Raw genomic sequence first — 72,089 nt, 5'->3', positions numbered from 1 at the left:
GAAGAGAAGATTCAAAGAGAATAAGAGAAGATTCAGAAGCCACCTCAAGTTTTAGCAAAAGGATATTCATAATAAAACCTAAGCTTATCGAGTTCACTACGAATGAGGACAGTGATGTTATATTCTTAGAATCTGAGTTCTGGGAATTCCTGAATTTTATTTCTAATGGGATTAATCATTTTTTATCTTTCCTTGTTGGGCTCATTTCCTCTTGACAAATTATTGATCAAAATAGCTGTTTTGAATTGAATAGAGGAGGAGGATGAAGCAAAAAAGCAATACGGAGGGGGGGGGGGGGGGGGTTGGCAATATTTTTTTGAGACAGGCTGGGAGGGGGGAGAGTGTCGAGATCGAGATCGAGAGAGTCTGCTAGGAAAAAGGAAATCTTTCATTGGATTATGTAATTTTTTTCAAACTATAGTTGGGTTGAGTAGATATATTAGCTATGCTTGCTTAGTTATGCAGTTTTTTTAAAAAGGAATAAGTAAAATTGAGAATCTAGTTTTGAAATAGTGGACAAGTAAAAGTGAATAATGAGTATTTTTTTATTCTTAACATTAATTATTTATCCTCCAAATCATTTTTCGTGACTTAAGACTAAACATCAATTAATCCATGTCAATCGTTTCTTAAAAGACCTGAAAAATTGAAATTGAATAAGTAAAAGTGAACGGGGGAAGTACAAGGTAAGAAAGTGTAAAATTACGGGGAAACAACATTTAATTATAAGGAATCGGAAAGATTCTTGGAAATGAAGTGGTTCAATCTTGAGTCGACATTTTCAATTTTAGTCATGAAAAGAATGACATAAATTGATGTTTTAAACTTCAATAAGAAGTACCGTTCAATCTCTATTGATTATATATTATTATTATTATTATATATATGGTACACTTGTTGTGTTATATGAAAGTTGCTGGCTATTGTGAGCATGATGTGTTGCAGATTGGCAAGTTCTCCATCACAGTAGTAGTAGTGTACAAGAAAGTACTATGGGAGGTCCCAAAAGTGCAATGATGATAAATGATATGTAATAACAAAGATGTCCAAAATGAATCTTTATATTCAGGCTGGCTATAATGAATAGGCTTGCAACAAAGGGAAGGTTGGCTATTTTGCTTGAGACTTTTCCCATACCTATAAATAGTCGTTTAAAATGTTTTGAAAGATAATTTTTAACCAACAAACATAAATCTTATAACCTAAGCGAAGAGGAGAACACAAAGAGAGGATTTTAAATCTAGAAAGACCGGGAACCAGCTAGGAGTCGCCGTGGAGGCAGAGATTTGTGGTTTATCATTTCTTCTCTATATTAATTGTTTTTATGTTTTTCTTTTAGATGATTTGTTGTAATTTCTTGTCACGATCCAATTCACCAGGCCATGCGGGCACCTACTCTAACACCTAGATAGTAGAACCCTTACAAAAAATACATGTGAAAGTTTGACAAAAAGCCATTAATAGCCAAAAATAGCAGTGAAAACACCGTAAATGAAAATTTTAAAACTCCAATTTGATTACAAGAAAACACTTTAACACTCCAAGAATACTAGTCTAAGTAGGTACAAGAGCTTCTAAAGATACAGAGTATAAATAAAAATAAGACATAGCTCCCACCATAAGGAAGGAAGAGTAGAAGCTGTTGGAGACTCATATTCGTCTTCACCTATGAAACATCACTGACCCTGCAACCAGACTATGCCAAGTGGTATAGCAAGAGTAGTATCAGTACAAACAATACGTACTGGTAGGCATCATCGGTCAACCCGATACCCACTGCATAATATAAAGGAATCGACAAGAAGAAAATATGCTCTTAAGAGATTCACCGCCAAACCTTATGCAAAACTCTTATCATTCTCATTAAATTCACTCAAGCCTAACTCTCATCCCTTCTAATTGGTTCGCTGCCAACTCTAATACAAATCAAGGCCTAACCCTTCTATCACATAGAGGAGATTCCAAACTACGGGTCATACAACTCTGTCTACAAGTCTTTACCTTTAGCTTTCACACCAACACCTGACCCTAGAATAATTAATATCTCACTTGGAAAAGAAAAACATTTAAGTGAACTAAGACTTTCCTCTTAACCGGACTGGCCCGCTATGGCGGGACTTATCCTGCTCTGGTGGCCTCGCCACAGCGGGATTCCTCCCACCAGAGCGACCTAGCCGGAGACAGTAACTCCGACTTCTCCCTCAAATCCCTTTTTTCATATATACCAACAGGACACCATCAATATCCGACTCTAAGTCACTAATTTTATTAAACCACACATCAATTTCTCTCCACTTGTTTACCACGATCTCATACCTACGATACATATGCATCTAGCAACCATAACATAACTTAAACATTTCTATTTATAGAAACACATTAACAATTTACCATTTTAAGAGTAATATACAGTTCACCGTGCAATTCTCAATTACAACTGTTAACATGACAACACTTGGACCTTCGGTCCTTTTCTATCAATTATTACACAGAATGGGCATGCTCAAATATATATCAAGTCAGTTTTTCTATCATCACACATATAGTCAAGATCAATTTACAGATGATAGCCACACAATGGTTCTCTCATGGAACTCATACTCAAATTATTAGTGTGTCGGCGTGACATCCGATCTAATATATGTCGGAATGACACCCGATCTAATATATGTGTCGGAACATGACACTCGATCCAATATATGTGTCGAAATGTGACACCCAATCCAATATATGTGTCAAAATGCGACACCCGATTCAATATCACAATCACAATCCACAATGAATAGTTTACATACTTGCACAATCAAGTAGCAGATTCATTGCATGTAATTGTTCACAATAGTCATTTCATTAGTTACATTCTATCTTTTCCTTCATTAATAATATTTCATCAAGCCTTCTTTATTTAAGGCATCACTTTTGGAGAGCAAGTTCAAGATTATGAATTTCATAGTCCTGGGATTGTAGACCCATTACAACAACATATCAACCATTCAACCACAACAATTAAATAAATAGAAGACGTCATAACCTTATTCAATCACTATTGAGAGTCTCTCTATGATATAGACCAACCATAACTTATAACCACACATAATTAATAGGTTCATTCAATGGATAATTAATAGGTTCATTCAAGAGATTTATCAATACTAGATCAATTACCTTCTCCCCTTACTTCATGGTTTACATTACTCAGATAATTCACATAGAACCATCAATCATATCAATAAGCAGTATTACAATTATCAATCAAAAACTATACTATTATCACTAGTCATAGGATAATCATACCCACATGGTGCATTCCTATCCTAAACAACAATAACAATACAATCAGCCATCCAAACTCCGTGCCCGAAGGACTAGACATGAAATCTCCTATCAATTACAATATAGAATGCGTGGGAACAAATTTACAACTAATCAATTAGAGAAACCTAGCCTACCTAGGTGCCAAGCATTCATGAAGAGATAACACCGCTGAAATCATTGGTTCCAGATGTTCTATGGGCAAGACCAGATTGAATTCTCCGGGTTGAAGCCTTCCAAAAGCTAAGATTCCCTCCCCTCCACTTCTTCATTCAAGAACAATCTTTTTGGAGGGTTTTGCAGAAACCCTCACCTCTAACTCACACTTGGGAGAAGTGGAAAAAATAAAAAATTCGTGACTTAAGTTCTTTCCCACGATCTTCCACTCTGACGGCGCTGCGGGGCGGGACCATCCCTCTCTGACGAGATAGTGGGATCCAGTCAAACCAGATTCTTGTGATTTCTTTTTAATCAAAATTAACGAGGTTCGGATCGTTACATTTCTCCATGTCTATGTGAAACTATATTTCTCGTTTTGAGGTTAGGTCCTAGTATGAATGTTGTCGTCATGTACTTGAGTTGATTTGCATATATCTATCGTATGGGTTGTTTGTCTAACTTTATGCTCACAATTCTATTGATTCGAGATCAATAGGATAAATATATATTCTATAATGGAACTCTAGAGAGGAAAGTTAAATATTGAATATGAGTTAAATAGAGTAGCTAGGATGCGTTACAGTCCTTCGGAAATAAATTTGTGGCTAGGTTAGAGATATACCTAGCTAGTTTGCCCTATTCGGTTCACATACTGGAGATCTAAATGCACTCATGTTGCTAACATATCATTACTTAACAATATAGATATGGGTCAATTATGAATAGAAGATTAATGACTCGAGAGACAATGATCATATTATCAATCCAGTAAATCAACAACTCGATAGTAATTTCTATGATAACTAAACTGCATACACAATATTTACTAGCAAATCCATAGCCTAGATAGTTTTCATCTCATTGATTACATAAAAAACAACAACATTCATTAGTTTTTTTTTTCATATCTAGTTTAGTTCACTAGCAATTAAACCTTGAGATTTTATAGCTTGAATAAATAATTAGGACTAGTTCAATTTAGTAAAAGGTTAATCATAAATCCTATGAACTCGACATTCAATTGCTTGTAATCACTATATAACATGCACGACTATGTATACTTGTATGTGCAAAATTGGGAGCAACAAGTGGCCACAGCAAGGGGGCATCAGTGTATAGGATGACTTTGCTGCAACAATCAAAAAAGGAGATCGCCACAGATTATTACTAAACAGATTGTTCAGGAGGCAGTTTTCCGACTTAGTTTGTTCCCTATATATGAGATAGTACCAAATTTTATTTTTTGTATTAAAGACTTAATTTGTTCTCTTTCCTAATCTCGCTCGCGCCTCTTCTCCTAACATATAGCAATCAATCGTAATTAAATAAACTATAACTATAAATCTCTAATTACTACCGTCATTTTGAAAGATACCCTTAAAAATGTAGTACTGCTATGTAAGAACAATTCTTTACCAACTAAATAAATATAAGGACCCATTTTTGTCATTTTCTCTCCTTTTTCCTCTTCTTTCCGGTTTACAGTTTTCGCCTTTGCAATCTCCATTTCTTTTGCAATAAAAGTGTTAACAGAAAATAAAAATTAAAAAAATCTTGAATCCCCATCTGCTCAAAGCTTTTAGATGAACAACGCCATGCGTGATTCGAAACTACAGCAATGAAACGCTCGAAAGTGCCCAAAATCTACACCATTCCATGGAGGAGGTAAATGGTGGATTGATCAAGTTGATCTGTTGTGTTAAGAATTCCGATTGGGGCCGCATTGGTCGGGAATCTACTGTTGCACGTCTCTATTATCGAAATACTGGGATCAATATTGATCACAACCAGCCCTATGCTGAATTTTGGATGGGCACACACGAGTCTGGCCCCTCCTATGTTGGGGACACACAAAATCTGACATTGAAGGATTGGATTGAAAGAAACCCTAGTGTCCTTGGAGAAACCGTTTTGAACAAGTGGGGTACCAATTTTCCCTTTCTCTTCAAGGTTTGTTTCATCTGTTTTTAAAATTAAAAATTAAAATTTAAAAAATTGTACTTTGAAAAAAAACATTTAAAATGTTTTACATAGTTTGGATCTCGAAAAAGTGAAAAGTGACACATACAAATTGGGACAGAGGGAGTACATATTATCTATTTGTTTGATTTTCTGGAATTTCCATTAGGTTGATTTGTGCAACTGGTACCTTTTTAAATTTTTTTTTTAAAATTTTTTTATGGTTGGTGCTGCCAGTGGAACCCAAACCTTAGATGAAATGGTTCACATAATTCAAAACAAATCAGGGAATACTAAAACGGCTCTCTTAGTGAATCTTTTAAAGTTTTGATTTTGATCATGCTATGTAGTAGCAGTACACTAATGTGTTATGAGCCAATTGTCCCTCGTTGGATAAAAAAGAGAAATGTTAATGAGTTTATAAACTAAATGGGTTCTCTCACCTATCAGCTTAGTCTTTTGGGTTCGGTTCTCTTTTTGGTCTATAATGCATAAGAACTACTAGAGTGACTCCAATTATGGCCTTTGGTATTGACATTGTCTGCATCTGAGAAAATCCAGATAAGACAATTCAGATTAATTTCATACATTTTAAGTGAGTGTAAGTCTTATATACATGTTTTTATAGTATGGATAAATAGGTTTCTAACATTTCTTTTGTTTTTAGGTATTATCTGTTGCCAAAGCTTTGTCCATACAGGCCCATCCAGACAAGGATTTGGCCACTTCTCTGCATAAAGAGCAGCCTTCTGCATACAAGGATGACAATCACAAACCCGAGATGGCTTTGGCGCTGACACAGTTTGAAGCTTTATGTGGGTTTGTCAGTCTTGAGGTACTCAAGGACTTAGCGTTTATGTTAGCTTAGTTAATATTTGGAGTTTTGATAGACTTTCATACTCTCAAATGATGCACATTTCAGGTGCATATAAATTTACTATATTCCTTAAAAGTGATTCTGTAGAAGCACTTTTATGCAATAATCTGGAGTCCTACAATTAGTTCAAGTGGCAAAGGTTAAGGGACTTGTAACTTAGGTCACAAGTACAAGCTATGCGCCATGCGAACTAAGCTTGGCATTTAAGTGGAGAAAGGTAGAAGGACGGGCCCATTATCCCTGAGTTTCGAAGGCTAGGTTTGTCCTAAGGGTTGGCTCCTGATGGATTCCTTGGTCATTAAAAAAGCATATGTGGTGCAGTCGAGAGGCTACAGTGCCCATTTTTGATAGATAATAAGATCACTTGACTGCTTCTATGTACACGAACATCTCATTCAAAATCTGATATTTTGTTAAGCTTCTCTTCATTGGCAATATCATGAGTGTGAACCTGTCCTATTAAAATAATTATTATGAATAGTTTAAAAGTAAATGTTTGTTTTGTATTCTACTATTTAAACATTTTCTTTTTTTTTAAAAAAAAATAGTATGGAATTGAGCTTGTGGTTCCTCCCCTGACAACCAGATGTCCAAATTTTAAACTTAAGAGAGTAAAATTATCTGAAATGCGAAAAAGAGTTCCAGATGGCATTTTGCATCCCCTCCTTCCTTGTCCAGGTGAAATGAAAGGCTGCTAACTGGGTATTCTGGTTGACACACCTGTTAAGAAGCTAGCATAGTTTGCTTTCTTTTTTTGAGTTCAAAAGTTGTGCAATTTATGTAAGGCTGTTTCTGCTTCTGGTTCAAAACATACTAGTTGTGCAAAACTAGTATGGTAATTTGGTTGACAAGCTTCTTGTTATGAGAGATCTAGAAATGGGGTAGGGCTGATAGAGTTGAATCCAAAGATTTTAAGTAAGTGGCTATGGAGCTGCAATGACAATGAGTAAGAATTTAGTGTAAATATATTTATATAAAAAAATTCAACTATAAATGTATAGTTCAAACCAATAGCCAGGAGTTGATGTAGATCCATCATTGGCAGGACAGGCAGTAATATACCTTATTCATGTGGTTGATTTTCTAGATTTTCTCTGACAAGATTAGGAACGAAGACATAGGGGGTAAGGTGGGAATGACCTCCGTAGTGGACAAGATAGGGGAAGCGAGACTGAGATGGTCCAGGCACGTGAAGAGGAGGAGCACAGATGCGCCAGTGAGAAGGTACGATAGGTTGGCAGTGATAGATTTTAGGAGAGGTTGAGGTAGACCGAGATTTGGGAGAGGTGATTAGACTGGACATGACACATCTTCCGCTCACCAAGAACATGACTCTAAATAGGAGAGCAGTGAGATGGAAGAATAGGGTAGAAGGTTTGTAGGTAGTTGAGTAATTTCTCTCTTTTCTGTTGGAGAGGATGGTTCTAGTTTAGATCACCTTCTCTACTCCCTCTTCTCCTTACCATTATTATGATTCCTTCTTTCGTCCAACTTTGACACTATTGTTGTTTCTTTTACTTTGATTATCTTTACTATTTCTTTTTTTTTTTGAGAAGGTAACAACTTGTATTCTATTCCAACAACAACAACCCAGTGAAATCCCACAACATGGGGTCTGGGGAGGGTAGAATGTACGCAGACCTTACTCCTACCAAGGTAGGACGGCTGTTTCCTGGAGACCCTCGGCTCAGTAAAAGCATAAATGCATAAAAAAAATGTTAGATAAGAATAGGAAATTAAAAGCTTTATGAGAAAAACAACAAACAAATAACGAATAGATAACAAATAAATACAAATAAATAAATACAAATAACAAATAACGATTAAATAAATAATGATAGCGTCACAGGTTCAATAGAGTAATTAAAGCATAGAAAGTAATAAATAATAACATAAATAACAGAAATCAGAATTCACAGCGCAAGAGATCGTAATGCACTACTACGCCTATGAATAGAGAAGAATAACGAGACTATGAACTAGCATTCTACCCTAATGTGGGTCCTCCACACCCTCCTATCTAAGGTCATGTCCTCCGTAAGCTGTAACTGTGCCATGTCCTGTCTAATCACCTCTCCCCAATACTTTTTCGGCCTACCCCTACCTCTTCTGTAACCATCCATGGCCAGCCTCTCACACCTCCGCACTGGGGCATCTGTGTCTCTCCTCTTCACATGTCCATACCATCTCAGTCGCATTTCCAAAAAAAACAAAACCCGCCACAACATATTACAGGTTCCTAATTACAATTGTGGAGAGTAGCAGGAAGATCTTCAATCCTATAGCAAAATTTACAAAGAACCTAAAACATCTGTAACTGATTCTAGATCTTCCGTGTAATCCTGTGTACACCAAAAATGAAACAAAACTAAGCAGTTCATCTTAATCTTCTGGATGGAATTACTCGTCTTGGAAGCATCTGAGATTTCTTTCTTTCAACTCAGACAACCAAATGCAAGCCAGAATGATGTTCCATCTCTCTTTATGCCCAGTAATGCTTGCATAACTGCTCCATATCCTCAAATTCTGGGTAACTCTGCTAGGCATAACCCAGTTCATGCCCTTCAAATTGATGAAAACATTCCACAAAATGTTGGTTATCCTACAGTGAAGGAAGAGATGGGTGACAGTCTCTGCTTACCACATAGAAAGCACCTAGGACTCAGTTGAATATTTCTCTTCATAAGGTTTTCCTGGGTCAAAACTTCCTGCTTAGCCAGAAGCCAAGTAAAACAAGACACTTTGTAGGGGATTGTAGTTTTCCGTATCAACTTCGATGGCCACCCATTCCTCTGACTGTTACAAGGATTAACTTCTTGTAGGCTTTTTTGACACTGAAACTGTCTTCATTGTGATCCTGCCATCCCAAACTACCTTGTGCGTCAGTAGTTCCTTTGAACTGCCCCAAGACCAGGTAAAAGTCCACCAACCTCTGGATCTCCCAGTCATTCAGAGATCTTCTAAAACTCAGATTCCACCCTTGGTTTGACCATATCTCTGCCACAGTGGCCCTTTGCTGCTGGTTTAGGGTGAAAATATCCGGGAACAAAGCTTTTAAAGATCCTTGTTCTAGCCATCTATCTTCCCAAAAGAGGTCTTCCTGCCATTACCCCAATTTGATACTGCAGTTTCCTCTGAGCTTTGACCAATGGTTTCTGATGGCTCTCCAAAGGCTTGATCCATAAGTGCTAGTGGCCATTTTAGTTATTTAATGATCCTCCATTTCATATTTGGCCTGTATTACATCTTTCCACAGTACTTGCTCACTGGAGGCAAATCTCCACAGCCGCTTCATCATAAGTCACTGGTTCTGGATTTTTAAATTCCTTACCCCCATCCCCCCTGCCTGTTTATTCTTAATCAGAGTATCCCACTTAACCGAGTGAAATTTCTTGGTTTCACTATTTCCTTCCCACAGGAAGGTTTTTCTCAAAGCATGTAGTCTATCAATTACATCATCAAGAATAGGGAAAAGAGACATCATATAGGTAGGCATAGAGTCAAAAACACTGTTGATGAGTGTTAATCTTCCTCCTAAAGAAAGGTACTGGCTCTTCCCATTCACCAACCTTTTTTCACATTTTTCAATCACCCCATTCCAGATGCCTATGGATTTGCTTTTGGCTCCCAAAGGCATCCCCAAGTATGTAGTTGGTAGGTCTCCTATCCTTCCACCCAAAATCCTAGCCAGAGAGGGTAAATCAGGGACTTCATTTACTGGATACAAGAAACTCTTGTTCCAATTGATGTGAATCCCTGAGATAGCTTCAAAGAGAACAAGGATTACCCTTAAAATCTTGAGTTGGTTCCTGTTTGCATCACGGAAGACAAGAGTGTCATCTGCATATTGTAAGTGAGTAATTTCCAAAACAGCCCCCACTCTCCTGGATACCCTAAAACCTCTCAACCACAACTTTTCTTGAGCAATTTTCAACATATTATTTAGCCCCTCCATAGCAATAACAAAAAGGATAGGAGATAATGGGTCTCCTTGTCTTAAACCTCTCTGTGAAGAGAAGAAACCTGTAGGGGAGCCATTTATTAGAACTGAGAATTTCACAGTGCTGATGCAAAACTTCATCCATCTTAACCATCTACCTCCAAAACCCCTTTTAGAAAGAGTCTCCAGCAGGAACTCCCAATTGAGGTGGTCATAAGCTTTTTGAATGTCCAACTTACATAGGATGCCTGGGACACTGCTTCTAGTTCTAGTGTCAACACACTCATTTGTCATAAGAGTGGCGTCCATTATTTGTCTCCCTTTTATGAAGGCCAATTGTTGGGGGTCCACCAGTTTATGCATAACCATTTTGATTTTCTCAGTGAGTAATTTGGAGATGATCTTGTACACACTACCAATTAGGCTAATAGGTCTGAAGTCAGTGAGCTCCTTAGCACCCATTTTTTTGGAATTAAAGCCACATAGGTTTTGCTATCAACAGCCTCTCTGTCCCACCAAAGGTAGGGGTAAGATTTGTGTACACCCCACCCTCCCCAGTTAGAGGTATGCTGTTGTATATAAATCTATGACAAGATGAGAAAGACTACTAAAAGCCATAGGACCTTAAGTGTACAAACATGAGTACATGACTAGTTAGATTATTTTTTTTTGATTGTGATAACAAGTACATTGATTTTTTTCTAGGAGCTCAAACTGATTGTTCGTACTACACCCGAGATTGTGGAAGTGATTGGTAATGCAAAAGCAGAGCAAGTCTTGAACTTGAATGCGGATGATGGGAAGGAGGAAGTTAGATTACTACTACAATCAGTATTTACTGACATAATGACTGTTCGCAAGGACATGATTGCTGAAGTGTTAGCCAAGCTGATTAGTCGCCTAAACTTTGAAGACCAGGTAATCCAAATTGATCTGTGACCAAGTGAAAGTATAATTATTTTGTAATACTTGGGCATTAGTTGGATGCGTCCTTTTTATTATCTAGTGTGGTTGTAACTTGCTCATTTGGACAGTAATTCTCTTAGGTTTAGGAAATGTTTGGTCTTTATTGTCATACTTCATGTGTTTGTGTCTTAGACCAATCTCTTAACATAAAGATGTGCTTGAATGCCACTACTAACTTACATTTAGATTCCTAGATTGGGGGAATGTGGATTGCACTGGCAGACAATGTAGAATAAGTTCATTTCTGAAGAATTCGAGGGATTAGAGTATCAAAAGGTTTTACTAATTTGGGTATGGGATTTTTGGATCTTAATACTACACCTGATCTATCTCATCCATGTTCATTCACTAAAAAAAAAGAGAAAAAAATTATTCTTACATGTTACTGTGTATGGGTTAGCTGAAACGGAATTGTTATAAACTCCATCAAGTTGCTTTTGTTGTGCAATTTTATGCTAAGGAGCTATTTTTCTTGGACATGATTTGCATCTAAGTTGCTATACTTATCCTTGCAATGTGAATGATTCAGTTTTCCTTTATTTCCCATTATGGTTGAACCTTGGATGCGTCAAAAGTTTACATTCATGAAAATGACTCTTGACTGTATCTGCTGCATCAAATTCTGTCATTTTGGAAAAGATGGGAGACATGTTGATTTGAGTTTCTATTACTTGTGTTGATGCATAATGCTTATGTGGATTATGTGGTGGAGCTGAACTGCTTATGGTCTCTTCTGGCATATTAGCTGTAACTCTTGCTACTGAAATACAGCTTTCCCATTGTCTCTTATTTTTATGGATATGTGCGTTCATCTTTCATGTTTGTAGGCGAGGCATCTAACTGACAAAGAACAACTGATTCTACAACTTGAGAAGCAGTATCCAGCTGATGTTGGTGTCTTGGCTGCATACTTGTTAAATTATGTGAAACTCAACCCTGGTGAAGCTTTATATTTAGGCTCAAATGAACCTCATGCATATTTATATGGTGAATCTGTTGAATGCATGGCAAATTCAGATAATGTGATACGTGCTGGTCTAACTCCAAAGCAACGAGATGTTGAGATACTTTGTTCAATGCTCACATACAAACAGGTATTGTGAGACGCCCTTACGCTTTTACTTCATTGCCCGCGTTTGGTTAATCTTTGTGATATAGTTGGAGACTGAAGTTCACAACTGAACTTTGAATAAAGCAACAACTTTGTTATGCTTCAAAGAATAGGAGTCTAATCAATTAAAGGTTAGGCAAGAGTTCTATTATTTTGCGCTCAACATGGTGACTGAAATTGTTTGGGATATCTTCTTTTATTACGAATCCTATCAAAGAATTCAAGAGCCAGAGTTAACGAGGAAATGTTGTACGTAGGTGTTTAAGTCACGTGTCTTTTCACTATGAGAAGATACTTTAGTGTTATCTCCAATTTATTCTCTAAAAAGAAATGCATGCATTGGGCGTCTCTTTACCTATAGGAATCTGAATCAGTTTTTCTGTTGCAGGGTTTCCCTGAAATTCTGAAGGGTACTGTGGTTAATCCCTACACAATGAGATACCTCCCTCCTTTTGATGAATTCGAGGTGGACCGTTGCATTCTTCCCCAAAACTCAACTACTGTATTTCCTTCCATTCCTTGCCCTTCCATTTTTTTGGTCGTGGGGGGAGAGGGAACGATGACCACATCATCGGACGAGGTAGTTGCTGAAGGTGATGTCTTTTTTGCATCTGCAAATACCAGCATTACTGTTGCAACCTTGTCTGGTTTGCATCTATATAGAGCAGGAGTTAGCAGCAGGTTGTTTGAGTTGCATAAATAGTGTATTTAATTCTAACTCTAGCTAGGATTGATTCAAATACCAGGAATCTACACAGATGAATTTGTTGCGTTAAAGTGATATTAGTGGTAAATGAATTCTTCTCAGGTAAACATATTTTCTCCCAATTCTTTTGACATCTACATGAAAATGACTTTTTTTTAAAGAGATAATGTTAAAACCACGCATAAACTATCACCTTTTTCGCGGGTTTCATACTTCAACTATCCATTATGCTATTTACTTATCACTTTTTTTTGCAGATTTCATACCTTAACTATAGCACCCTTTGTATTAAAATACACTTTGATGTTGAGTTAGCCTACACATGCCTATTGTCGATTGAGAGTAAATATTTGACCAACTCAGTATTGAGGTGTATTTTAATACAACAAGAGTGATGGTGTTTAAGTAGATCAAAGGGAACAATAGATAATTCAGGTATAAATTTTGCTAAAAAAGGTGATAGTTTTGATGTATTTTGATTCTTCAAATTTTATTTTTACGTGACAACTTTCAAAAAAACAAAAATATTATTAATATATCCCAAGTATATTATACTGGGACTATTTTATATAATGTTAATATTCCATCAATATCTTATATATAATATTATATATTTAGTATACAAAGTATACAAATTGTATGTATAATATAATACTAAACAAAATAATTATACATATTAGTAAATATGTGCAGTATATTTAAAGGATAATTATTGTTATACCCCAAAAAAGGAAACTATTTACTTTTGAATACCTCATTACTTTCATACCCTTTATTTTTAATTATCTCGCTCATTTGATATCATGAGAGTAAATAATGTACTATGATGGTATCAAACAGTTTCGCTGAAGCACTGTCACAATGAACTATTAATGAAAAATCATGATAGTCGGCCCGTTGGTTCTTTGTCACTCCCTGAAGTGAATCAGGCAAATTATAACCAATGAAAAAGAGGTTATGGCCCCAGTCATGGTATAATCATGATGCTCGGCTGGCACCGAGAAATGATCATCAAAATAAAAAAAAGAGTGAAAAGTCGAAAGTTTTACCAAAGAAAAATTCAGAAAGTATATGTCATAGATGTGGAGGTATGCGGCACTGGTCACGGATATGTCGGTCATCAAAACGTTTGATTCAGCTATATCAGTCATCCTTGAAGAGGACAGAAAATAATTCAGAGACAAACTTTATCTCTGAAGATAATATTGAGCCTATGCATTTGGATGTAGTTGATTTCTTTAATTTTTCAGAAGACAATATGAATATTGATAAGCCTAATAATATTTAAATAATTTTCTTTTTATTTGTCTATACTAATTGATATGTTTATATTTTTCTAATCCATGTAAATAAATAAAATTTGTAGAATGGATCCTATTTTAATTATAATATTTATTTTATTTCTTTTTGAAGAAAAATATGGATATGTCTCAAATTTTGTTTGGATCAATGATCAATAACGAGGATATTTGCGTAATTGATAGTGGAACAACTCATGCCATTTTTAAAGACGAGAAATATTTTTCCAAATTTTTTAGAAGAAAAGCAAATGTTACTACAATTTCTGACAATTCAAAAATAATAGAAGGCTCCAGAAGAACTACTATATTTCTGCCTAAGGGAACAAAAATTGTTATAGAAGATGCATTATTCTCTTCTAAATCCCCAAGAAACTTGTTAAGTTTTAAAGATATCCGCAGAAATGGATATCATGTTGAGACACTAAATGAAATGAATACTAAATATCTTGGTATAACCAAAAGTGTCTCAGGCCAGAAATATATTTTAAAAAAATTATCAATTTTGTCGTATGACCTATATTATGCAAAAATTAATGCAATTGAACAACATTTGATCGTAAACCAACATTTTACTGATCTAAATACATTTGTGTTATGGCATGATCGAATAAGTCATCCTGGATCAATAATGATTAGACGAATCCTTGAAAATTCAATTGGACATCCGTTAAAGAACCAGAAAATTTTTACAAATGATGAATTTTCATGTGTTGCTTGTTATCAAGACAAATTAATTGCCAGACTATCACCCTAAAGGTTGACATCAAATCTCCTGCCCTTTTAGAGCGTATACATGGAGATATATGTGGACATATTCATCCATATAGTGGATTGTTTAGATATTTTATGGTCCTAATAGATGCATCGTCTAGATGGTCTCATGTGTGCCTCTTATAATCTCGCAACCTGGCGTTTGCGAAGTCGTTAGCACAAATAATAAGATTAAGGGCGTAATTTCCAGATTATCCAATTAAGGCTATTCGCCTTGATAATGCTGGAGAATTTACATCACAAGCTTTTGATGATTATTACTTATCAATTGGGATAAAAATTGAACATTCTGTTGCTCATGTCCATACTCAAAATGGCCTTGCAGAATCATTTATTAAGCGTCTACAATTGATAACAAGACCTCTACTAATGAAAACAAAATTATCAATTACTGTTTGAGGTCATGCTATCTTACATGAAGCAACACTTGTACGTCTCAGACCGACACATTATAATAAATAATCTTCGTCACAATTAGTATTTGGTCATGAGCCAAATATAGCCCATCTACGAATTTTCGGTTGTGCAGTAGATGTGCATGTATACAAAAATGGGCCCTCAATGAAGGTTAGGCATCTATATTGGGTTTGACTCACCCTCCATAATTTGATACCTTGAATCGTTGACCAGAGACTTATTCACTGCTCGATTTGCAGATTGTCGCTTTGATGAAATAACTTTTTCGCCATTAGAGGGAGAGAAAAGGAACCCGCAAGAGAAATTGCGTGGAAAATTTCATCACTATCTCATTTTGATCCACATAACCGCAAATGTGAGCAGGAGGTCTAGAAGATCATCCACTTACAAAAAATAGCAAATCAAATACCAGATGCATTTACTGATTTGAAATGAATAACTAAGTCACATATCCCTTTAGTGAATGTGCCTATCCGAATTGATATTCCAAAAGGACCATCTACTAGTATCATAGCTTCTAAATCCAAAACATGCCTGAAGCGTGGTAGACCATTGGGTTCAAAAGATAAAAATCTTAGAAAGAGAAACGAGAGGAATAATAAAGATGATACTACACAAGAACCTCCTGAAGAAGCTCAAGATTTGAGTAATCCTGATATTCCTGAAGAAATCAGTGAACCCAAGATTCAAGTGAATAAAGAACTTTCAATAAGTTCTATCGGTGATGAGATAAATTTAGATCGATCGAAAATTACAGTGGATAATATTTTTTCATATAATGTTACACTTAACCTCCTGCAAGATAGTGAAAGTTTTGAGCCTGAATCTATCGAAGAATGTCGACGTAGATATGATTGGCTAGAATGGCAAAAGACAATTCAATTAGAATTAGACTCACTTGCTAAACGTGATATTTTTTGACCTATAGTCCAAACCCCTGAAGGTGTAAAACCAGTTGGATATAAATGGATTTTTGTGCAAAAATGAAATGAGAGAAATAAAATTGTAAGATACAAGACACGCCTTGTTACACAAGAATTCTCTTAAAGACTCGGGGATAACTATGAAGAAATATATTCACCTGTTATGGATGGAATAACTTTTCGATATCTCATCAGTTTAGCTGTACATAAAAATCTTAAAATATATCTAATGGATGTAGTTACAACTTATCTTTATGGTTCACTTGATAATGAAATTTACATGAAAATTTCAGAAGGATTAAAATTGCTTGAAGCATGTACTAAGTCTTGGAAGATATACTCAATGAATCATTATATAGTCTGAAATAATCAAGACGTATGTGGTATAATCGATTTAGTAAGTACTTGATAAATGAAGGTTATATAAATAATGTCATTTGTCCATGTGTTTTTATTAAAAAAATGGAATCGGATTTTGTTATACTCTCCGTTTATGTCGATGACATAAATCTCATTGGAACCTCTGAAGAGGTCTAAAAGGCGATTGAATATCTAAAGAAAGAATTTGAGATGAAAGACCTTGAAAAGGCAAAACTTTGTCTAGGTCTGCAAATTGAACATTTAGCAAATGGGGTCTTTGTCTACCAATCTGCCTACACTAAGAAAAATTTAAAACGATTTTACATGAATAAAGCACAACCATTGATTACTCCAATGGTTGTTCGATCACTTGAAGTGGAAAAGGATCAATTTCGACCTCCAAAAGAAGATGAAGAACTTCTTAGTCTTGAAGTACCATATCTCAGTGCTATTGGTGCGCTTATATACCTTGCTAATGCAACCAGGCCTGATATAACATTTTCTGTTAATTTACTAGCAAGGTATAGTTCATCCCCAACGCGAAGTCATTGGAACGGTATCAAACATATTTTGCGATACCTAAAAGGTACCATTGATATGGGTTTGTTTTATACTAACAAAGATTGTGCAGACCTTATTGGTTATGCAGATGCAAGTAATTATCAAACCCACATAAAACTCGATCTCAGACAGGTTATCTATTTACACAAGGAGGAACTGTTATATCATGGCGATCTACAAAGTAGTCTATTGTTGCCACTTCTTCAAATCATGATGAAATAATAACAATTCATGAAGCAAGTAGAGAATGTATGTGGTTGAAATCGATGATACAGTTCATTAAAGAAAGACGCGGCCTGGAAAATGATGTCAAAGTACCCACAATTATATTCGAAGACAATGTCGCGTACATAGCTCAATTGAAAGGTGAGTTCATAAAAAGAGACAAAACGAAATATATTTCACCAAAATTATTCTTCACACATGATCTCTAGAAGAATGGTGATATTGATGTACAACAAGTTCGTTCATTTGATAATCTTGCAGATTTATTCAGAAAGGCATTATTAACATCAACTTTTGAGAAGCTAAGATATAAGGTTGGAATCGTCTCTAAAATATCAAATGAAGTTTTCATCGGGGGGGGGGGGTAAAATAAGCGTTGCACTCTTTTTTCCTTAACCAAGGTTTTGTCCCACTGAATTTTTTCTGGTAAGATTTTTAATGAGGCAACACTCAAGGCATATTACCAGATGTGTGTACTCTTTTTCCTTCATTATAATTTTTTCCACTGGATTTTTCCTAGTAAAGTTTTAACGAGGCACAACATATGGGTGTTCAGGATAACTATATACATTGTTTCTTGTAAAGTTTTTAATGAGACACATTACACATGGACACACAAAGGGCAGTGTTAAAATATTAAGTGGGTAGATGTCCATAAAATTAGGGACCCATCACTAATTTATGTTGTGAAATATATCCTTATAAAAGGGGTAAAGTACTTCAATGAAAAATACACTGGATAAACATATTACATTACTCCTCTGCCTATTTCTTCTACTGTCACTTTTCCTCTTTCTTTCTTTCTTTAGTTTTAATATTTTGTTTTATAACAGAAATATCTATTTATATCTATATATTAATAAAAGGAGAGGACAAAGCCGCCATATTTATTCAAGTGACAGCCTATGAATATGCCATGTGGCATTTTAAGACTAATAATTAGTTAGATTAGTCATTAGTTATTATTTAATATTTAAAAATTAATCGTCAAAAAGTTAATTAAATAAAATAAACTTTAAAACTGTAAAAAAAAAAAAAAAACGTGCAAATTATACCTTTGTCTTATTTCACAATTATATATCCAATATTAATGTAACCGCCTTTTACTTTTGAATTCATAGGATAAAGGCACCCATTTACCCATAAATCATTATTAGAATTTAAAATTATTATTTTAAATTAAAATGAAATGCCAAGTAAAAAATTTCACCAAATAGCCACGAACTATGAAACCCTATTAGATGTGAAAGTTGGGAATTTTTAATTTATTTTAATGTCAATTAAATTTGTATTTTTTTAAAAAATAAAAAACTGAGCAATTCCAAATAGTTGCAATCATATTTCCAACAAATTTGGCTAGGCGATAACGTCATCCATAATACTAAATATGATGGGTTATCATAATTCCCAAAAATTCGTCTGTACACATGAAATTTATATCTATACATTATTAATACAAATAGAGTGAAAAAGACAAAAGCAGTAAAGGGAAAAAAATGTATATAACACAACAACGATGGACAAAAATATAACACAACAATGATGGACAAAAAAATGAAAAACATATAAATAAAGAACTTCAGTATAAGAGCATAAATATTTAATGTTGAGGAGATAAATATTTTTGAATTATCAAAAAGAATCAAATATAACACAATAACGATGGACAAAAAAATAACTTCAGTATAAAAGTATAAATATTTAATAAAAAAAAAAACTTAAATAGATCATGTAATTGGAATCTTACTAAATAACGACAAAAATAAAAATAATTAAACAATGAAAAAAGTTCACGAAACGCATTTAAAATACAAAATTTAATTTAATATTTCAAGTGGATATTTCAATTTTAAAGGTAAAACTCAAACTTTTATATGAAAGAGAATTATTTTATCACAATTTATTAATGACATTATTAACTATAAACGAAATACAAATGAATTTTTTTTGATAAAAATATCATTGTAGAAAAGGAGTTGAATAAATAGGAGAATGATAATGTATAAAGACATCATGCAATACATAGTCATGTAATTTAATTCTTAACGGATAATATCGAGATCCGTGAATACTGTAAAATGAAAGAATTTCAAGCAATTTAATAAAAAATTAAAAATTAATTAAATTTTCATATAGGAAATTTTATAAATTAATTTACACTAAATCTTGAATTCTATATTGAAAAAAAAAATGGAAGAAAATAGTATTTTATCACACATAATAGAAAAAATAATTTTTAAAAATATCTGTGGATGTTTAATAAAAAATATATCTCTTGTTTAATAATTTAATAGATCCAAAATTTTATCCAATCTCATTACGGTTTAAAATTTGAATTTGAAACTACTTTATCATTAGCACTATCCTTAATCATAGCACATCAATTCCTACTGAACTATGCTTCTTAGAGGAAGTACAAAACATAAAGCCTTTCTTTGTGGTCTTCTCTTCTCAGTGGTAAATTTACAATTTTTCCATCTATTCATTCTTTTAACTTTTACTATTGTGTCATTACTTTCTTGGTAGGCTAGCAGATTTTTGTAGGCACCATTGTTTTGGAGATTCATTATTAATTGCTTTCATGTTGTTTTTTTAATTTTTACTTCCCTCTTTAGTTTTCTTTGAACCGTGAATTGAATTCACAGATTGAATATATTAAAATTCAAGCTTTGCATTATTTGTTGGAAGTTTTTCTTCTTTTTATGCTTATAAGCGTTGGACAAATTGCTTCTACGAGTTATGTGTTAACATAATATTGTATCTTAAACCAATTAAAAACTTGAAACATTTGTTTCTTCGAATTTTTATGAAAAATCTTTCACTTCTCCTGCAATGTTATGATTTTGAAAAAAACAACATCATATGGGAAAGACAATAACAGGGCATCTGCCAGACTAAACCAAAGATTGCAGCTAGACAGCCACCACTGCATTCCTATACTTTACGGCCTTTATTGACTACAGCCGATCGACGGAAGGCGTTTTTGTTTCAATTACCTTCCTCGCGGACATCAAAACTCCGACATTCATCCCATAAGGTAATAACACTTCATTGAGATGCAAAATGATTTATACATGTCGAATGCAATCACACATGCTGTAATAACAACGGATTAGGGTGAACATGATAAATGTATTTGTATATTACCTTAACAAAAATCATTTGCTTACATCATGATTGGCTAAATTGCCCAACAAATTGGTCTAACTTCAATGTTGAGACTAAGCTTGGTGTTATTCACAACGGTCATTTGAAAAAAAGGGAATCACTTATGAATAGATGCAGGATGATGTAGGTGATAGTCTATATGCTGTAGAATTTGTTTTAAATCCCCAAACCCCAATCACTCTCTTTAAAGCAGAAGGAAGCTGAAATATGGCTATATTGGTAAAAGAAACTCCACAAAGAACAACCGTGTTGTATTTTGATATATAAAGCTTTGTTGTTATATTTTCATGATACGATCTTGCTATCTATGTTGTATTTTGTGGAAAGTTACGGTTTATTTAATTGAAAGTTACATACTTTCTTTGTTTATTAATGTTCGCCAGTTGCATTATTTGATTAAATGTCTGATATTAAAATGAAAATAATAATTAAAACACCATGGAAGCGAGGAATGAGGATAGTGAGGGGTTAGACATATGTGAAAATATTTATATATTTTAAGGATTGTTTTTTTTTTTTTTGAAAAAAAAGAAAAGAAAAGGAAAGCAAATAATATTAAAAAACAATTACTGAAACACTGGACAATTGAAGAATTGAGAACAGTAGAATAAATCTTTTGTAAGAAAAAGTATAAATATTTCACGAATAAAAAGGATGCATAGCTCCATTATAAAGAAAAAAAAAATCAAGTGACAAATTCATTAAAAAGCATATTCGTAATGTAAAATGATTATTAAATATTTTGATATTTGATAAAGAAAAAATAGCATAGACGTTATTAATTGAATTTATAATTTGTTTCCTTTAATTTTATAAAGATGTCACTAATTAGGTGTATTATATTGAAAAATATATGATATTTGATATTTTATTAAAATACATACTTATTTACTCAACAAGCGAGATCATAATTCGACATGATTAATATTCTTTAATCTGATCTGCGCAACATGCGGCTACTTATACTAGTTAGGGTAAAAAGAACAGTTCGAAAACTTCACAACTTCTATTCCAGGTAGTTTTCAACTCCTACAAAATAATAGTAACTAGTTAATGTCTAATCTCACTCCATATTTTAAGATAGGCATAATACATAAATGCTCTTTAACTTGACTTTAACAGACATCTATACCCGGTGTGCACAAGTATAAACTTGTATAAAATTAAATAAGTAGACATACATGTCCTACATGGCATAATACACGTAAGACGTCACATAGGACACAACATTATAATATATGACAAATATGTCTAGTTGTTCAATTTTATAAAGTTTAAATAACTACTTGTACACACTCAAAGTTAGAGGGCATACAAATCAATTGAGGCCAAGTTAAAAAGACATTTATGTATTATGCGTTTAAGATATAACCTCAAACTTGAAATAGAACAACATTGACATGATGTACAGAAGGAAAAAAAGTTAATTCTGATATTTACTGGCTAACACCACGATTCCAGGTCTACTTTTAGCAAACAATTTCATGGAGATTACTGGAAACTTCCAACCTCAATTGAAACGCACGAAAAATATCATGACCTCAGATAGGTGATTAATAACAATATCACATGCAACATGTCACCAACCATGGTGCTAAAACCTAAATCAACAAATTATGCACATAAACCTAGTGCTGATGAAGATATCTATATGTATGTGACAACTGCAAAACAAAAATAAAACATCACACGAACAACAAGCTACTGGGTTTTAAATACATTGCCGGAGATTGTAAACATGCACACTCGTGATAGCACTAATTCCCGGTGAAGCAACTAAGTATTGTGTCAGTCCACCAAAACAGTAAAGTCGAGCCAATTCGCACAACTATTAGAACACTTGTACATCGTTGCTTCACTTCCAAGGAAGAACAGTTCATCATCTGCTTTCAGTAAGGAGCCTTAAAGCAGTTTGAACTCATCTTAGTTCCTCTGTGTTGAATTTATTCCATGCTTCCTGTTGTCAAATTTCAGAATCTAATTTAAAACAGCATCACTGATGGTTCCTGGGCATATTACACCATATGACAGATGACAGTACTTACTCCACAATAGAAAACACAATACCAAACTGAGACATAGACTAACAATTGGCACATTCCAAATGTAGTACTAGATGTTGTGAAACATGAGTGTATATGCTACAAACATAGACTGCTCATTCACTTCTTTCCTTCTTTTTTTGGCTGGATTCAGTTGGTACAAAACAATAAGTTGTCGCAGCTACTTTCAAAGACATATGGAAGTAATGTTAACCAAAGGAAAAGATGTATTTACTTTTCAAGAGAGATGAAAGCATTGTAGAAGTGATCAGTGATACTTCTCTTTTTATTTGTCCCCCTAATCATATAAAGGAGAAATTTTTGGGTGTACAACAAAATTCGAACCCTTCCAATCAAAGATTTCAGCTGAATTAATTATATGGATTCCATAGTCCCTCCATAAGGATGATGCGGACAATGACATATACAGGCATTAGATTCACTTACTGTAAAATTCATAAAAACAAACAAGCCAAAATTATTCATTTTTTGATAACACTACATGGCAAGGGAAAGGGTACATGTTAAGTTTGAACTGCCAAACAAACTAAGCATTTGTCTTGACTTATTTAGATGGACTCCCTAGGAGGTGTCATTTAAATTTTAAAGAGGAATAGATTTTATGAGTGGAACTGCTCCTCAACCTTTCTGAAAAGTCAATCTGCTTCTCTTTCTTCGATGAACTCCTTGATATCTATTTCTGTCCAAATTGAGCAGCTAACACTTATCTCTACTCTCCTCCCCTCCTCCCTGCCTCCACATTTCTCAGGAGAAAATAAAACCTTACCCTTAAAACCCTTCTTCCCTTGTTTGATGTTTTCTGTTGAAGTCAATTGCTATTACTCTATTTCATATGGAAGTTTCTGTAAATATGGGTTGATTTGTTGTTCAAATCCAGCTTTGACTTCTCTTCATCATTCAAATTCATTTTGTTTGTCAAACAGCAATTTTAAATTTTACATTTGAGTTCGCCAGAAACAAAATATTCTCTTCAATGCAAAGTGCAAACAAAAAAAATATCTTGAGCTACAATATCTAAATCTGACCACTAATTATAAAATTGAAATCTCCTATTGATATCCTTATTTCTCAACTATTTCAGTCCCCCCTTTATAAACAATGCCAAAAGGGCACACATTATATGCAGTAAACCAAAGTATAATAATTACACATCCAAAATATCATAGTAACACATTGGGAAAGAATTATATTTTGCATTAGCAGCAACATTTTATTGGGTTGTAATTAGAAGCATCATTTATGATATGGATCCCTAGATGAACCCATATAAATTATCAAATTTATACAACTTGAACTTATGACGCATTGTTCGTGCACCTAGTATATTAAGTGATTTTCTTTCCCAATATCAAATTTTAATCGTATCAAACCTTAACCTAACAATTGAATATGAACTTTTAACAGGACCACACCTAAATCAACAAATTCTTTTTTTCCATAAAAAAAGTGAAGTCTCTGAACATTGGGTTGGTTGTGATCAAGTATTTTTCTTTCGGATAAAAGAAAAATGGTTCACTCCAAGGCCAACATATTTTTAGAGCCCTTATTATGCTCCTACATAATTTACTCCATTAAGGGGCTATATGTTGGATCAATAATAAAGATAATCCCTCCATAAGATTTTACATAAATAATATAATGTTTGGTTGGACGCATAAAAAAATAATTAATGCAGTGTTTAGTTGGACTAATAGGGAAAAGCAATCCCGCATAACTAATGTAGTGCTTGATTTGTAGTATTAAACATGATACCAACATACGTTATGAGGGAATTCATGCATTATTTTATGCGTGATAGAATACAGAATAACAATATGTATCATCAATACATTGTTGTACAAAGATCATCTTAAGACAAAACGCTATTAAAGTAGCGAATCTTTGCATAACATTTTATGTATTATTATTCCCGCTTAACCACCGCTACTTTATTATTTACACCACACACAAATAGCTAATACGCGAACCAGATGACAAACATATAAATGTCAAAAATGAGGATTAGAAATATGAACTTCATCAATTGGTAAACATATATACATACCTTGAGAAGATCAAAAACCTTCTCAGCAATATACTTCTGCCGAACTGTGGCCCCTTTTTGTTGAACTTTGTCTGGGTGGACACATAAAGTGGCCTTGTGATAAATTTTTTTGACAGATGTAGAAGTGATCAAATCAGTCAATGAAACTGGCTGCCAACCGCATTCAGGCCACAATACCTTCATAGCATTCAATAGTCGCAAAGGATTACTTCAAGACACTTGATACAATATCTTTAACATTGCAAAAACTATGGTCATAACTATGTAAACCTTGCAAACGCCCATAACTACTGCGATATTATAAGCTATCAATAGAAGAGACGTATATGAAATATAATCGTCTTCTCATGTTTCCAGTGCAGCTTTGGGCATGAAGTTCCATACAATACTGGATTTAAACTGAAAAGCATCGATTTCTTAAAGCAACAGTTCAGAAATTACAGATTCAACCAGACCGATGGCATCAGGGATAAAAGATAGGTCAACTAATGGATGCTCAAATGACACACAAGCTAGAGCAAACATAAAACTGGCAATAAGGTCAAAAGACGACGCACAAAATTCTATAGCAGTGCTAGTGCCAGGGAACTACTTCCATCCACACTTGTGATGAGCAAATCAAGAGCAATTTTACCCAGCTTAATTCCACTTTACGCAACATGAATCCAAGTGTGGCTTATGGATTGAAGCAAAGTAAATTGAGGAGGTATCTAAACTGGCTTGATAGAAAAGAGTAAACTCAGATCTCATTATGTCTTGAAAGTTTTCTAACAGGTCTAAAATGTCTTCGAGATTAGCTAGTTACATACATGTTGTAGTGACGACAGCAACGCCCGGAGGTTGCCTTCCTTTCCAGTAGCCCAACGTTTTATATCATAGTTCAGTGTGTCAGCAAGCCTCTGCAGTAAGCAGTTTGTTCAAAATCAAAGGGAACAATATATACAGAATGTTCGAGCAGGCTTAATGCGTGGTTTTATTATTAGATTAAAAAATAAAGAAAACTAGAGACAGGGAGATGAGAGAAAGCCAAAAGAAAACTGAGGGAGGGCAATATCCACGCCCAATCATCTTCCTTACTTTTGCTTTCTTCCCAAGAAGAATTCATGCAACCTGTGAAAATCAGTTATTGGCAGCTCTAAGCAATCAGCAGAAACTTACATGCTTCTCTTCCTGCTCATTCTGAGACTGAAGATCACGCCGAGTCTTCTCAGCCAAAGCCTTAGCCTGATCACATAAAGAAAAAGAATCAGATACGGTAAAAAATAATCAATGCAACTTCACCTCAAAAAAACACCTCGGAATAGCATTTCCAATCTTTTCTATATTCACCCCCTCTGGAAGCATTCTGAGATGCAAAATAACAACTAGACTAGAAGTCAAATTTGTCGTCACCTAAACTTTAGGATTTGGGATATGCATAGAAGTATGGTTACAGACTTACTGGTGCTTAGATGCAGCTAAGATTTATGTTCAACTCCAAAAACATAGAGCTGTTAAAATGTAGCAACAAAAATTGAGAAGACTGAAGCAATTAATTACACTCCACTTGATTTTCTCTAATGGAGCTCGTCTCTTTACTTGTCTATTTCAATTTTTAAATGGTTTTCTATTTTCCTCCAACTCAAAATGCAGATACTGGACTTCTTTCCACAAAGCAAAATGGACTTCCTTGAACCTTTGGTGGATTCTAAAGCCTAAGCCCAATAAGATATATAAGCGTACACGATTGTCAGGGGATGTGGATCAAATTGGCTGAAGAAACCTTTTTTAACCAAAAAAACAGCCGACACTAAGTCCAGAAGGAGGGCACATCTACTCCAAATCAACAACTTTCCAATCTGTAGCCCCCACATATAAAAACTCTCTTCGCGTATTATCATTCATCTCCCTAGATCTTCTTTCTCAGGAAGGTTTCACGATTCTTTGGATTCAAAATAAAATACTCCTCATACAGAATTCCTTTGTTCTTTTTCTCTTAATCTTTAACCCTTTTCTTTTCTGTTAGCTTCTTTTCACTGAGTTTTGGCTTAGGTACCTTCAAGGATGAGCAAGCCATGAGAGAAGTGATTGATGAGATGGATGGACAAACAGACAACAACAATGGAACAGGTTTGTACTTTTTCTTCTCTCTTGTCATCTTCTTCTCCATTGGTCATCCTTCCATTTTCAACTCACGGCCAGTCGAGGATCTTTTATTGTGTTTCATTTATTGCACTATATTATTATTGTTGTAGCTACCTTCTAGTATACTTTACATTGTTTTCTTGTGATGTGCTATAGTTTCTTCTTTATATCTGGAATAGCTGCATTTGAGCCGAGGGTCTTTCGGAAAGAGCCTCTCTACCTCCACGAGGTAGTGATAAGATTTGCGTACATTCTACCCTCCCCAAACCTCACTTGTGGGATCTCACTGGGTCTGTTGTTGTTGTTGGTCAGTCAAGGATCCTCCAGATAATGACGCAATTTTATACGAAACCCGTTCAAGCACTAGTGTAATGTGGATGGACAACGCTTCAAGAGAGGAAACAAATGATCCCAGTAACATAGCAAACAACTCAAACATATCAAAGGGAACCTTACTCCTTCCTTGAACACTACATCTTTTTTTAACTTTTCGTTTCTTTCACTTCTCAACCTCAAAAATGAATTCCAACTTTTAGTTAAAGCCCATTTCTATACTCTATATTAGACTACAATGAGAAGGGTCAAGGCCGAATGTACAGTTTACGGTACGGGTTCGGCACAACCAAGTAACTTTGGCCCAAACCTTGAATTTATTTTGAAAAATCTATTTGCTATAAATAAAGACAGTATATTAAATTTTAAATAGCAAGGAGAGAGAGATGATAGTAGTAATTTGTCTCTCAACTTCAATGTATCATCTTTCTACAGAGAATAAAGGCAATTTATAAGCATTACATTTAGTAGGAGTGCAAATGCTACAGTGGTAGCATTTATTGTAAGTTCTAAAGTGAATAGAAGAGTGATTTGGAACCGTGGTAATGACCCACACATGGGCATCCATGTTATTTACAACACTCTATCATCTCTCTCTCCTTGCTATTTAAAATTTAATATACTGTCTTTATTTTACAACACGTTATTAGCACGACGTCTCTTATAAGGTATGTTTCGATGATATAACTGTTTCTATTTTCAGATTCTAACTCAAGTATACATTTGAATATTTTCAATTTTGATGTTCTCTAAATAATTTAAGGTGGCAATATATTTTATTAATTAATGGAAATAAATTTTCTTATTTAAGAATACTACATATGCTATTCTTAATATTCAGTGGTTAAGTTTTTATTATTTTAATCTAGTTTAACTATTTTTATGATATTTTTTATTGGAGCTGTGGCACTTGATATTTCTGGTAAAAATTACCTATCATGGGTACTCGATACTGAAATTCACCTAGACGCTAAAGGTCTGGGTACCACTATTACTAAGGATAATGCAACATCGAGCCAGGACAAAGCAAAGACTATGATTTTACTTCGTCATCATTTGAATGAAGGATTAAAGACTAAATATTTGACAGTGAAAAATCCGCTTGAATTATGAATTGGTTTGAAGGAAAGGTATGGCCACCTTAAGGCAACGGTATTGCCAAGGGCTCGTTATGAATGGATACACTTACGATTACAGACTTTAAAACTGTATGTGAATATAACTTTGTTGTATATAAAATAACTTCCCAATTAAAATTATGTGGAGAAAATATAAAAGATGAGGATATGTTGAAAAGACTCTTACTACTTTTCATGCCTCAAATCTAGTGTTACAGCAGCAATATCGTGAAAGAGGATTCAAAGAGTATTCTAATTTAATCTCATGCCTTCTTGTAGCTGAGCAACATAATACTTGAAAAATCATGAAACCCGTCCCAACCGAAGCAAATGTGGTAGAAGCACATGGCTAGTCTGAAAGAAGACAAAATAAAAATCAGGGCCATAATAATAATCGTCGTCGTAGTGGTCACTATGAAAGGAAGAAAAATATCGGTTCTCAAAGCAATCCTTTAAGAAGCAACTGTTATCGTTGTGGCATGGAAAGCCATTGGAAGAATGAATGTCAGATGCCTGAGCATTTTGTCAGGTTTCATCAAAATTCCTTCAAAAGAAAGGCAAATAAAGGTGGTGCCTCTTCTTCTAATGTGGGTGGAGTCACATTTGACCTTTGAAAATAATGTTGAGGCAAGACCTTTGCAATTATACAATGATAATTTTGAAGTGAATTTGGCTTTGAAGAATGATGATTTTGATAACCTCAATGACATTACTCATTTGGAGGTTGAACATTTTTTTAAGGATCATAACTGATGGTTGATTTTATTTTATGATGTATAATGTATTGTTGTTTTATGTGTTTTTCATTATCATTTTTTAACGTTACTTTTATTTTAAAAATAATTTAAAAAATGGTGACTTAAGTTTTCTTGCAATGTTACTAGTTTTCTTCTCTTATGATGTACTTTTATTTTATGAAGATTAATAAAATTCCTCAATTTTCAATTGGATCCAAGATGAGTAATAGAGATATGTGCCTTCTGGATAGTGCTATAACTCACACTATACTAAGATAAAAGAAATATTTCTCTCATTTCGTTATGAAAAGGGTTCATGTTAACACAATATCTGATAGTACAAAAATAATTGAGGGCTCTGAAAAAGCAGCCTTATTATTATCTTGGGGAACAATATTGGCCATTAATAATGCATTGTATTGTAGTAAGTCTCAAAGAAACTTATTAAGTTTCAAGGTTATTCATCAAAACGGCTATCATATTGAGATTGCTAATAAAGAAAAGGTTTGATACCTTTTTATTACTACAATAAAAGCGGGAAAAAGATTTGTGTTATCTGCACTTTCTTCTAGGTTGTACCACAAGTATTGATGTGGTTAAATCACATATCATGGTAAAATAAAAGGTTTATTGATCATAATAATTTTATCATTTTGCATGACCAATTGGGTCATCCCAGTTATAATATGATGCGCAAAATTATTGAAAATTCACATAAGCACACTTTGAAGAATCAGAAAATTCTTCAATCTAAAGAATTCTCTAGTGCTGCTTGTTTCAAAATGAAACTGATTGTTAAACCATCAGCAACTAAGGTTGGGATTGAATCCCCTACATTTCTAAAACGTATACAGAGTGATATATGTTGACCAATTAACCTTTCATGTGGACCATTTAAATATTATATGGTCGTGATGGACATGTGTGTTTATTATAAACTCACAACATGGCCTTTGCCAGATTGTTGGCTCAAATTACAAGGTTGAGAGCACAATTTTCAGATTAATAAAGACAATTCGTCTTGATAATGGTGGTGAATTTACATTTCAGTCCTTTAATGATTACTGTATGTCCATTGCAATAGCAGTTGAACATCCGGCTGCTCGTGTTCATACTCAAAATGATCTAGCGGAATCATTGATTAAACGCCTTCAGTTGATAGCTAGACCATTTATAATGAGGATAAAACTTCCTCTTGCACTATGGGGGCATGTTATTTTGCATGCAACAACACTTGTGCGCACAAGGCCAACCAGTTATCATGAATTCTCCCCATTACAGTTGGCTTTTGGGAGGAGCCAAATATTTCTCATCTTAAAATTTTTGGATGTGTAGTATATGGCCCAATTGCTCCACCACAGTGCACAACGATGGGTCCTTCTTAGGTTGGGGATATATGTTGGGTATGAATCTCCTTCTATTGTAAAATATTTGAAACCTATGGCTGAGATTTATTTACGACAAATTTTGTTGATTGTCATTTTGATGAATTCGAATACCCAACATTAAGGGAGAAACATAAACAGTTGGAAGAGGAGATAAATTCGAATGCATTATCACTATCTCACATAGATCCTCGAACAAATCAATGTGAACAAAATGTTCAAAAGATTATTTATTTGTAAAATATTGCAAATCAATTGCCAGATGCATTTACTAACCTCTCAAGGGTTACTAAATCTCATGTTCCGACTGCAAATGCTCTAGTTTGAGTTGATGTCCCGATAGAACAAACTGTTAATGCAAACGAGTCTAGGCCAAGTCTGAAACTTGGTAGACCAATTGGTTCTAAGGATAAAAATCCTCGAAAAAAAAGGAGAAAATGATCATAATATGAAAGTGATTGCTCAAGAAGAGCCCCGAGACATAACAAATAATAAGACCACAAAAAAGGTCCAAATACCTAAAAATAATGAGAATGAAGAGATCTCAATAAGTTATGTCTCGATGGGAAAAGGTGGAATCGAAATGATATTATGATCGATAATATTTTTACTTATAATGTTTCTATTGAAATAATACAACAAGATGAGGATCTTGAACTAAAATCTAGATAGAGAAATGATTGGCCAAAATGTAAGGACACAATTCAAGCAGAGTTGACTTCACTTGAAAAACATAAAAGTTTTTGGATTGATAATTCAAACACCTGAAGGTGTCAATCCAGTGGTGTACAAAAGGGTTTTTTTGCGAAAACGAAATGAAAAAGGTGAATCATAAGATATAAAGCACGACTTGTGGCCCAAGGATTTTCACAAAGGCCTGACACTGACTATATGAAAACATATTCTCCTATGGTGGATACAATTACCTTCAGGTATCTAATGAATTTGACAGTTCATGAAAAGCTCGAAATGCATCTAATGGACTGGTCACAACCTATTTATATGGCTCATTAGACCACGATATTTTTATGAAAATCCCTGAAGGATTCAAAAGTGCCTGAGGCATACAATGAATCCTGAGAAACTTGTTCAATAAAGCATCAGAAATTCTTATGCGGATTGAAACAATCAGGGTGAATATTTGCTAAAAGAAGGATTCAAAAATGATACAATTTGCCCCATGTCTTTATGAAAAGGCCTACATCTAAATTTGTCATAATAGTTGTATAAGTTGATGAATTGAATATCATTGAAACTCCTAAAGAGCTTTTAAAGATAGTAAAATGTATGAAAAGGAATTTGAAATGAAAGACCTCGGAAAAGACAATTTTGTCTTGGTCTACAAATTAAATATTTTGCAAATGAGATATTTGTGCATCAGTCAACATATGTTGAAAATATTTTAAAGAAATTTTACATGGATAAAGCACATCCATTGAGTACCCCAATGGTTGTGATATCTCTTAATATTAATAAATATCCATTTCGACCTCATGAAAATAATGAAGAGTTTGTTGGTGTTGAAATACCATATCTTAGTGCAATTGGTGCATTAATGTATCTTGCCAACAATTCTAGACCAAATATAGTTTTCTTTGTAAGCTTGTTAGCAAGATTTAGTTCTTCTCCAACATGAAGGCACTTGAATTGAATTAAGCATATATTCAGATACCTCTGAGGGACCATTGATATGGGACTTTTTTACTCGAATGAATTCAAGTCACAACTGATTGGTTATGCAGATGCAAGATATTTGTCTAATTCTCATAAAGGTCGATCACAGACATACTATTTATTTACATGTGGCGGTACAACTATATCATGGCGTTCAACAAAATAAACTATAATTGCAACTTCTTCAAATCATGCAGAAATAATAGTCATTCATGAAGCAAGTCGAGAATACATTTGGTTAAGATTAATAACTCAACACATTCAAGAACATGTAGCCTTTCTTTGAAAAGAGGTGTTCCAATAATATTGTATGAAGATATGTTGCATGCATAGCTCAACTAAGGGGAGACATTAAAGGAGACAGAACAATTCATATTTCACCAAGATTCTTTTTTACTCATAATTTTCAAAAAAGGTGAAATAGATGATCAATAAGTTCGTTCAAGTGATAATTTAGCAGATATGTTTACCAAGGCACTACTAACTTCAACATTTGAGAAACTGAGATACAAAATTGGAATGCGTCGTCTTCGAGATATTAAGTGATGTTATCATCAAGGGCAATAAATATACGCTGCACTCTTTTTTTCTTAACCAAGGTTTTTATCCCAATGGATTTTTCGTGGTAAGATATTTAATGAGGCAACAAACAATGCGTATTATGAATAACTATGTACATTTTTCTTTTTCTAAATTTTTTTTGTACATAGACATCCAAGAGGGAGTGTCGTAAATAAAGTAGATGCCCATGTGAGGGTCATTACCACTGTTCCAAATCACTCTTCTATTGACTTCAAAACTTACAATAAATGCTACCACGGTAGCATTTGCACTCCTCCTAAATGTAATGCTTATAAATTGCCTTTTTTCTCTGCAGAAAGATGATACATGGAAGTTGAAAGAAAAGTTACTACTACCATCTCTCTCTCCTTGCTATTTAAAATTTAATATACTGTCTTTATTATAAAACACTATTTAATATGTACAAATTATAAATTTAGAACCCAACAACTCCAAAGGGCTATTAGAACCTAAGCCAATAAACTTCAAATCATAACTCTGCTTCTAGAAAAGGTAATATAAAGGTTGCACAAAAAATAGAGGAAGCCAATCTCGAGAATGTAACCTATTAAAACAAAAGACCTTGCTTGCATTGTTTTGGAATGTTTACTTGTAAACTACAATTGAAATTAGAACATCTCTCGATTTGCCAACCGACTCTAAGAAAAAGCTTAAGTATTTTCTTTTCTGCACTACAAGTCCCAAAGAAGGATACAGCCAATGGCATCAAGTTGTCAATGTGTTGTAGTACTTGACAAAACTTGTTTCCTACCTCCCTCCATTGGTCATCCTTCTATTTTCAACACACCGCCAATTGAGAACTCTCCAGAACTGTAAAGATCTAATACAAATCTGGTTCCAGCAATGGTGTAATGTCAGATGGACACCGTTTCAATGAGAGGGAACTATGGATCCATGTAGTACAACGAAGAATTCAAGCATATCAAAGTAAGACTAGAACAAAGGGAAACAATCTCGAGAATTTACCTCATCAAACAAGAGACTTGCTTGCATCGTTTTAGAATGATTACTTGTAAACTACACATTGAACTTAGAACATCTCTCAATTTGCCAACCAACTCAAAAAATGATTAATTTTTGTCTTTATTGCACTCCAAGTCCCAAAGGAGGATCCTACCATTAGGCATCAAGTAATCAACGTGTTGTAGTACTTGACAAAAGCTTCTTCCTCTCTCCATCTAAAGTCTGATCAAATGCATTAAAGAGCAAACTAAGGGGAATGATAGTTAAGGAGATACCATCACAGGCCAAACTCACTGCCCAGGAGTTCTTCACCCAGCCTATTCTAGTGCATCTAGTACATCATTAAAGCTTCTCCGTTTAATTAGAATCGCAAGCAAAGACCAACTCATATACAGATTTTCTTTTCTCAATGTAGCTGAATTCCTCAAATAGCCACACATAAAAAACAACTTAAAACCCATTCACTTTCAGCAGAATCAAGGATGATTTAATGCATCTAAAAATAGGAAGGTTATTGCAAGTTATGCAAATATGCTAGCACAATGCTCATCCAATAATAAGAAGGTTATTACAAGTAATGCGGATAAGGTAGCACCGTACTCGGTTAAAGGGATAGTTATAAGAAAGATTACCATGCGCTCTTGGGTCTTCAAATGCTGTTTCAACCTAGCATTTCTTCTTTCTTCACTTTCATCCTCAACTTCCTGAAATGCCTCAGAGAAAGGAGCAGAGTCTGCATGTACACAACGGCAAATAAATAACAACAGGAAATGATATAATATATTAGAATTAAGACAAATGTGAAATGCTGGCATTAATAAATTCTAATGGATTAATTCCTCAAAAAAAAATTGGTATCTTCTTTTACAGAGATGAAGTCACCTCCAAAAAACATTAAGTCATCGACAAAGTTTTTTACAGGCGACACATTCTTTTTACTCAATGATGACTTCTTTTCTTCTGGCCTTCCCTTCTTATGGAAACCTGCAGACATATGGTCCTGAAAGAAGAAGGGTATAGGGAGAAACATGGCATGGGAACCAAAAAGGTTAGTTCATCAGATCAGTACACAAAAAATATTGGAATCCAACAGTCTTAATTCAATACCTCAGCTGCAGATTTTGGCTTTGTCGCCTTGTTCGGTTTGTTGATTGTCACTCTCACATTTTTGGACTTCTCTTGTGCTCTGTCCACAGGCTTCTTTACAGAGGAGTCCTTTTTAGGAAGATGTGGTCGTTCAGTTGTATCATTCCTAACCTTAAAATTGGCAAAATCTTCAAGTTCGTCAATTGAAGATGTTACAGAATTAATTCCAGGATGATGTTCCGACGATTCTGAAAATGGCCAAGAAGAAGCATTTGCCTCACTGGTGGATGATTCAAAAACCAAAAATGGATCATCAGGTGAAGAGAAGCTCGATTTAGAAGAATTCAATTGCTGAGGACTTCTCGGGTCTGGTTTTTTGCTATACAAACAGAAATATATAGAGTTATAAACTATGCTTCTGAGGATGAATAGAGTGATAAAAAAACAAGAACGTGCATTTCAGTAGGACAACTACTTTTTCCACTAAACAAAGATATGCATGGATATCAAATAGCAAGACACATTAGGCATGACAGAGCTAGTGCCTAAAAGGAGCTACATTATGTGGCAAATTTAGTTGACTCCATTGGTTTTGCAAGGTTTCCTTTACTGTAGATTTGAGCTACACATTAATACAGCTTTGTGCATAAATTTGAAATGTTTATTTGGCAATGTTAGTTATATCATAAGATGGTCACATCCTAACTTGAGCCACTTGGGTATTAAGAAGGAAAACTTTATTCTTTGTCTCAACATGGATGGTATCTCCTGAAGTAGCTCCAAGATCAAGATGCTAGTGAACTACTAAAGAAATTATAATTTGATGGACACGTGGTACTCAATCAAACACTTGAAAAACACTTGCTGAGAAAAAGATACTCCCTCCGTTTCAATGTGTTTGTCTTACTTTCCTCTTCCGTCCATTTTAAAAAGAATGTCTCTTTCCTTTTTTTGGCAACTCCTTAATTTCAACGGATCACATGGCATGTTTAAAACCACAAAGATTAAATGATATTTTAGTATATTCAACATATTTTTAGTGTAAGCCCATTAGATTTAAAAGTCTTTTTAATTTTCTTAAACTCCGTGACAAGTCAAAACAGATAAACAAATTGAAACTGAGGGAGTAGTAAAAACGAGATTTATGTAATATACTTTAATAAAAACTTTGAACCTCTCTCTGTACCACCTCTGTGTTTTCTCACATCTCAACTTTCAGTTTGCAAGGCCAAATACATCTTCAATGTTATAGTGAGCTCTCAGCTCATAGCAGAAATCCATATGATGTTTCTAGCCTAGGATTCAGTTAATAATTGCTTTAAATAATGAAGCAAAGGAACTTTTTGCTTTCAGTTTCAGGTCACAGTTCACAAAACTAACAATATACCAACATAACAAATCGTGGATCAACTGGACAGTTCTGACTTGTGAGGCTAAAACATAAACAGACGGCAAAGAAAATTAAAAAATGAAATACATGTCGTAAGCAATTGAACTAAATACGCATACCTATAACTTGGGGAGCTAAAATCACCAAATCCAGGAATCAAATCATCACTTTCTGACCTCTTTCCAGCAGGATCTTTCTTCAAACCATCCGATTTCAATCCCAAATTCCCAAATAAATCATCAATCGAGTCACTCCTCTTTGGTTCCGTACCAAACAAATCAAAATCATCATTCGCATTCGTACTAGCATAGTTAATTTTATTAGTCGAACCTGAACCTGATTCAATATCCACATTATTCTGCTGCTGCTTTGAATTTGCAAAAACACCGCCAAAAACATCATTATCATCATAGTTTTGTGAAGTATTAGACCTGAAAATTCCATCGAGATCATTCGCAAATGGATCCCCGGAGCTGTACCCGGAGTTTTTACCCGAATTAAACCCGAGATTAGAGGGAAAGCCATTGCTGGAATTGGTTTTAGCCTTCAAATTAGCCATGGGCGTTGACTTGCCTCCCTGAACTTTGACGCCATACCTCTCAACCAAAACGCCAAATTCATCCATAATTTTTTCAGAAAAATTACAAGAAAGAAATAACAGCAATTCGATCTCTGAATATCAATATCTAATCTAACGAAAATAAAGAGAGGAAACGCAATATGTGTATATTACAATACAAAAAAGGAAGGTGCAGAGTAGTGAGCTGAAAATTGATGATGATGAACAAGAAAGGCTTCTTCTCTTCTCAAAATAATAGAGCGTCGGTTGGTGGGTTACGTACGTACGTGTATGATATGTCAAATTGTTGGCATTTGAGATGGTCCTTCCCAAAAATAATTACGCGCTATTTACTAATTGATAAAATAAAGGGATTTTTTTCCATAGATATCAGAGTTTTTTGTTTATCAAATATAGCATTTTGTCAAAATGTATATAAAATCACGCTTTGAATCTCACTAATAATTTTATGTATAAATGTTACATCAATTTTTTATGAAATATGTACATAAATTAGATTTTAAAATATATATATTATATGTATGTTGTGATTCTGAAAATATATATAAAATCTGTATAAATTTTGATAAATCGAGTTAGACATATTGAGCCAAATGAGAAAAACGAGTGGGAAAATAGGAGTAGGGTGAGAGGGATGTGTTAGGTAAAGAGTGACTTGTCATTTTGTTTGATATACAATTAGATAGTTGATTCTGAATATATGAACATAAAATAGTTGTTGGTTGTTTGCATTTCTCCTCTCCTCGATTGTGTTCTTAATAAGGTTAAGTAATATTGGTGCCATAAAAGGCTGTTGTGGGTGGGTAATAAAGCACCCCTCAATTCTTTTTTTTATTACGAGAGAAATCTGTGGCCGTTTTTATTTGGGTGCGAACAATGTAAAATCACACTAGGCAAGCCTGCTCCTGCGACGAGCTCGACAAACCCCTTGCTTTTCGCTGGTAAGAAATTTCAAACTTGAGACCTCCAACATAAAAGTCTCAAGCCCAAACAACTAGGCCATTCCAAAGGATCCCTCAAATTTTAATTAGAGATATCAAATTTGAGCCATAAAAATGAAGTCGTCTTTAGTAAGGAGTATTTTCTCTCCTCTTTTTCTCAATACACAGTAAAACAGGTTAAAGATAAGTGAAGACAAAACCGATTGTTATGACTTACCAAGCGAGATAGGGACCATATCCATTTTCAAATTGAAACTTCTTAATATCATTCGAAACTACGCAGTATTTGTATTTGTTTAAATCGTGTGCACTTTTTTTTTCTTAATGAAGAAACTGACAGCAGGATAACTAGAAAGACAACATATTTCTCCTCTTTCCCATAAATCTCAGCATCAGTTATCCTCCGTCATTTTTGTGCACATGCGTGTAGACTATCAGTAGAACAAAAGCGATTATAGAACTGGGAGATGGCCAAAGAAAACTCAGGATATTTCACATTCAAGGAGGGGCTTGAAAGATAAAATTCTTAGATCAGTAGTAACAGAAAAGAAATGTAGCTTTCAGTTAAATGACAGCTTCTAGTAACATGAGTTTCTCCACCAACGATTCAGGAGACATTTTATGCAATACAAAATTTGTCTTCGATAGTCATTAAAAAGTAGTACAAAAGAAAAAAGGGTTGTCCAGAAAGGTAGCCTCCATTCAGTAGCAAGATTAAGAAGATGAGATTCAACTGCAGGTACAGAGAACAAGTTAGATGTTTAGTGACTTCACATATTAAGATAATCCAGTTGTGTATAACAAATTGTTTCTCATAACAAACATGAATGAGAGAAATGCAATTTTCCTTCACCATTAGGAAGCCAAGGAGTCCGGACCACATGGCTTGAGGAATCTTACTTTAGATACCAAGTTTCACCATGAGATATGATGCAACATTAAACTTTAATAGAGCCTTTAGATTAGATGGTTTGGTTTAACTTATAAATGAGAAAAATAGATAAAATTCCTGTTCAACATAATCCAGATAGTTTAAGAGGTTTTTTTCATCATCGCTTTTATTGCTACACTTCAAGCTGGAAGTAGAGAAAATTATCCAAGGATTCTTTAAGCCCGCTTCAATGGGATAATATCATGACTGCCTTAAGTGGGGTAATTCATCACACTGCTCTCAGCATAACTCCTAGTTTTAAGCAACATATGATCATAACATTCCACTATACTGACAGATGGTGCAGCTGAACCAAAGTTTGATATTGATATGCGATTAACAGTCGATGAGTGATACTAAGAATACTTAAGAGTAGTACCCCAACACGTCAGGTTTAATTATATTCAGAAGAATATCTAAAACCAATCAGAAAGCAATCATCTCAGAGGAAACTTTTTTCTTTCGAGACTGGCCATCAATGTGAAGGAATTCTTTCCTCGAGGATGACTTCGTGCTGACCTAAGCTCAAAGAGGTGAGAACTCTCAATCGAATGTGATATAAGCCCATTAAAAGAGACCAAAGGGTGAACACAAACCCAGTTGGTTCACAGTTAGGTCCAGCTGCTATGTTGCTCGGACTCTCCAAAAATGCTCTCGCAACCGTGTCATATCCTGAAAAAATGTACTACTTTTGGAGGATCCGACACACACTCAACAACATTTTGGAAGAGTCCAGCCAACGTAGTCCAGCAGCACCTGACTCATGTTTTTCACTCTGTGCTCTAGCCAATTCAAACATGGTCAAGTTTTTTAGAATAGAAGCACCCAAAGGATAACCCATGTACATCAAAGCTTTAATTATGCAAGAGACAACCAAATAAAGTAGAATTAGCTCCCCACTTTCTGAACAATAACTAAACACCCCTTAATCCTATCTCTTTACAGTCAGTTACTTTTTGATGTCCCTTTTGCTTCACTTTTTGCCTTTTCAACAAGCTAAAGCACCAAGGTGGCGCATTACAAAGATTTAGGTTAAGGCCACAAAGAGTTCAAGAGGTCAACAAAGACACCCACATCATCTACATGGTCCTGGTTTCCCCAAAATAATTGTCGTCATGCAGTTAAATATTTTTCTTCACTGCTTCCCCATCAAAACATCTCCTGCTTCTTTATAATCTGTGTACAATGGTATCATTTCCCGTATTTTGCTTCTCTCCTTCCATATTTGCTATGGGATGTACAATGGTACCATCTCCCATGTCTTCTTTGCTTCTTTTTCCATTAGCACATCAATTTTTCATGACTGTTCCGGACAAGCTAGAAACATATTCCACATATCTTCTCCCATTCAAACAAGTAGCATCTAATTCTAAGAATCCATCCCATGTTCTTAGGGTTGTCAAGAGTTAGGAAGGCCTCGTGTACCATCGTCCCACCCGACAAAAGCAATTTTTGGTGGAATTTTTTCCTCCAAAATTCTTTCAGAAATGTTTCCACATGGACATTCCCCTTGGACAAACTAAAATAGTAGAATTACAGGAGATATTGCTGGCCTCATCTCCTTTCTTCTTTAATTCATCTCTTTTTTTTATAGCACAGAGGTAATTGAATCTGTATCATAACTTGGAAATTGCTCATCACTTCAAACTCCGAGTCATTTGCTCATTTAAGTCTCCGGCTGAATCTTACGTTTCCACAGATTCTTCCAGACTCAACCAGATCTTCTGGATTCTGTACAGCTCACAATCAAGCCGTTGCAACTCACCTTTTAGCCTGTCTCTTGTTCTGTCTATTAACCTGAAAATTTCACTAGGCTCTGCATCCTATTCCACCCAGTTGCAGTTCTTAGCATGAGTTCATAAGTTTTTCCCTCTACATTACACCTAAAACTTTCCTTGGCTACATCTGAGATTGTTGGTTCACCTGTGTATTCACATATATTATAGTTCGAGGGCACACATCCTTTCTTTGACCACTAGTCACTCCTGTATTACAAAATTAAATTCTCTGGCTCACTTCACAAGAAGTATCTCACTTTTTCTCATCTATTAACAATAGGGAATGCAAACATAAACAAGCTTTCCACACTCAACAACAGAACTTTTCAAATTAACAGCTTGTTATACATAGTCATCAAACCCTAAAAGCTAAATTTCAATTCATTAGGCGTCATTAGTTTCTTAAACATTTCATCCCTCTCCCGTTCCATAAGGTTATAGTACCTACAGGTCATAAGGTTATGATATTGATGTGTCTAGAGCATGATAACAGGAGAAAAATCTCAACCTCATAATATTCGTTCTTAGAAAATTAAGAAAACAGAGTAACAAGTCCATGATTAAAGTGAGCCTGAAGCCATGCTTGATTCTTTTTTTAATTACATTACACTCTCTGTAATGATCTATCACTTTTTTTCTGTAACCTTCACCCAGGCTCCCAGCACTTTGCTGGTACTAATCAATGTACCTTATCCAAGGGGAATTAGTAAAGTGTTTTAGCTTTTCATCACTATACAGTTACACAAATGGATTTGTCACTGTCAACTGACTGAGAAAAAGCAAACACGAGAAGAGTACATCATCATAATATAAAGATGAATCAACATACAGATCTACAGTAACAATTCAATTTAGGGTTAATCTACAACTGGACAGGACTTACTTCTTATGCCTCTGCGCAAATCGAGAGTTCTTTGCATCCTCCTCTGCAAAAAATCAACAATCACCCGAAAAAAAAGAAAAAAAAATCAGATTCAATTATCAAAGTATAGACATTGAGGCAATATAAACAGGTCGAAAAGAGATAAACTGAGAAACGAACCAGTGAAGCCGAGGGACATCTTGGTGATGATAGCGCCGGTGACGGCAAAACCCACCAGGAACGGCCAGTTGCGGCTCCATTCCCGGCGGAAAAAGATCGGCCACGGATCGAATTTTCTCATTTCCAAAATTAGGCTTCTGTGTTATCTCTACTTTTGGTTGAATTTCCCTCGATAGTGTTTGTACAACGGGGACAATATTATATTGGCAGATGACACAGAGAAAGTTACATAGCTTGTTTGGATTGATTTTATTTTGAAGTAGTTTATAAGTTGAAAATTGACGGTTAAAATAAAATAGGTGTAGGTCAACTTTTTTTTTGATTTATAAGTTGTTTTTAATTTATAAACTGCTTAAAATAATTTCATTTAAATAAACTCAACTATTTATTAGGGTTTATTTTAAGCACAAAATAACTTTTTATTGATCAGCTAAATACTCAAAAAAATTGAAAACAACTTATAAACAGCCTATAAATCAATCCAAACGCCTCATACTAATAAGGGGATGTTTAGGAAAAGGTAAAAAGGAAAAATAACTAGTAGGAGTAGAATGTTTGTTTCCGAAAAGGATTAATTTGTCTTTATACTCTAAAAGTAAATAAATTGTATTTTAATACATCACTTTGATATCAGATTTGTCTCTCATCCGTTGAATTTCATGTCCCTACCTAAAAAAATTAATTTAATTTCTACATGATTAGTATTATCGTCGTCCAATTTATGTAAAGATATTTGACGAAAGGATAAAAAAAAAATTAAAATTTGTGGTCTAAAATAAGTAAATCATAGATATTGTGTAGTTATAAATAATATCATTAAAGGTAAAATAGAAAATTTAAAGTTAAATTATTACTAAATATAGAAATGACTCATTTTTTTAGACTATATATAATCCAAATCTCCAAAAACAATAAATTAAGATCGAGAAAATATTATGTACTTTTAGAGATAGTTTGATATGTAGGATAAGAATAATAATCTCAGAATAAAATTTAAAATTAATTTATTTTCATTTTAATTTGGTATTAGCTAACCTCAAAATCATTTTAATCCCTATTTATATTAAAATAATAAAAATAATAAAATGTAATAACCTTATCAAATATCCCAACCCATAAAATATACTTGGTTATCCCATTTTTTCTCTCAATAGTTGTTGTTAAAAAATCAAATCGAAATCGATAATTCAAATTACAAAAAAAAAGTTATTGATTTAAAAGTTTTGGTAACTATTTTGATTTTTCTTATATTGGGCTATTGGCTTTTAACAGTTTGAGGATTTTTCTTAATGGTTAACCGATAATTCGATGGTAAATTAATAAATTATATTTGTATCATTCGGTATATAAAGTCCTTAATTTACAGTCTAGTTTCATACTTCTATTTCTCACTATCTCAAACTCGAAGTTATTCTACAAGGTGCTACTATTTGCTTTTGAACAATATTTAATTTATCAACTCAGGTGTATGATTCATTTGATTTGACATCTTATTTTTAAGTGATTGAATTTTTTGTGTAAATGTTAACGGTTAATAATTTTTATAATGATTTAGCATATCTATAAATCAATAATTAATAAATCAAATCGATAACTTTCAAAATCGAATCGAAGATATGAATATGCGGTTCACGCAGCCCAAGGCCCCTAATTGTCACTGATATTAGGAGTATTACTACTAACATTTCGAAGTGGTTGCATGTGCAGTTAATGAACCCATGGAGTAACTCTTTACGCTTGGCATGAATTGAACTTTTTGCTTAGCTTTTGGAGATCAAGAGTCCTTTTTCTGGATTTTGGGGCAACCCCTTTTAGATTTTCCCCCTCTTGTTCCAAAATCACCATGAGTGATGGTGTTGGTGTTGCACTTTCTGCTACTATTGGAAAGCTGCTTCTCATGCTTTTAATATGTTACCTGATTGCAGGACTCACAGAGGATTTGAGGATCAAGTGGTTGAATTCAGGAGGATCAATTCAGGATGATCAACCTCGAGAAGATTAGCTAAAGAAGAATAGTTTGAGAGAGAAAAGAGAGTTTCTAAGAAAAGAAGATTGTACTTTCATATATGATTGTAAAAAAATGTATTACAACTATATATTGAATAGGAATAGACTGAGTTCTAACCAACTCTGTTATCTCGAGTATTGTGCCTAACAGCCTGTAACTAAAATTTGAACTAATCAATTGTTAATTGGAAATGGCTAACTAACTTCCGGAAAAGCTAGGCATAATATATAAATATGATTCTTAACTTAGCTCAGCTGGCAATTATAACTTTAAATTTTTCTAGTGCACAAGTAGACACTTTAACTATCCAAAACTTGAATAAATAAACACATTCGTTCTACATGACATCCTACATGACAACTTTGTGTCCTAGGTCGCGTCCTACATGTATTATGTCACGTAGGACATGTGTGTCTACTTGTTCAATTTTATACAATTTTAAATGTCTACTTGTGCACACCCAAAGTTAGAGGTCATAAATATGAAATGAGATCAAGTTAAAGGACATATTTATGTATTATGCCATTTATATGTTATAGTCAAATATTTGAAAGAAAATACTTTTGAAGCTTACACAAGAGACAATCTAAGGTTGTGTAAATTTAAGTTCTTTTTTTAATTCTTCACCCAGTTTTTAGTACCGATTAATCTAAATTCGAGCCATAAAAGTCCATCTAAGGGGGAAATATTTTGGAATCGATCATATCCATCACACCACAATGGTTATGTCATATGTGGGAAGTAAGTAAATGCAGAGTGTATGTTAATTACAAAATCAAGCTGATTCTAATTTGCCTTTGTTTTATTTGAGGCTTCAAGGTTTTGCACTTTTCCAAGAGTTTATTGGGTTCTGTAGGTAAAGTTTTTGAACTTTTTTGACCTATTTCTTCCAATGAAATGTCCGGCAAAAATAACAGTGTAAAAAAGGTAATTGTACATCATTCAAAAAACTAAATAATATATTGTCAATTTATTATGGCGGCTTCACCTTTAAATATTTAATAGTATTCTCTCATACGATTTCTCGTCTCTATCCCTAAATGTAAGTTAATTAATCAAATCATCTTTACTTTATGTTGTCCTTCATATATTTCTCTTTTGTTGTCTGATTTATCGATTCAATATTTACTTTGTTAGTTTCCAACATGATATCTAATTATCAAGTTATTTGAGAAGAGTATGAAGATGGCAGAGAGTATAGCTCTTTTGTTGTAGCCCACAAAGAGCCCATTGTGTGATGGCTTACTTATTGTCTTTGCCCATCTACGAGCCCGTTTTCTTCCGTTGCCCATAGTTTGGAAGAACACAGCAAAAGGAGAAATTTGTGGCTATTGCTACTGTAAATTCATATGATATGGATGACATACGATGAATCTTCAAATAAAAATTGAGGAGCATGATCCATGGTCTCATTTTTGTCAAGCGTAATTCTTTATGGAATGGACATTTTTAATCCAGTTAACAGTTAAAAAGATAATTGTCAAAAATACACTTAAACTATCTCTATTTTTTAGTTTCATATCTAAATTATTGGGAGTGTGAATTTCATATCTAAACTATCACTTATTAAACATCTCTCTTTTATTCCACTTTCATCATGGTGTGTACTATACTCTCTTTCATTTAAAAAAAATTGTCACATTACAATACACATGGACAAAACTTTTCATCTTAACAAAAATTAAATAAATTATTAGAATTAGCTAAATTAATTAAATTTTCTCACTATACCCTCCCCCCATTCAAATAATAATTTAGATATTTTTATTTTTTTAAAAAAAAAATTCTACCTCGCCTTACTTAGCCCTCCGCTTTCAAATTTTTTCTCGTTTTGTGTTAGATATACATACATATGATTTAAAAAAATATGTTTTTACTAGCCGCAAGACTTTTCTTAAAATAAAATTTTTATTTCTATTATATTTGGTACGCAAGTAGTAAAAAATATATCGCTAGAAATATATGTACATATCTAACATAAAACGAGAAAATATATATAAATTAAGAGCGGAGGGTTAGATGGGGCGGGTATAATTTTATCTTTAAAAAAAAATAAAAATATAACAGATTTTAGGAAGGAGCGGGGGGAGGGATGAAGTATGATTTTTTTAAAAATATTTTATAAAAGAAATTCAAAAAATTTTAAAAAATAAAATAAAAGGATGGGAATTGTGTGTGTGTGGGGGGGGGACTTTTAACTATTAACTCTTTTTAATTTGATGGAGAAAAAATATTTCTTTTTTTAAAAAAAGGTGTAGTTTGGTACTTATAAATCACTAGGCACTCATAACTCATCCACACCATGCCTAATTGTTTTATGCCTTACTTGGTTCGACCAATCCAATATACAATTTTCGATACCTATGAATCTTGATGATGTGTCCTATGATACTTAGTTTTGGGGAGAACAAATGGACAAATCAGGAGTGAGATTAATTAGAATTGACTATTTAATCAGGCAAAGTTCCAACATGAGCATGAATCAACTTGACGGAGTAACAAAAGTAGAATTTAGATATCACGTTTTTCGAATCAAAAATGCAATTGTTATGAAATATTTAAGACTCAATAGTCTAGGACCTAAATTAGGGGAAAATTAAATCACTCTCTTTTTGGACAACCCTTTCCGCTTGGCGCTGTCTATTTTTTTTTTTATATAAGAGCATGAGAATTGGGGATTCATTTTCTAATTGTGAGTTGTGAGAAGTCTGAAATATAAAATCGTATACAACATTAAACTAGGAATCAAACAAAAGATACCTGTTGACCAGTGGAAGCTTCTACAATTAGCCCCTTTGATTGATTGTTTGACATAGACATTACAATTAATAAAAACTTGATGTTTCTATTGCTAGTAGTTCTGCTTCTTCCTTTTTAATTAACCAAAGTGTGCAAGCCCTTTATATAGATGGAGATGTTACTTCTTCCATATTTTCATTTATTCAACTAAGAAGTAAAACTCATTTAAATTGAAATCTGAACAAATTGGTTACAATTAAATCGCAATCGACAAGAATTCATAAGTGATGTAACTGACCAATATATATAAGTTTGTTTGTTATAAATGCGCATTGTGTTTTACAAATTAAAACCAGGTGGATTTGAGTTAAAAAAAGAAATATCATATTATACATTTGTCGTTTTATCAACAAACAGTATTGAGAAAATTTAGACATGTTGATGATGTGATAGATTTTTACCCTATCGCCTTAGTTTATCAATTGTAAAAGATCATTTACCATCTTAGGGGATATCAAGTTACATGTATTTTTAATTTTATGTTAGTGATTTATTTCTTTACAGCATTCGATATTAAACTCTAGCTTAATCATTAGCTATATATGTGCTTAAGTATTAAATGGAGGTGAGAAAAAGCTACACAATAGTAGAAAGTCCATTTATCTGATCAGGATTTTTCCCAATTGAACAAGTTGAGAACCCTGTTAGGGGAGTTTTTAGGTAAATATCACCTAAGAGATTTTTCAAATTTTGTGCATCGTAACTATTGGCTGTGAAATTTCCAGATTTTGAACTAAAATGGACAAGTGGATTTGTGGAAATCACTATTTGTACAAGAATTGCAATAGATGAAAGGAAAAATAGACAAGAGATTAATTTTGAGTAAGGGCGTACAAAATCGAACCGAAAATCCGCAAATTGAAGTCAAATTAGAAAAAAAAACTCAAGCAGTGGTTTGGTTTGACTTTGTTTGGCATTGGAAGAAAAAATTCAACTGTACTTGGGTTGATTTGGTTTAAACTAAAAAAAGTCAACCCAGACCAAACCAACCAACATTATATATATACTTTTTAAAATTTAGTTTATACAAAAAATATTTACTTTGATATAATTTTTAAATATTTCTTATATTTTTTCATAGTTATTATCTTTTGACATATTATTTCAAGTTTGAAATTTAGAATTTTGAATGGTCCAATGAAGGTTATAATCCATATATATTATTAACTTTGATAAAGCTCAAATCAAAATCAAATTAATACTAATACAACAACAACAACAACAACAACAACAACAACAACAACAACCCAGTGAAATCCCACAATATGGGGTCTGGGGAGGGTAGAATGTACGCAGACCTTACTCCTACCAAGGTAGGACGGCTGTTTCCTAGAGACCCTCGGTTCAGTAAAAGCATAAATGCATAAAAAAAAAATAATAAAAAAAAAATAAAAAAAATAAAATAATAATAAAAAATATTAGATAAGAATAGGAACTTAAAAGCTTTATTAGAAAAACAACAAACAAATAATGAATAGATAACAAATAAATACAAATAAATAAATACAAATAACAAATAACGATTAAATAAATAATGAAAGCGTCACAGGTAAAATAGAGTAATCAAAGCATAGAAAGTAATAAATAATAACAGAAATAACAAAAATCAGAAGTCAAAGCGCAAGAGATCGTAATGCACTACTACGCCTATGAATAGAGAAGAATAACGAGACTATGAACTAGCCTTCTACCCTAATGTGGGTCCTCCACACCTTCCTATCTAAGGTCATGTCCTCTGTAAGTTGTAACTGCGCCATGTCCTGTCTAATCACCTCTCCCCAATGCTTCTTCGGCCTACCCCTACCTCTTTTGTAACCATCCATGGCCAGCCTCTCACACCTCCGCACTGGGGCATCTGTGTCTCTCCTCTTCACATGTCCATACCATCTCAGTCGCATTTCTCGCATCTTGTCTTCCACCGAGGCCACTCCTACCTTGTCCCGAATAGCCTCATTTCTAATCCTGTCGCTCCTGGTGTGCCCACACATCCATCTCAGCATTCTCATCTCAGCAACTTTCATCTTTTGAATGTGAGAAGTCTTAACTGGCCAACACTCCGGAAGCGAGCCTCCATTTCATCCACCCTACCCCAATACGATGTGTGACATCATCGTCAATCTCCCCGCTGCCTTGCATGATAGACCCAAGATACTTGCAACTACTTCTCTTTTGGATGGCCTGAGCACCAAGCCTAACTTCAACGCCAACCTCCTGAGGTGTCTCACTGAACTTGCACTCTAAGTACTCTGTCTTTGTCCTACTCAACTTAAACCCTTTAGACTCCAAGGTATGTCTCCAATCCTCCAGCTTAGCGTTAACACCGCAGCTAGTCTCATCGATCAGGACTATGTCATCCGCGAAAAACATACACCATGGCACCGCATCTTGAATTTGTCGCGTCAATCCATCTATCACCAAGGCAAATAAAAAAGGACTAAGAGATGATCCTTGATGCAACCCCATCACCACTGGAAAGTGCTCTGAGTCCCCTCCTACTATCCTTACCCTGGTTTTGGCTCCCTCATACATGTCCTTGATCACCCTAATGTATGCCACAGGTACACCTTTAGCCTCCAAACATGTCCATAGTATTTCTCTTGGAACTTTATCATAAGCCTTTTCTAGGTCGATGAATACCATATGCAAGTCCCTCTTCCTCTCCCTATGCTGCTCCACCAGTCTCCTCATAAGATGGATGGCTTCTGTAGTTGAGCGTCCCGGCATAAATCCAAACTGGTTCTCTGAAATAGACACGTCTCTCCTCACCCTCATCTCTACCACTCTTTCCCACAGTTTCATAGTATGACTTAGTAGCTTAATACCTTTATAGTTATTGCAACTCTGGATATCCCCTTTGTTTTTGTATAGAGGGATCATTACGCTCGACCTCCATTCTTCGGGCATCGTTGCCGTTTTAAAGATGACATTAAATAACCTAGTCAACCACTCCAAACCTATCGAGCTCGTGCTCTTCCATAACTCCCCAGGAATCTCGTCAGGTCCGGTTGCTCTTCCCCAGCGCATCCTACGAACGACACTCTTAACCTCCTCGACCTTAATACTCCTGCAATACCCAAAATCGCGACGCCTCTCTGTATGTTCTAAATCTCCCAACACAAAGTCTCTGTCCCCTTCCTCATTCAAAAGTTTATGGAAATAGGACTGCCATCTCTGTTTAATACTAATGTGACTAGAAAAAAATTATTCAACAATAAGAATAACAATAATGTTGAACATTTGTTCTTTAGTTACATGGTTTAGACAATTAAAATATATAACCTAATTTTAGTTTTTTCTTATTTGAATTTTTGCATAGCCTATTCATTGTCTTTGCTTCTTCACAGACTCGGCGCCTCCACCACCACTCCACTTCGCCGTCTCCTCTCTACCGGCGAACAACCATAGCCACCACCGCAATCCCACTCCCCTCTCTCCGTCGCTCAGCCGGCGAAGACCTGAGCCACCAAACTCCACCTCTTCTTTCCCCCTCCTCTCTTCTCCTTTCCTCTCTCTATCTCTTCGCCGCTGCTCCGACGAAGGCCAGGAGACTGTCGTCGTCTCTCTCTCTCTCTCTTCATCCTTTCCTCTTCTCTCTCTAGTCGCCGCTCCGACCGGCGAAGACCACCGGCGAACGAGGGACCAGCAAACTCTGACAAAGCAACATTCGTCGGACGTCGACAGTCCTTTAGAAGTCAAAGTTGTCGAAAATCTCGAGACCCTGCGTAGGTGAAGGCAGATCTGTAAAGTTTTGTCCAGTTTTTCCGGCGAAGCTCTGGTTTTTCCGGCAAAGTGTTTTTTTTTCTAGGTGTACAAAGCTGTATTTTCGGTGACGAACAACCGCTGCAACTAAACTAAGTACGCCGACGTGAATAGTATTCCGACGTGAGCAGTATTTTCCGGCGGCAACCAGGTTTATTTCTACCGGAGTTGGTACCTCCGGTTTTTATTTCTTTATATTCTATCCTTTGTTCATATACTTGTAGTTACATTTTGCCGATTTTAAACCCCCGAATAATTTATTAGTTCATACGCATTTTCGTGGCTTTGGATAGTGATGGTAGACTAGGGTCATGTTCTCGCTCATGGACGGGGACAAGGGTAAGGAGAGGTAAGCGGGTTAAAGGAGCGTCTAGACTGAGAATAGGTTCTTGGAACATTGGGACGTTAACGGGTAAATCCATAGAACTGGTTAAGATTCTAAAGAAGAGGAAGATTAATATAGCCTGTGTCTAGGAGACAAAATGGGTCGGCTCTAAAGCTAAGGAGGCAGACGGGTATAAGCTTTGGTTTTCTAGTAAATCAAAGTATAGAAATGAGGTAGGCATTTTAATAGACAGTGATTTAAGGGATCAAGTGGTGGAGGTTAGGAGAGTCAATGATAGGATGATGTCGATTAAAATAGTCGTTGAAGGGATCACGTTGAACGTTATTAGTATTTATGCGCCGCAAGCGGGCTTATGCGAGGAGGATAAGAGGCGCTTTTGGGAGGAGTTGGACGAGTTAGTGGGAGGCATACCACCTACTGAGAAGCTTATCGTAGGAGGGGATTTCAATGGGCACATCGGATCTATTTCGGGAGGGTATGATGATGTGCATGGGGGCTTTGGCTTCGGGGATAGAAATGGAGGAGGAACCGCACTATTGGATTTCGCAAGAGCTTTCGGATTGGTGATAGCCAACTCGAGTTTCCCAAAGAAGGAGGACCACTTGGTAACCTTCCGTAGTTCAGTGGCTAAAATTCAGATAGATTTTTTACTCCTCAGGAAGGATGATAAGGGTTTGTGCAAAGACTGTAAGGTCATCTCGATCGACAACCTTACAACCCGACATAAGCTCTTAGTGATGGATTTAGGGATAAAGATGACAAGGATGAGGAGGGTCGGGGAAGAACGACCTAGGATCAGATGGGGGAGTTTGACAACGGTTAGTGCCCTTGAGATGGGAGAGAAATTAAAGGATATGGGGGCCTGGAATAGTAGTGGGGATGCGAACGATATGTGGGATATGACAACTAGTTATATTAGGGTTGTAGCAAAGGAAGTGCTAGGAGTCTCGACAGGTAGTCGTAGTCGGCATCGAGGGGACTGGTGGTGGAATGGAGAAGTGCAAGGGAAAGTGGAAGCAAAGAAGGTGGCGTATGCTAAGTTGATAGAGAGCAAGGATGAGGTGGAGAAGTGGACGAATGGAGAACTGTATAAGATAGCGAGGAAGGAGGTGAAGTCAGCGATTGCAACGGCAAAAATGGCAGCTTTTGAACGTCTTTATGCTGAACTGGAAGAGAAAGGTGGGGACAGAAAATTATTCAGGCTAGCCAGGGCCCAGGAGAGAAGGGCACGCGATGTGGATCAAGTGAAGTGCATTAAAGACGAAGACGGAAAAGTATTGGTAGAGGAGACCCTTATCAAACAAAGATGGCAGTCATACTTCCATAAATTTTTGAATGAAAAAGGGGACAGAGAAATTGTGTTGGGAGATTTGGAACATACAGGAAGTAGTCACGATTTTGGGGGTTTTAGGAGTATTACGGTCGATGAGGTTAAGGATGTTGTTCGTAGGATGCGCTGGGGAAGAACGGCCTGACCTGACGAGATCCCTAGAGAATTTTGGAAGAGCGCGGGCTCGGTAGGTTTGGAATGGCTGACTAGGTTATTTAATGTCATCTTTACAATGGCAACGATGCCCGTAGAATGGAGATCGAGCATCATGATCCCACTTTACAAAAATAAAGGGGATAGCCAGAGTTGTGACAACTATAGAGGTATTAAGCTTTTAAGCCATACTATGAAAGTGTGGGAAAGAGTGGTAGAGATGAGGGTGAGGAGAGGCGTGTCTATTTCAGAGAACCAGTTCGGATTTATGCTGGGACGCTCAACTACAGAAGCCATCCACCTTATGAGGAGACTAATGGAGCAATATAGGGAGAGGAAGAGAGACTTGCATATGGTGTTCATAGACTTGGAAAAGGCTTACGATAAAGTCCCACGAGAGATACTATGGAGATGTTTGGAGGCTAAAGGTGTACCTGTAGCGTACATAAGGGTGATCAAGGACATGTACGAGGGTTCCAAAACCAGGGTAGGACAGTAAGAGGGGACTCAGAACACTTCCCAATTATGATGGGGTTGCATCAAGGATCAGCTCTTAGCCCGTTCTTATTTGCCTTGGTAATAGATGGATTGACGCGACAAATTCAAGGTGAGGTGCCATGGTGTATGCTTTTTGCGGATGACATAGTCCTCATCGATGAGACTCGTAGCGGAGTTAACACTAAGCTGAAAGATTGGAGACGCACCTTGGAGTCTAAGGGGTTTAAGCTGAGTAGGACCAAGACAGAGTACCTAGAGTGCAAGTTCAGTGAGACACCTCAAGAGGTTGGCGCGGAAGTTAGGCTCGGGGAACAAGCCATCCAAAAGAGAAGTAGTTTTAAGTACCTTGGTTCTATCATGCAAGACAGCGGAGAGATCGACGAGGATGTCACACACCGTATTGGGGTAGGATGGATGAAATGGAGGCTCGCCTCCGGTGTGTTATATGACAAGAAGGTGCCACCACAACTTAAGGGCAAGTTCTATAAAGTGGTCGTTAGATGAGCTATGTTATATGGGGCAGAGTGTTGGTCAGTTAAGGTCTCCCACGTGCAAAAGATGAAGGTTGTCGAGATGAGAATGTTGAGATGGATGTGTGGGCATACCAGGAGTGACAAGATTAGAAATGAGGCTATTCGAGAAAAGGTAGGAGTGGCCTCGGTGGAAGACAAGATGCGGGAAACGCGACTGAGATGGTTTGGACATGTGAAGAGGAGAGTCCCAGATGCACCAGTGCGGAGATGTGAGAGGCTGGCCATGGATGGTTTCAGGAGAGGTAGGGGTAGGCCGAAGAAATATTGGGGAGAGGTGATCAGACAGGACCTAGCACATTTACGACTTACCGAGGATATGACCCTAGATATGAGGGTGTGGAGGACACACATTAGGGTAGAGGGCTAGTACATAATAGTTTTATTCTCCCTTATTCGTAGGCGTATTAACGCACTATGATTTCTTGTACTCTGATGTATGTTATTTATGGTATTTATGTTATTATCCAATAATAATATCTACTGTTTTTTGTGCTTTGATTATACTATTGTTTGGACCGTATTTGTCATCTACTTATTTACTCTAATATTCTTATCTGACCTTTTTCTATGCTTTTATTGAGCCGAGGGTCTTTCGGAAACAGTCGTCCTACATTGGTAGGAGTCAGGTCTGCGTACACTCTACCCTCCCAGACCCCACGATGTGGGATTTCACTGGGTTGTTGTTGTTGTTGTTTAATGTTTAGTCATGTAATTATTACTTATTAGACTTATTTTAGCATGATTTAATACTTTTAAATTATGATCATTTTCATTATGACATATATTAATTTGCAATATTTATTTTATGCGATTTCATTATTATTTTTTGTTGAATATTTTTGTGTAATCATTCATCTCATATTTTGTGTTATTTTCTTAAGAAATACCTTAGATTGTTGTATTTTAATAGGACTAAAGAAATATTTGAAGCACAAGTTAGATTTTATGTTGGTAACCAAAAAAATCCGAAAATCCAAAAAATCCAGAAAAAAAAATCAAAGTTAAAAAATCTGAGTTTAATTAGTTTGATTTGATTTATAAATTTGAAATCCAACATAAATAGTTTTGTTTGATATTTAAAAATTATGAACCAACCTGATCATGTACCCATTATTTTGAAAAGGCCATATTTTGATGGGGAAAAAATGAGATGGTATAAATTTATTTTTATATAGTGCAAAAAACGGATCATAATTCATAGTCATATAGTTGCTGGCTTTTTCTTGTATTTGTTTTGGGTGGGAAAGTGACTATTTCTTCTCTTATTGAATACAAAAAAGTGTAATCACAAGATTTCTGGAATTTTTCAGTTTATTTCTCTTTTTATTTGCTAGAAATTTATTAGGAAATTCTATTATTTAACCGTAATGTCGATTTTATTCAATATCAAATTAACAACCATCGCAAGGTGTTTTTTTTTAAAAAAAATCAATTTAATACGATTTGCTAATTCGATTTCATCTTCGGATTTTACCTAAACATCCCGTCCCGATGATAGACGGATATTGTCATGCCATTTTTTTTAAAAATAAAATAAAATTAGCCATGAACTTCATCACTAATTAATATGTCAAAGCTAACATATATATCTTTTGATAATTTATCGCTCTCTACTGCTAAATAATGTTAGTGACAAATTTTGATATTTGATTATAAAATTTATCTTGTTCTTTAATAGTAGTGTGCACAATTGGGCAAGAAAAAATTACTAGCTATCTAGAAGATGATTAAATTTAAAAATGGATTCCTCTACAAGTAATAAATGGAAAATGGCTCTCATCTCTTACTTCATGTAACATAATGTTCCCATATGGAAGAACCAGTTAAAATCTGGTTCCTCTCTTGTGTTCCCTCTACCTGAAAACGTATATCCTAATAGGTATTCCTCCCTTTCTTTCTAAAATCTGATTTCATGGCCAAATTCAAATTATTCTTGTTTCATCTTTCAGGTTGTTGGATACACAACTCGAATTATTCCTTTCTTTCTCTTTCTTTGTTCTTGTGACTGATTTGAAGCTTCCAGAAGAGTGCCATGTGAGGGCATTTTTTTCTGTGTTCACATGACATAGTAACGCTATCGGACATGTAATTTTATAGGGTCTAGCGAGTACAGAGTGCAAATTCTTATCTAAGCAATATATTTTATTATCTAGAAGCACCAATCAACCATGGAACACCAAGTCAAATCTCAAATGAGTAAAAAAAAGGTTAGTGTCATTTATTCTCCATGTCTAAGTGTTGGTAGAAGGTGAGAGGAACAGGTAAATTAGTCGAAGTGTATGCTAGCGCCCACACACCAAATTGTTATTTATAAGTGAAACTTTTTGACTTGCCAAAAAACTGAATTAAGTCATATTCTACCGTTGTGGTTACAGTCAAGAAGTGCTAGCTTCTACTCATACAGCTTTTACGGATGCAATTCTTGGTCTTGGCGATGGAAAATCTAGCATCGTAACACAATTGAGTAGCTAGGGTCTTATCAGAAATGTAGTGGGTCCCTGTTTAAGTGGGCAAGGTGAAGAGTTTCTTTTCTTCAATGATGATGTTCTTGTTAGTAAACTGTATTGGAAAATATTAAACAGTAATAGAAACTTCTGAAAATAATAAAAACAGAATCTAAAAATATTAATGCAGAAACAGAATCGAGCCCACTGAATGCACAGTGTGTCCTTAAGGAAATTATTCCCCTCAAAGTACCCGAGGTTTTTTGGAATCTTTCCTCCCAGGATAGAACGATTACTCACCAAAGTAGAGGTACTGCAAATCTTTGATGACAGCGAACCACTTGAAAGATGTATATCACACGATTTTAGGAAGTGCAGAAAGAAGAAAAAGAAGAGGGTATGTTCAGAATTTCGTATGGAACATTCTGAAGATTTACAGATATATATAGACTGTTTATACCTTTTCAGAAAAGGCACCTGTTGGGAAAAGGTTTGCATGTTGAGAAGGTTTGCAACTTTTCGGACAAGGTTGCAACCATTCAAAAATCCGTTGGAAAAAACGGAGGGAAATTTTAAATTAATCCGGGAAAAAACGGGTCGCGGGTCGCGGGTCAGGATTTTTTTTTTCACTTAATTAATTAATTAAATAAATAATATTAATTAATTAAAATTTAAAAAAAATTTGATCCAAAAAGATTATCAATCAATCATATCAATTGACCAAATCCAAATCCAAATCCAAATCCAAAGCCGAAGCCGAAGCCGTAGCCGAAGCCGTAGCCGAAGCCGAAGCCGAAGCAGTAGCAGTAGCTGTAGCCGTAGCCGTAGCCGTAGCCGTAGCCGAAGCCGAAGCCGAAGCCGAGCCGAGCCGAGCGAGCGACGACGACGACGGCGCGAGGGGAGACCCTCTTCTTGACCCTTTAGCAACATGAAGGAGTGCTTCTATTTTTAAATAGGAGACTTTTCATTTCCACCACCTATGTGGGACCAAAGCTTATTTAATAAAATAAGAGAGAACATATCATTTCCTCTCCACTTCTTTTTCCTTCAATTTCCCATTCAACCTATCAATTAAACCCAACAATCCCCCACATGAATGGGGAATGTCTACAAGATAAAGGAATGCACGGATAAGTGTGTGATATACAAGCGAAGATTAATTGCATCTGGATAAGTAGGTTTCCCTTTGAACTTTCCATAGTGAACTTATATAGGATATACTCGATCAATCGGTAGATGCGATATCTTTGAACCGTCGAACTTTGTTGTATAACTAGACAACATAAGTCACACAATCAATCATCAACCATCTATGGTTCTCACGGTTGTGTTCGTTTCAGCCATGAACACCGACTGGTTTCGTGAATGCATAGAGAATGGGACTTTACTGTCATTCCCCTTGAAGCGGCTTATACTTCACATTCACATAGGTGATTTCCAAATGTGTAGTCCTATAGACACACTATCTAGTTATTTTCCGTCAGATTTAGATAATCATTAAAAAACCTTTAAAGCTTTATTAACTCATTAAAAGCCTTAAGGTTTTATCCTTTGTTTCTAAACATTGTCATCATCACGAGAATGGGTTGAGTTATTTGACAATGTTGAACCGTCAATCATAACTTTGTTTGATCTCTTTGAACCTAGTTCTTGGGATCTCCAGTCTACTAGGTAGAGTTACCGCCATGTTGACTTGTCCTAGGCCTTAACCCCATTCCCCTCGATGATCTTTCAACAGCCTCTCTAGATAAGCCTTTTGTTAGTGGATCCGATATATTATCTCTTGACTTTACATAGTCAATAGTGATAACACCACTAGAGAGTAGTTGTCTAACAGTATTGTATCGCCGTCGAATGTGACGCGATTTTCCATTATACATAACATTTCCTGCCCTTCCTATTGCCGCTTGGCTATCACAATGTATACATATGGGTGCCAAAGGTTTGGGCCAAAATGGAATATCTTCCAAAAAATTTCGACGCCATTCAGCTTCTTCACCAGCCTTGTCTAAAGCTATAAATTCAGACTCCATTGTAGAGCGGGCAATGCATGTCTGTTTTGATGATTTCCAAGACACTGCTCCTCCACCAACGGTGAAAACATATCCACTTGTGGATTTAACTTCAGATGATCCGGTGATCCAGTTTGCATCACTATATCCCTCAATTACTGCGGGATATTTATTATAATGCAAAGCATAGTTTTGGGTGTGTTTCAAATACCCCAAGACTCGTTTCATTGCCATCCAATGAGTTTGATTAGGATTATTCGTGAATCGACTCAACTTGCTAATAGCACATGCTATATCTGGTCGTGTACAATTCATAATATACATCAAACTTCCCAAAACTCGTGCATAGTCCAATTGTGAGTCACTTTTACCTTCATTCTTTTGAAGTGCAAAACTTACATCAATTGGAGTTTTTGCAATATTGAAATTTAAATATTTAAACTTATCAAGTATATTTTCAATATAATGTGACTGTGATAATGCTAGACCTTGTGGAGTTTTATGGATCCTAATTCCTAAGATTAAGCCAGTAACCCCTAAGTCTTTCATGTCAAATTTGCTAGCAAGCATACGCTTCGTAGCATTTACATTGACAATGTCTTTACTCATTATCAACATGTCATCAACATATAAACAAACAATGACTTCATGATTTGGAGTATTTTTAATGTAAACACATTTGTCACATTCATTAATCTTAAATCCATTTGCCAACATTGTTTGGTCAAATTTTGCATGCCATTGTTTAGGTGCTTGTTTAAGTCCATAAAGTGACTTAACAAGTTTGCACACTTTCCTTTTTTTACCTGGAACTACGAAACTCTCAGGTTGTTCCATATAAATTTCTTCCTCCAATTCTCCATTTAAGAAAGCTGTCTTAACATCCATTTGATGAATTTCAAGACCATATGCAGCTGCAAGTGCCACTAACATCCGAATAGATGTTATTCTTGTTACCGGCGAGTATGTGTCAAAGTAATCAAGACCTTCTTTTTGTCTATAACCTTTGACCACAAGTCTTGCCTTATATTTATCAATAGTGCCATCAGCTTTCATTTTCCTTTTAAATATCCATTTTGATCCTAAAGGTTTATTTCCAGGAGGAAGATCAACCAATTCCCATGTATGGTTATTCAAAATTGATTGAATCTCACTGTTGATTGCCTCTTTCCAAAATGCTGAATCAGAAGAAGACATTGCAGCTTTAAATGTTTGAGGCTCATTTTCAAGCAAGAATGTCACAAAATCTGGTCCAAAGGAAGTAGATATCTTTTGACGTTTGCTACGCCTTGGATCCTCTTCGATTGGTTTACTTCCCTCTTGAACTTCTCTTAGTCGTTTAGATCTTTTACTTGAGGATTCACTTTTAGTTTTATACGGATAAATATTTTCAAAAAATTCAGCATTATCTGATTCAATTACCGTATTAACATTAATTTCAGGATTGTCCGATCTGTGAACCAAAAATCGACAAGCTTTGTTGTTTGTAGCATAGCCAATAAAAACACAATCCACGGTCTTTGGTCCAATTTTTACCCTTTTGGGCAAAGGAACTTGGACCTTTGCTAAACACCCCCACACTTTGAAATATTTCAAGTTGGGTTTTCTTCTTTTCCATAGTTCATATGGAATAGTTTGTGTTTTGCTGTGGGGTACTCTGTTGAGTATTCGATTAGCTGTAAGGATAGCTTCCCCCCACAAGTTCTGCGGTAAACCAGAACTTATCAATAAAGCATTCATCATTTCTTTTAATGTTCGGTTTTTCCTTTCCGCAACTCCATTTGATTGAGGTGTGTAGGGGGCAGTAGTTTGATGAATAATTCCATATTCTAAACATATCTTTTCAAAAGGAGATTCGTATTCTCCACCCCTATCACTTCTAATCATTTTTATCTTTTTATTCAATTGATTTTCTACTTCGTTCTTGTATTGCTTAAATGCATTAATTGCTTCATCCTTACTATTAAGCAAATATACATAACAATATCGAGTGCAATCGTCAATAAAAGTTATAAAATATTTCTTTCCACCACGAGTTGGTGTAGAATTCATATCGCAAATGTCTGTGTGAATCAATTCTAAGGGACTAGAATTCCTTTCAATAGATTTATAAGGATGCTTAGCATACTTAGATTCAACACATACTTGACATTTTGATTTATTGCAATCAAAGTTAGGCAATATATTTAAATTAATCAGTTTTCGCAAGGTTTTATGATTGACATGTCCTAAACATGAATGTCATAAATTATTTGACTCAAGTAAGTAAGAAGAAGCTTGAACTTTATTATCATCAACAACCATTACATTTAGTTTGAAAAGACCCTCAGTGAGGTAGCCTTTTCCTAGATATATTTCATTCTTACTGACAACTACTTTGTCTGAAACTAGAACACACTTGAATCCATTCTTGATAAGAAGGCCGGCAGACACCAAATTCTTTTGCATTTCTGGAACATGATACACTTTGTTCAGCGTCACCACCTTGCCGGATGTCATTTTCAGAAATACTCTCCCATATCCTTCAATCTTTGCAGTTGCAGAATTTCCCATATAGATCGTCGCATCAGGTGCTGCAGGGGAATAAGTAGAGAAGGTTTCTCGGACTGCACACACATGCGAAGTAGCTCCTGAATCAAGCCACCATTCTTTGGGATTACCTACTAAGTTGCATTCTGATAGCATTGCACACAGATCATCAATAATTCATAAAACTACTCCTCCTTATTCACCTTCATCTAATGGTGTAGCGGAAAGAAAAAATAAAACTTTGGTTGAATTGACTAATGCCATGCTTATTGAGTCAAATGCACCTTTGAATTTTTGGGGTGAAGCTATTTTGACTGCGTGTTATGTGTTAAATCGAGTGCCTCATAAAAAGATTAAACTAACACCTTTTGAGTTGTGGAAAAGTCATAAGCCAAATTTGGGATATCTAAGAGTTTGGGTTGTCTAGCCTTTGTGAGGCTAATGGATCCCAACGTTACAAAATTGGGTAAGAAAGTTACTACTTGTGCTTTTCTTGGTTATGCTTCAAATAGTACAGCTTATAGATTTTTTAATCTTGAAGATAATATTATAATAGAATCAGGTGATGCTATTTTTCATGAAAATAAATTTCCTTTTGATTCTAAAAATAGTGGGGGTCAAAGAATTGAACAAAATATTTTATCACTGCCTAGTTCTCCTTCTTCCATTTTAAAAAATAAAGAAATTGATGATTTTGAGTTAAGAAGAAGTAAAAGAGCTAGAGTAGAAAAAGATTTTGGGCCTGATTTTTATATTTTTAATGTTGGAGATGACCCTTTCACTTTACAAGAAGCTTTATCTTCGTATGATTCTATTTTTTGGAAAGAGGCTGTAAATGATGAAATGGAATCACTAATTTCTAATAAAACTTGGAAGTTAGTTGATTTACCATCAGGTTGTAAAACAATTGGTTGCAAATGGGTCTTACGAAAAAAGTTAAAACCAGATGGATCAATCGATAAATATAAGGCTAGACTAGTTGCTAAAGGGTTTAAGCAACTAGAAGGCCTAGAGTTTTTTGATACTTTTTCTCCGGTTACAAGAATTACATCCATTAGACTTTTAATTGCTATGGCTGCAATTTTTGATTTGCATATTCATCAAATGGATGTAAAAACTACTTTTTAAATGGAGAACTTAATGAAGAAATTTATATGGAACAACCTGAAGGTTTTGTTGAAGCAGGCCAAGAAAGCAAAGTATGTAAACTTACTAAATCCCTATATGGCTTGAAACAGGCACCAAAGCAATGGCATGAAAAGTTTGATTCCTGCATGATTGAAAATGATTTTAAAACAAATGAGTGTGATAAGTGCATATATCATAAGTCTTGGAATAATACACATGTTATTATTTGCCTATATGTTGATGATTTATTGATCTTTGGCTCGAATATGAATGCTATTGATGATACTAAGAACATTCTTAGAAGCCATTTTGATATGAAAGATCTTTGTGAGGCAAATTTTATTCTAGGAATAAAAATTACTAGAACATGTGATGGAATTTTCCTTGACCAGTCACATTATGTTGAGCAAATTTTAAAAAAATATAACTTTCTTGATTGCAAGCATGTTTTAACTCCTTTTGATTCAAGTGTACACTTGTTTCCTATTCAAAGTGAAATTGATGTGATAAATCAAAAGGAATATGCTAGCGTAATTGGAAGTTTGAGATATGTGACTGATTGCACTAGGCCTGATATTGCATATGCAGTAGGAGTACTTAGCAGGTTTACTAGCAAGCCAGGTAATGAACATTGACATGCTATAACAAGAGTTATGAGATATTTAATTGGAACAAAAACTTGTGGTTTGTTCTATAAAAAATATCATGCTATACTAGAAGGCTTTTCTGATGCAGATTGGAACACTCTAGCAGGTGATTCCTGTTCTACCACTGGTTACATTTTTACATGGGGTGGTGGTGCTGTTTGTTGTAAATCAAAAAAACAAACTATAATTGCTAACTCTACCATGGAGGCTGAACTAATTGCTTTAGCTTCAGCTAGTGAGGAAGCGAATTGGTTAAGAGATTTATTATTTCAAATACCTTATTTTGAAAAACCAATTCCTCCAATTTTAATTCATTGTGATAGCACTGCAACAATTGGTAGAGTTCAAAATCGTTATTACAACGGTAAATCCAGACCTATAAGGAGGAAACACAGTAATGTAAGATCATATTTGACAAGTGGTACCATTAATGTTGATTATGTCAAATCTTGTGAAAATCTTGCAGATCCTCTTACAAGACCTTAACAAGAGAAAAGGTCTGGAGCACATCGAGGGGGATGGGATTGAAGCCTATAAATCCATGAGTCATATATGAGGAAACCCAACTTGGAGACTAGAGATCCTATAACCAGGTTTAATGGGAAAAACGAATCATATGATGACTTATTGTGAAAAAAATGCACTATTTTTATTCCCTCCCTATGATGTGAGTGCATTGTTTCCTGTAGTGAATTGAGGAGGTTGAGTTTAAAAAACTCTTAATGAAAATTTGTAGCCCGTATGGGTGGAGTGTTAAATTTATAGGAGCACTCTTGATAGATTTCACCTATGTGAGTATGGAAGTAGGCCGCTTCCTATGAGAATTAGGCTTATTCTCAAAAGCACTCATAAAACCGGGATAGCACAAGGCCGTAATGTGCTGGCTTATAAAGCTCGTGACAATACCTTGATTACTATGTGTGAGCAGTAATATTTTATGTCCCTTAAGCAGTCATAGTTCAAGTCTGATACCACTACGACTCTGGAGTAAAAGTTATTGTTTCACTAAGTGGAGGTTCAATGCAGAGCACACCTTCATTATGTATAGTAATCTTCCTTCAGCTGATAAACTCTCTTATACAATATTAAAATGAGTGGGGGATTGTTAGTGTGTGAACATTTTAACATTTTATTAAATTGTAATTTTAGCAATTGTCCATTGATGACATTTAATGTCATCTTTATTATTCTTTCTTTAGTGCATAAAAATGTCTTTCATTATCATCTTTATTTAGTGCAAGACTAAATCATTCCATTATGTATTTTTAATCTAATTATCACTAATAAGTGGTGCACTAAATCATATTATTATGTATTTTTAATCTAATTATCACTAATAAGTGGTGCACTAAATCATAATGGTGCACTAAATCATAATGGTACACTAAATGATGCTAATGATGACATTCTATTATTTTTTCATCTTTGTATGATTTTCTCTCCTATAAATAGAGAGGTCTTCTTTGTTTTGAAATAAGAATAAGAGAAGAAAAAATTGAGAGAGTTAAGTTTATATAAAAAAGAGAGTTCTTATTAGTTGAAGGAAGGTGTTCTTTGTGTAGAGCTTTAAACTCAACTCTTGTCCAGAGTTTGTTGAGTTACATTTTTGTGATAAGGCTGTTGTATCCTGGAGGGGACAAGTCAAGAGGACTACTGCTGGACCAGTGAAACGATTTACTGCAGTGGGCTTGAATCTCCTTAAAGAGAGCGAGATATCCGCGCCTCAGCCAAGAAGTGAAGTTAATTTCTTCATTTTATTTTTCAATTGTAATTTGTAATCTTATAATTTCACCAACACATACAATAGCACAGGATTAGCACACACCAAAAGATCCCTTTGAATCTTTCAGTTAGCTATACACTTTGGGCCCTCATTGTGACTGATGCTTACACGAAGTTTTGGCCATTTCACTTTACATCTGCAATTGAGTTAATGCAATTGGCGTAATACCTGTCTGAAATGAAAACGACATATTAGATATATTGAAAACAATTTCTTGAGAGTAACATTAATATGCTGAGAAGAAAATACTGATAGTCTCAACAACCTAATACAACATGCCAATTCATCTACACCTAATACCACACACCAATAAAGACCAATCGGACATCCTCGATATAAATGTGTACTAAGCTCTATTATATTGCTCATGGAAGGCCAAACTTTTCAGGACAGGTATATCATAAGTAAATTTGATACCCTCATCTGAAGCAGTTGTAGCTTCAATGACTCCAATATCCTGGAAAGATGATGGATCAGCTGGCCAAGTCCAGGATGTAATAATCTAATGAATAGCTGTAGACTTTTGCTCAATGAGATCAAACCCTCGCGGAAAGATAAAAATAAAAGGAACTACGAATCACTGCACATTCTTGAGCTGAGGGTCTCTCGGAAACAACCTCTACTTTCACTAGATAGGGGTAAGGCTGCATTTACACCACCCTCCCCAGACCCTACTTGTGTAATTACGTTGGATATGTTGTTGTTTTTGAATTACTGCACAATAGCACATTTTTCTAGACAACAATAACCATAAAGTAGTGAAATAAATAGTTTCAACCTGCAGTTAAACAGGTAAAAACATATGAATCAATGTTTTCTTCTCAACATTTCAACAGTCAAGCTGAAACCATCCTAAGTAATGAACAAATTAGCTCCCAGCTACACTGCAAATCTACTTGCCAAGTCTTGGAGAAATCTTTCAACAATGGATTATGAGGATGCCAAAAACTGCATAATCTTTCAACCCTGAAAATCGCCTTTTACCCTGCAGATGTCAACCTATGGGTAAGAATCATTCTTTGCACGGATCTTAGTTGAAGAACAAACACAGAGAATAAAATTCTGATACTTAGGAGATGAATATTATTATGCTATTATTGTTTTTTTTTCCTTTCCTCTTTTGATCCTTCATCTAGCTTGTTTAACTCGTGAATGACAAGTGGAGATGGGAGGGGGGGGGGGGGGGGGACAACCAGTTTTCAGTCAAATCATACTAGGACATACTATTGGTAAGGAATGGAGTGGATTTTCTGAATCTTTCAATTTGGATTCCCAGAGGGCCCAGAAAAGTATGATATTGACCGCAGAGATTATGAACCTTACATGTTTATTTGTTGTTGTAAGAGGAGAATCTTACATGTTAGTTGGCGCTACATGTTGTAGATGTTTAATAGAAGATGTAGATATCCTCTTATTTCATTGTAAAGTGGTTGCGCGCTTGTGGTGGGAAATTTTGAGTTGGTTTTATAGTACAGCAGGTCATGCCGAGAATAGTAAAGGAGACATGTATAGCTAGGCTTTTAGAGGAAGGAAGCTCAAGGCTCTTAAATGGGTAGTGTGTAGGGAGAGGGCTAGAAAAGATTTTGAAGGGGTTAAGAACAATGTTGTACATGTTAGGAGTAGCCTCGTGTTCCTAGTTTCTGTTTGATGCAACCATGAGGTTTTTGATTGTATAGATGATAAGGTGATCTTTGTAGAGAACCATATTTTTGGTCTAGGATTCTCTACTTTTTAGCATACTTCTGTATACAGGGATTTCTCCAACATTAATAAAATTATACACCTTACCAAAAAAAATTGAGTCTGTTCAATCTATCTTTCTTGTATGACACTACACAAATGTATTATTTTACCCTCCATCTTCATCTTATCTCTCTTTCTTCTTTCCCCTTATTGTTTCTTTTTAATTTTTTTGTTTAGTCATTTAGTACTACACAATCTACCTTTTAGTTTTGACGATAACATTCGATATCATGCAATAACAAATTTATTCTTCTATCCTAAGTCTTGGTATGGGAAACACATTAGCTATTGAATATCCAACTATCCAAGTGCACTCAAACAGAGAGATAATAATCATTAGCTATTGAATATCCAACAACAAATCATTAGCATCAGGTAAATTGCTTATCAGCTAGAACACAGCAAAGAAGACATCCTAGGCATTTTCTGAACGCAAAGAATAATACACTAGAAAATAGTTTTGGAGGAACAAATGAGATGGCTACTACCTGAGTGAATATCGTATGGCTCCGACTGCTCAGTAAATTAAAGTTGTTGTATCCCACATGTCTGTGCTTCTGTTTCAATGTGCCATCAAATGCAAAGATACATGTTAAGAAGTTTGCCTTGGAGTCGAGCAAAATGGTAACACATCAGTACTTGGTATAAAGAAAGAATATTAAGGTAAAATAAATGCTTAAGATGTCCTGAAGAAGACAAACCAAGCTAATTGATTAGCAAATGAAAGAGACTGCACAATTTGCGTTTGTTGGAGCTGGCTTGTATGATGGGCACAATCTTTTGGGGAAAGCTCATTACTTCTCAGTACATGTTAAGACAAGTGTAGATGAAACTACAACTAAGCAAATGTTACAAATTGTTTAGTGATATATAGCCCAAAGTACTTGTATTATACGTGAGATGATTCCAACATTAGTTAGAGTAGGTTAAACTAGAGAACTGGATATTTTTCTGAACATCCTAAAAGTTAAAGGACAAGTCAAGTTAAAACCATCAAACATAGACAGACGGAAATGACCGAAAATAACAGAAGGAACCCAGATTTCATTTTCGCTAACAAGTGATAATTGGTGAAAAATCTTAAAAAGTGGAACTACAGTTTTGGAAAGATAAAAACAACAAATTGGAGGTGGTGGATGTAATAACCCTTTCATTTAATGATGGATCAATTAAGTGGGTTGCAAATTAAATGAAACATCATAACTTTTATTATTAAAAAAATCAAAAAGAGTGGCTGTCTTTTTTAGTTAAAAGGAGTGACTGTCCTTGCAGATTTCTTTCTCCCCACAGTCCTATAGACTAGAATTTTAGGACAAAATTTGTTTCTTTATTTTTAGAAGAAAGCAAGCAACTCATAGAGGAAGTTCTTTGGAGTAGTACAACAAAGAAGAGTTCCTTTGACCAATGTTTTGGGAGATAATAAGCTTCAGGCAATGACATCAAATTTATTCATAGTAGCATATACTTGTACCCCATTAAATTTGCAGAAAATAGTAATCTCTTTTTACTTTTACCATAGCTTTTAAAAAATAATTTAAGCAATGATAAAAAATCAATGATGTGATAGTGATTATGGATTGAAAATACTTAGGCAACTATGGTTCTAAGAATATTAAGGAAATTGGAAATTTAAGCCATTTTTTTGGCAGGGAGCAAAACTGCTGCTTATAGCTTGCTGCGATTTTTCTTTTTATCTTTAATTCATGGTTTAAGGGTGAAATATTAAGGTTTAGCTCTAAGCTTAAAAGTTAGGGATATTGACACTTGACCCGACTAGTATAATTGATGTCATTAATCAATATTTTGTGTAGATTGAGGCATTTAGGGGCTGTTTTGGTTGGTGTTCTACACATGCAAGGTTATGGAATTTGTCATTAGCGAGGTAAGTGAGACTTTAAGATTTAGTGCTTGCTTTTCATACATGCTTTGAAAAATGAAGTTTCTCTACCTAGTCCATGTGTTGAGACAAACGTGCTAGAATTGGTGGTTTTGGATCTACCATAGATAGATTATTTTGTGAAGAATATAAAATATTTTTATAAGTTATATGAGGTGTGATATTGGATATCTTTCTTCATTAGCGTGATATAGTTACTAGGGGCATCATAGCTGCCGTAATATGCTAGGGGCTTTGTACACGCTGCCGTAGTATACTTTGGGGCATTATATATGCTGTCGTGGACTTGTTGGGGTGATGGGTTGATCTCCTTCACTGTCGTTTATGACAAGCTTGAAGTGTAGAGTGAGTGGAAACATGTAGTGCCCTTTTTGGAATATTTAGTTAGACTTATTGAGCTTTATATTGTGAAATATATTCTTGTGCATATCATTATGTATTTATGGTATAGATGTATTTTCTAACTCTTATTCCAGGGGTATTAGAGTAGCAAGTCGAGGATCTTACTGGGTTATATTTTTTTATAGCTTACTCTTTATTTGTATGTCTATGCAGATACTATAGCAGAGGGTGAGACTAGTGGCCAACTAGTTCGCTTGAGTGGATTCTGTCGCTGAGGTGAGCCTTTGCATTGTTCGTGGAGGATACTGTTTCATCTTTACCTATTTTTAGCTTATAATTTTTTTTTCATGGGGTTTGCATGCCCGACAGTTGAACTCATGTAACTCTATTTAGATGCTCCATGGTCTTATTGTGGGATTTGGGCCAGATATACATTATTTAAGTGCCCATTCTATTTATAAATTGATATACGATTTTGGTTTGATAACTATTTTATTTTAAGGAGTATTGATGAGTTTTGGAGTTGCACATATTTTATCTGTGTGCCTAGATAATTTGATTAAATGTATGGATATTTGGTTCATCCTACAGGTAGTGATAGTGGGTGTCAGTCACGTGTAGGGGGTATTTTAGGACATGACAGAGTTGATATCAGAGCCTAGGCTTTAAGTCTCGGGTCATGAAGCAGTGTTTGGTAGAGTCTTATTCATGGATATGTAGGCGTCCATACTTATGACCTTGAGGCTACTAAACATTTAGGATATTTCCCTTTATTCATTCTTTGTTCGTGTGTTGAGTTGCATCAAGTCTAACCCTTGAATAGTATTTTCGTCTATGGCTAAGAAACGTGGTTCTTCCTTTGCTGTTCGATCTAATGAATCTGTTGGATGTGGTGCAAGACATGGCACTACTTCCGGTGGTAATTAAGGTATGTCTCATCCTACTAGGGATCAGACTGGAGAACATGTCGCTCCTCAGTCAGAAGTTGTGAATGGGGGTCAGCCTCGAATTGGTGCTCCATAACGAGTCCAGGAACAGGTCGTTCGGGATGCTCCACCAACAGTGCCAACTACTGGACCTACTATTGCTTTGCCTGCAGATGTTGTGACGAGATTGTTGAATGTGTTGGAGGAATTGGTACCTAATCAGGGTGGAGTTCAAGTCCCTCTGACTACCTCCCAAACGCAAGAACAAGTTCAGTTGAATGTTATGGCTACTCATACACATCATGTGGATCCTCAACAAATTGTTCATTCAGTTGCAATTTCAAAGCAACCCAAGGATCTTAAGAACTTCATGGATCTTAAGCCACCAGAGTTCGATGCGACACCGACTTTTATTGAGCCTCAAAATTTTCATTGATCATTATGAAAAGATACTTACTACATTGGGGTTGAAGGAGACTTGTGGTGTAGAATTTACTACTCTTATGTTCTCAAGGTCTCCAGGGCATGGAGGACCTCCATTCAGAGGGGTAGACAAGCAAGGTTACCACCTATCACTTGGTTAGAGTTTTCAGCAATGTTTAAGGATAGGTTTATTCCATTGAGCAAACAAGATGATATGAGACGTCAATTCCATGATCTACGTTAGGGTAATATGACAGTTACAGAGTATGAGGCCAAGTTCACTGATTTATCCAGGTATGTCCCATTTTTAGTTGCAGATTCGAGGAAGAAAGTGAGACGAGTTGTGGATGGACTTGAGCACAGTTATCGGGTTCCTGTGATAGGGTATATACGAAATGGTACATATTCAGATGTGGTTGAAATTGCTCTTCGTTGTGAATCTTATCTAGAAATGGAAAAAACTGAGCGAGAAAACAAAAAGGCTCATAATATAGATAGGTTTAGTGGTGTTTCATCTAGGGGAAAAGAGTACTTTTCATCGTGGGCAGTCCAGGCCTACTCAGTCAGAGTCAGTGGTGAAATATTCTAGGAGTGACTATCTAGGTTGGCAGGGTCAACAACAGATACAGAGGAAGGGTGATAATTACTCTCAATCCGAATAATATCCAAGGTGTTCTACCTGTGGTAGGAATCATCGTGGTCGTTTCTTTGGTGTTGGTGGTCCTTGTTTTACATGTGGTGAAAGAAGGCATATTGCTAAATTCTGTCCTAAGGGCGATCCTGGTACTAGTCAAACTACTACACAGGTGCAGAGGAATGTTGCAGGTGCACAGGCTCAGATTCAACCAGCTAGGAAGGCTCCAAAGGGTGCTTGTAGACAAGGTCGATAGGGTGCACAGATTGCTCATGGAGCAGGTGGACCATCGAGATTATTTTCTATGGCTAGACAGGATATCGAGGCATCCAATGCAGTAGTCACAGGTATTATCATTGTCAATTCTCTTGAGGTTTATGCTCTTATTGATCCTAGTTCTACGTATTCGCATGTATCTCCATCTTTTGTTATATCCTTAGAATGAAGGTTTGGGATGTTTATCGTGCCATATATGGTTATGACCCCAGTGGGGGAGACTTTAGCAGTGGATATAGTGTATAGATAATGTGTGATAATTTTTCAGGGCAAGGACACTATAGTTGCTCTACTAGAGTTATCGATGTTTGATTTTGATGTGATTATGAGTATGGATTGGTTAGCATCATGCTATGCTTTGTTTGATTGTTATTCTAAGCTTGTACATTTTAACTTTCTTTGGGAGAACCACCTTTAGTATGGAAAGGCATGACTCCTCTGACACAGGGAAAGATAATATCTTATGTAAAGGCACGCCGAATGATTAATCATGGGTGTTTGGGTTTTATTGCTACTGTTCATGATACTCGAGGGGAGGATGTTACTATTGACGATGTTCCAGTTGTTCGGGAATTTGCTGATGTGTTTCCAGAAGACTTACCTAGGCTGCCTCCGATGAGGAAAATTGAGTTCAACAATTATTTAGTTCCAGGGACTCAACTACCTCTATTCCTCCATATCATATGTCTCCAGCTAAGTTGAGAGAATTGAAGGTTCAACTCCAAGAGCTACTTGATAAGGGGTTCATCAGGCCTAGTGTATCGCCTTGGAGTGCACCAGAAAGATGGTACGATGAGAATATGTATTGACTAAAAGCAGCTGAATAAGGAAACAGTCTCTTATACCCATTGCCTCGAATTGATGATCTATTTGACCAGCTACAGGGTGCTACTCACTTTTCCAAAATTGACTTGAGATCAGGTTATCATCAGCTGAGAGTTAAAATTGAAGATATCTCCAAGATAGCCTTCCAGACTGTCACGCCCCGAAAGGGTACCCTAGGTGTGGCCGGCACTCAGAAATCATTTCTGGCTTCCGAGAGAACCACTTGGTCTCATTTCTTATTTATTCATCAGCGGAAGACTTAAGAATACTAATGTGGGCTTGTCATAATCAAAGGAAAAATAGATAATTCTTATAAGAAGTAGTTTCTAAGGAGAACTACTCCGATTACATCATCAGACTCTGTCTATGAAGCCTCTAATACTCTTAGATGGTGCCAATGACATATCCATGGCTACCTCAAAAGAAACATCACACTCAACAATAATAAAAGGATAAGGAGTTCCTTCGAATACAAGAATGACTCACTAAATAGCTGAAAAGAAATGATCTTCAACGATGCGCCTGTTGAGGATCTCTAACACTTGTATCTTAAATCCGAAGGTTTACTCCGAATTGGAATACTCTTGGATCCCTAGCCTTTTCTTCTCGCCGGAGCATTTTGTGTACTACCCGGAGTATAAGAATAACCGGAGTAGTATTTTTATACTACTAAAATTAAAACTATATTTGAGAAGAAGTATATAGAGAGAAGAAATGCTTAAGAAAGCTTGATGAATAAAATGAGGAAATAAGGTGGGTATTTATAGGTGGGAAAGAGGGACCTAACAATAAATAAAATAATTATAAAGAAAAATCTAAAAATTTAATGGAATATATTGATGTCATGGATGATGTTAAATGGAGGACAATTTATGTCATGCATGATGTCAAATGCATCTAGATGTTTCCATGGTAGGTAAGATGAGTTCTTTTTAACAGAATACTCGTTTTCGAAGCTGCGTTTGAATAAGATAAATTCCTTATTAGGATTTGGTGTCTTCATAAGAATTGTAGATATGGAAGTCTAGTTTCATATCGTTCAAGAATCAACCAATTTGGAGCAACCTACAGTGAGATATGAATTTCTTCTATCAACACTCAATTCCGTCACAGCACTATAGCTTGCAAAGATTAATTTATTTGACCTACTTATACTCCGAATTTGAAGTTATGTTCTTCATGAAAGTTGTAGGTAAGGATGTTGTGATTACCCAGAAATTTGAATCACTTAATTTGGACCAACCTATGAAGAGTTATGCCCAAAATACAGAGGCTGTATTATTTTCATCGAGAATTGAAATACCGACATACAATATTTTAGGGGTTGTTACACAGACCAGGTATGGACACCAAGCGGTTCCACTTTTACCATAACTCTTAAAAAATAATTAAAGCAATGATTAGAAATCAACGATGTGATAGTGATTATGGATTGAAAATTCTTAAGCAACTATGGTTCTAAGAATATTAAGGAAATTGGAAATTTAAGCCTTTTTTTGCAGCAAACAAAACTATTGCAGGAAGTAG

At 35.2% G+C, this 72,089-nt stretch overlaps 3 protein-coding genes across 3 annotated transcripts; 1 reads left to right on the top strand and 2 right to left on the bottom strand.

The window, feature by feature from the left end:
* The first annotated feature begins 4,921 nt into the window (after positions 1-4,921).
* Positions 4,922-13,139, top strand: LOC129900772 (mannose-6-phosphate isomerase 1-like). The gene is made up of 5 exons (XM_055975818.1): positions 4,922-5,421; positions 6,098-6,265; positions 10,953-11,165; positions 12,041-12,307; positions 12,713-13,139. The coding sequence occupies exons 1-5, from the start codon at positions 5,128-5,130 to the stop codon at positions 13,025-13,027; spliced, it is 1,257 nt and encodes a 418-aa protein (XP_055831793.1). The 5' UTR covers positions 4,922-5,127; the 3' UTR covers positions 13,028-13,139.
* A 9,023-nt stretch (positions 13,140-22,162) lies between these two features.
* LOC129898670 (uncharacterized) lies at positions 22,163-37,254 on the bottom strand. Its single transcript, XM_055973300.1, has 8 exons — positions 36,375-37,254; positions 34,887-35,244; positions 34,662-34,779; positions 34,412-34,512; positions 26,022-26,087; positions 25,673-25,762; positions 24,864-25,040; positions 22,163-22,713 (listed from the first exon to the last, which is right to left on the bottom strand). Exons 1-8 carry the CDS (start codon positions 36,878-36,880, stop codon positions 22,675-22,677), a joined length of 1,455 nt encoding a protein of 484 aa, XP_055829275.1. The 5' UTR covers positions 36,881-37,254; the 3' UTR covers positions 22,163-22,674.
* A 4,110-nt stretch (positions 37,255-41,364) lies between these two features.
* On the bottom strand, positions 41,365-41,729 carry LOC129901301 (ATP synthase small subunit 6, mitochondrial-like). The gene is made up of 2 exons (XM_055976447.1): positions 41,528-41,729; positions 41,365-41,411 (listed from the first exon to the last, which is right to left on the bottom strand). Exons 1-2 carry the CDS (start codon positions 41,646-41,648, stop codon positions 41,365-41,367), a joined length of 168 nt encoding a protein of 55 aa, XP_055832422.1. The 5' UTR covers positions 41,649-41,729.
* Positions 41,730-72,089: the final 30,360 nt, after the last annotated feature.

The sequence above is a fragment of the Solanum dulcamara genome, chromosome 8 (assembly GCF_947179165.1).
Source record: "Solanum dulcamara chromosome 8, daSolDulc1.2, whole genome shotgun sequence".
In the NCBI taxonomy this organism is placed as follows: Eukaryota; Viridiplantae; Streptophyta; class Magnoliopsida; order Solanales; family Solanaceae; genus Solanum; species Solanum dulcamara.
Note: the sequence above shows the minus strand (reverse complement) of the source record. Positions and strands in the feature narration are given on the sequence as shown.

Coding starts and splice junctions, on each gene's coding strand:
- LOC129900772 (XM_055975818.1), top strand. CDS start 5,128: ATGGAGGAGGTAAATGGTGGATTGATCAAGTTGATCTGTTGTGTTAAG. Junction 5,422..6,097: donor ATTTTCCCTTTCTCTTCAAG/GTTTGTTTCATC, acceptor TTTTGTTTTTAG/GTATTATCTGTTGCCAAAGC. Junction 12,308..12,712: donor CAATGCTCACATACAAACAG/GTATTGTGAGAC, acceptor TTTCTGTTGCAG/GGTTTCCCTGAAATTCTGAA.
- LOC129898670 (XM_055973300.1), bottom strand. CDS start 36,880: ATGGATGAATTTGGCGTTTTGGTTGAGAGGTATGGCGTCAAAGTTCAG. Junction 26,088..34,411: donor TGAAGACCCAAGAGCGCATG/GTAATCTTTCTT, acceptor TTATGTGATCAG/GCTAAGGCTTTGGCTGAGAA. Junction 22,714..24,863: donor AGGTTTTTGATCTTCTCAAG/GTATGTATATAT, acceptor ATTTGACAACAG/GAAGCATGGAATAAATTCAA.
- LOC129901301 (XM_055976447.1), bottom strand. CDS start 41,648: ATGAGAAAATTCGATCCGTGGCCGATCTTTTTCCGCCGGGAATGGAGC. Junction 41,412..41,527: donor GATGTCCCTCGGCTTCACTG/GTTCGTTTCTCA, acceptor GATTTTTTGCAG/AGGAGGATGCAAAGAACTCT.